Below are 72,089 nucleotides of genomic sequence, written 5' to 3'. Positions count from 1 at the left end.
AAGGTGAGCAGCAATCGAGGAGAGCTGCTTTTGTCGGCCAATGAAGCAAAAGCCAGGTCGCGTGGCAACCGCGTTTTGCTAAAAAAGAGAGAGACGCAGGAGAGTTGTATGTGTATGCATATATGTATATATATGTTTTGATTATCTATTTTTTGATGCTATTTATCCCTATCATTTTCCTCCTCCTCCTCCTCCCCCTCCTCTAGATTCTGACCCATGATTTCCTTTTGATAATGTCACAGGAGGAGAAAACTTATGATGTTATGATGTTATGTATTATGGTATTATTTTTAAATTATGGTATTATTTTCAAATTAATCTGATGTTATGTATTTATAGTTTGATATCTTAGTCTCATATCATGTCTCTAATTACAGCTTATTTATTACACATGTGCTAACCTATGTATTTAGAAATGAATTCATGGAGCATGACTTGAGGGGGAGCTTTTCTTACTCCCAAATCAAATCAAAACATTATTATGTGCCATCATCAAAAAGGGGAAGATTGTTAGACTTATTTATTTTGATAATTTATTTAATTATATTTTAATTTATTTGAAAAAGAAAAATAGAATCCAAAATTTATTTTGATGATTTATTTAATTATGTTTTAAATCCAAAATTTATTTTGATGATTTATTTAATTATGTTTTAATTTATTTAAAAGAGAAAAATAGAATCAAAATTTATTTTATCTCATTATTTTTCACTTAAACCTTTATCCTAAATGTTGTTAGAATGTATTTAATATTTGATTAAATCAGGAGTTCAAATAGCCCAAAACAGAGATTCAAATAGCCCAGCACAACAGCAGTTCAAAAGGTTCAAGTGGAAGATATTCAAATTTGTAATGATGGAGTGGAAGATATTCAAATTAGTAATGATGGAGTACAACGGCTATAAATGGCTATAAACGACTATAAATTCAAATGAATACAACGGCTATAAACGGCTATAAGTTTCAATATATATACCAAATCCTCTAATGTAAACAAGTTACAAAAAAAAATCAGAAAATATTCTTTAATCTATAATCACTCACATCTATTCTCTGAAAAATTCTCTGAGAAGTGTTCTTCAATTTTTGTTTACATCCTCTCTCAGAAATTATATACTGAGCCTTATAGCATTAAGCTTATCTTTCCTGTGTGAGATTTACAGAAAAATCAAAACTTCATTTTATATATCTATCATTGAGAGATAATTATTGTAGCTTTCTGTGAAAGCAAAAATATCTTCTTTTCAATCTTGCAAGAGTGTAGTACACTCAGTGTTCTTGACTTAGAAAGTCTGTGTAAAATTCGTAGAGGATTGCTTCATTTGTAAAGAGTTTGCTAGCACCCCTGTGAAGCTAGAGCATAGTAAAAAATCCCAATTGAAGCTTGAGGAGTGGACGTAGGCCAAGTTGAAACCGAACCACTATAAATTTGTTTGCCTTTCTCTCCCTTATCTCTTTATTTTATTTAAATTGCTGTAGCTATATTTCACATTTTCACTGTACTAAAATCATTAACTGACATAGTTGTTTGAACACTTGTTTTAATTATTTTTATTTCATTAACTGTATTTGTCTATTGTGCTAGTCATAATTTTTATTAGGGTATTATTAATTTTTAATTGTAAAAACCTAATTCACCCCCCTCTTAGGTTGTCTTTTGGGTAACATTAACATTATGTTTAGAATGTAATTATTGACATTATGTTCATAATGTTACAATGTGAATATCAACGTTATGTTCAGAATATGAATATTGATACTACGTTCAGAATGTGAATTTATGTCACTCAATAACAAGTGAAACAATAAGATGTTATTATTTAACATGCCTACAAGAATTCACATTTAAGCAAAATAGGGTTGACAACCATCCAAAGTTTGAATGATGTGACCATGGTTGCATTGAGCAAAACTATGATGTCAATATTCACGTGAACATTGTACAACATAGGATAAAACAATAAAAATCAAATAAATTGTGTGAATATTCACATGGATCATATATCATGTCATTAGTTCATGTGTCTAAAAAATAAACAAAATTTTGGAAGTTTAAATCATTTGAACATAATCAACAACTCCAACAAGAATAGCAACCAAAAAAGAGAGGAAAATAACTGATGAAATATGGAATAATAACATATTACAACTATTAAACTAACACGATGTATGCACAATGTTAATCTTCACATCATTACACTTATATATTTGACTGTGAATGTTCACAGCAAATATATGGTGTAAATATTCAACGTGAATGTGACAATGTGAATATTAACATTATATTCACAATGTGAATATTAAAATTATGTTCAGAATGCGACAATGTGAATATTAAAATTATGTTCTTAATGTTACAATGCGAATATTAACATTATGTTCAGAATGTGCGTATTGACATTGATGTTAATCAATAACAAGTGAAACAATACGATGTTATTATTTACAACATGTCTACAAGAATTCACATGTAACAAAAATAGGGTTGGCAACCATCCTTAGTTTGGACTGTAATTATTTCATGACCATCAACAACCAACAACACCAACTAGTCTGACATTGATGTCACAATGTGAATATTTACATCATATTCCATCACATTTTTTGGTGAAGATTGGGAGTTCTATGGACATCAACAATCAATAATACCAACACTGACAGAGGGAGAAAACCAGAGAGTTCATTACAAAATCACAATATCAAAATCAACATTAATAACAAATGAAAATAGGGAATTTATTACAAAATCAAATCCAAAAACAATAATAATAATAGGGCAATGTAAATATATACATGATGTTATCATTGACTGAAAAACAGAGGGTGGAATGATGGTGCTTACTTTTGTTCCTTATTGTGGGTGGGTATGGAAATCGATGGACCACACTTAGTCGACTAACGGGAAACACGGAACAACGAACCACCCTCCTTCCGATGTAAACCTTCGCAGCGGTGAGATGAAGTGAAATAGCAGTGGCTGACGACAGTGGACGGTGGACGACGACGGTGGTGAGGTGATGTGAATCTAGGGTTATAGTTTGAGAGTTTTTTGGGGCCGACGATGAGATTTTCTTTGGGAAATCAATGTTTTGTGGATTAAATAGATGGAATTCGAATGGTTTGTTTTCAGAATGGGGTAGGCGTGGAATAAGTGAAGGGAGGGTAATTTCGTCCTATTACAATGAATGGACCTAATAGAATAATCAAAAATGATTTGAGTTTTATGGTATAAAATTGTTAGGAATAGGATTTATGAAAAATGCTCCCATTTTTAAATGATATATATAGTAAAATTTTCGTAAAAAAAATGACATATATATAAAAAATAAACCCGCAAGAATAGTGCAGTTGGTTGAGAATAGGGGACCAGGGACTTAGAAGTATGCTCCTCTCTAGGTCTCAGGTTCGAATCTCATCCCCAACTAGCTATTGGCGGACCGCTGCGTCTTTGCCTGGTCGATCGACTCAGGGTCCTAAGATTAGTCGATGTGCGTCACTCTGAAAAAGTGCTAGCCCGAATACGCGGTTATCAAAAAAAAAAATATATATATATATATAAAATAATTTTACCAACAATAATATTTTTTAAAAAAGTAAAAATGAAGTATTAAACCACTACTTTGTCCTAGTCATTGGCTAATTTTAAGTATAATTTATAAATTAAATTTTTTTCTTATAACGAAAAGATATATAAAAAAATAAAAAATTAATATAATAAAAATAATTAATAAATCAATACACATCTTATAAACCATCTTGTCAAAAGAGACCGTGGGGTGATAATCTAGACCATACTGTCCAATCTAATTTGATTAAACCCGAGTTACTGCGTACCTAGGTGATCCAGAACTAATTTTCAAAAATCTTAAAAGTAATGAGCAGTCAAAGTTTTAGTGATCATTTTGTAGAATGAGGTTTAGGAGTTTAGTGTAATATTTATTGATTTGGATATCTCTTCAATTCAAATCTGGACATTATTATCTTGTTTAGGCTCATGTAGTTAATCCGAGATTTTGTTTTGATAATTTAAACAATTTATTTTATAGAAATTTTATTATATGTGTTTTATAAAGAAAAAAATGAGTCAACCTAAAAAGATTTCAATTATTAGGTCAATTAATTTTTTTTTCCATAAAAGATATACACAGAGGGTTTAACAAAATGAACTATTCATATTATCAAAATAAGACTTGTAATAGACTTCACGAATCCGAACATAACAGTTATACTCATATTTGATTTTGAGAGACATTGACCCTATTTAGGGAAACACCATGGTACATACCTTTCAAAAGGTGTACATCATATGCATCTTATCACTAAAAAGAAAAATGACGTAATTTCAATTTTTTGAGTCATAACTAAAAAATATATATATCATAACTAAACACAACATGAGATATAATTAAAAAATTCATCAATCATAACTAAACTAATATTATAAGTAGAAAAAAAAATAATCATAATTAAAAAAATTAAAGTGTGTAGGATAGGCTTATTTTAAAGGGATCGCTATTTATTATATGAGACATTAGTTATTGTTATCGTTTTCTTTCTTTTCCACTTTGCTATAGACACGTGACAAATCAACCCCCTAAACCACTAGTAGTATGTGTATTGTGTATGTCAATTTCTGATCACACTGCCAATCAAGCACTCAGCTGAAGAACACCGGTAGAATAGATTAAGCCCGAACAACCTGTCACAGAAAGATAAGAATTCTGCGGTGGTTCGTCCACACGGGGACACTCCGACGATCAAGTCAGTAAAATATCTCTCAAAGATAACCAATAGTGCTTAACTCATTAGACAAAGCATAAAAAGTATACCTTAGACCCATGAGGGTGCCTTTCTTTTATAGCCAATACAAGCCTAGTCCCAATAGAAGCCTAGCTTCAATGGACTTAGGATTACTGCTAATCTTAGACTCCCAGTAGGATTAAGATAAACTCTCTAAGAGTCTTATCTTTACCCAAACTGAAGTCTTCTTTCATTTTAGGACTCTTGTCCCTTATCCGCTTATCTCGAATTCCGGTATCCTCGCAAATAACCTCGGCCTAGCCCAGATCATCTCGGCATCATGACCAGGACACGTGACACCTTAGCTGACACTTCGGTGTCACCTCGGCCACGTGTTGTCATTCAAAAATTATGTCCCCACAACTGCCCCCTAGGTTCTATTACCTCGGCAACCTGAGGTGATGGAACCTATATCATTCATTCCTTTAATCATGACCCCGGTTTAACTTCAGCTTGTAAATTTTTCTTAAAATTTCAACAAGTGTTAAACATGGCCTCGATTTAACTTCAACTTGTAAATTTTTCTTAAAATTTCAATAAGTGTTAAACATGACCTCGGTTTAACTTCAACTTGTAAATTTAAATTTCAACAAGTATTAAACACGTCATCGGTTTAACTTCAACTTGTAAATTTAAATTTCAACAAGTATTAAACACGTCCTCGGTTTAACTTCAACTTGTAAATTTAAATTTCAACAAGTATTAAACATGTCATCGGTTTAACTTCAACTTGTAAATTTCAATTTCAACAAGTGTTAAACACGTCATCGGTTTAACTTCAACTTGCAAATTTTTAAAATTTCAACAAGTGTTAAACATGACCTCGGTTTAACTTTAACTTGTAAATTTTTAAAATTTCAACAAGTGTTAAACATGATATCGGTTTAACTTCAACTTGTAAATTTTTAAAATTTCAACAAGTGTTAAACATGATCTCGGTTTAACTTCAACTTGTAAATTTTTAAAATTTCAACAAGTGTTAAACATGTCATCGGTTTAACTTCAACTTATAAATTTTTCTCAAATTTCAACAAGTGTTAAATATGACATCGGTTTAACTTCAACTTGTAAATTTTTAAAATTTCAACAAGTGTTAAACATGACCTCCGCTTGATCGGAGAGGTCACTTTGGCTTCTTGCCGCTTCTTCTGGAGGTCATCCCTCAGACCCTACTTGGTCCGTCCAGGAGTTCGGCTATCTCCAGATTTCAGCCTTTTTGGTGCACTACTTCCAGTGTCATTGTGGGTCCTTTGGGACTTCCCTCTATTGGTCGTGTCGAAACAGAGCTCCTTCCCCTGAGCATCCCGATGTTCTCTGGTGCAGTCTTCTTGGGTTCGACGTGTCTTATGGGATTCTCTTCTCGTTGATTCTCCACGCCCGACCTCCCATGAAGGCCGGTGAGAATGTCCTTTAGTCTTGTCGTGCTGAGGGACTGCAGGAACAGTTTTCTGCCCCCCTTTTTGGGCATCTTTCTTGGCCGCTAGAATCGGCGTATCTTGTAACGGGAACGGTGGCTGCATGACGTTGTTCTGTATCATGAAATTGACGACTGTTTGCAGGTTCGCCAATTTGTCCGCCATTCCTTTCATCTTGTGGTCCCTCCGTAAGCATCTATCTTTCCATGCCTGGAGGTCGTCTTCGTCATAGTACCCGCCTCGGTCCGATTTCTTTGGCACGTCGCCCTCCTGGCCAACGTCCTTTTCTCCGTGATTTTTATCACGAGTCTTTTCGTTGCAGTTGTCTTCTTCGACATCAAGGTCTACATGTTTCCCACTTCCAGTAGGGATGTTGTTCTCAACCTTCTCTTTCTGTCCGTTGCTGGCCATCTATTCTCTTTTCTTTCCCACAGATGACGCCAAATTGTGTGTGTCAATTTCCGACCACACTGCCAATCAAGCACTCAGCTGGAGAACACCGGCAGAATAGATTAAACCCGAACAACTTGTCACAAAAAGATAAGAATTCCGCGGTGGTTCGTCCACCCGGGGACACTCCGACGATCAAGTCAGTAAAATATCTCTCAAAGATAACCAATAGTGCTTAACTCACTAGACAGAGCATAAAAAGCATAGCTTAGACCCATGAGGGTGCCTCTCTTTTATAGCCAACACAAACCTAGTCCCAATAGAAGCCTAGTCTTAATGGACTTAGGATTACTACTAATCTTGGACTCCTAGTAGGATTGCGATAAACTCTCTAAGAGTCTTATGTTTACCCAAACTGAAGTCTTCTTCCATTCTAGGACTCTTGTCCCTTATCTGCTAATCCCGGATTTCGATATCCTCACAGATAACCTCGGCCTAGCCCAGATCATCTGGGTATCATGACCAGGACATGTGACACCTCGGCTGACACTTCGGTATCACCTCGGCCATGTGTTGTTATTCAAAAATTATGCCCCCACATGTATTATTTATTATATATAGTTTAAAAACAAAAATAATGAGTAAATGAAAAAATTTCATTGGTCAAATACACCATTACATAGTGCTCTAAATCCACGTGATAATTTATTCCATGTCATTCCTTAGGTGTGAAATTATTGTGAGATTTTACACAATGCCAACCTGACATAAAATCCAATAAAATTTTACACCTCAGCAAGGTGTGATTTGGAATTTGAGCTAGACTTATTGTTGTTTATTAATTTTGAATTGTTGATTACTTTGAATTGACCACTTTGTTGGGCCAAACTCAGTCCGGGGGAAGGTAAAATAGCTGGGCTATTACTAATACGAGCCGACGAATAAACAACCCATATAATGAGTCAAAAAGGCCTAATAATGGGCCTATACCCACAAAATAATTAACTGTGTTCTTCACCCTTGGGCTGTTACAATTATAGGCCTGGATTTGTTCTTGACCAAACCACCCACCTGATGGGTCAAAGTCAACCCACCCAGAACAAGAAAATTGACTCGGTCCATTTTGTAGCAACCTCACCCAGACTCAGTCCCCCTCACGAGTTTGATGGATCATTTCATTTATTTTTTATAATCAAGTTTTGAGTTAATTTACATGCATCTCAATTAATTTTAAGATCTTAAAATTACTGATTAGACAAACTTTCAGTAACTCATTTGGATGACTCGAACTCGAGACAACTAAAGTTTAAAAGCTCCACCGTCATCAAACCCAGTAATCGCCACTGGCTCAAATTAAGAAATAAATAAACACCATAAATGGTATCAAACTCGTTTACATAGAAGTTGAACCCTTAATCTCACGTTACAAAATGGTCCTGCATACTATTAGGTCAAAGGGAGCTTGGTTCACATTTTCAAAACTTACCACCTCAAAAAAATAAAAATGTTGATTGAAACTAAATTGGGTAAATTACATCGACCTCACTCGAGATTTAAAATAAATATACAAATTTTTTAATTTAAATATAATTAGACAGACCTCTTTTTTAATAAGATTAAAGAGATCAAAATTAATACAGATGGTATAAAAATACAATGATACACAATGCAAAATGTACATTTCAATATAAATAAGATGACAATATCATTTTTTTATTCATATGATTAACGAAATTCTGATAAAAATGAGGCTAAGTATTATATAAATTAAAACTTTAAGAGAGTTGAATATAATTATATCAAATTTGTGAGACTTACTTCATTTTTACTAAATCTTAGGAGTTTTTACCCAACTAATTATATTTACAATATTATACTCCTTTCACGTATTTATATGTAGGAAAATGATATATAAACTCACTTTTTAGGCCCATTTTGTAGATTTATTGATGTGTAAGTATGATTAACTGATGATTAGGAAAAATATGAGAGAGAATGATATCTTAATTGATTGTAATATCATTAGATTTGAAAAGTGAGTTCAATTTTTGAATTTGAATAGTAATGTATCTCAACACTAATTTTATTTTGAAAATTTATTTTATAATTAGTAGCAGCAATTTTAATAAAAATAATATGGTCGTTTATTGTAGGCAGGAGTCCCATAATATATTATGATATACCATTACATTTTATTGTAAAATTAATCATTATATTGTGATAATTAAGAACATCATCTAATCTCTCTCTCTCTCTCTCTCTCTGTGTAAACAATGAAGAAGAATCAACACCAGAAACCACTAGCCTCAGCTGCTAATTGTTGGACAATCTTCACTAAAATTAATTAATTTTGTTTGTGTACTTAACAACAAACAGAATATACAAGAAATAAAGGAAATGAGAGAAAATTGTTTGATTACAAAAATAAAATTAGAAATAAAATTAAATAAATAAAAACAGATTTTATTTTGTTACAAAAACAAAATTAAAATCTGATTTTGATAGACAAATAAAACAGAATAATAAATTAAACAACTTACTTGATTAATTTTTTCAAATAATAATCTGATCAAGTCCAGTGTTCGACACTGTGTCCTTAAGACAGATTCGTCCTCTCCTCGGTGCTTTCAGAATATGGACGTTTATCTCCCAAGATGAAATGATCAACAACAAATAAATGCAGCACTACAATTTATTTGTTCAACGAACACACTTAGTGTATACACTCTTTAACACAAAAAAATAATGCAATAAATGCAGCAAAATGCAGAGATGAATTGCAGCAAAAGAGGGACGAAAATTGGAGTAAAAATGATCAAATGAGGGTTGGTCTATTTATAGAAGTAATAGCACCCTTTAATTTTGAATTGAACAGGTAGCATACCTGTTTGAACAGGTACTGTACCTATTGGATTTGAATTTGAACAGATAACCGAATCTATTTGAATTTCAAATCTGTTCGGGTGGATTTAAATTTGAACCGAACAGATTCGGTTTTGGACAGATCCGAACCTGTAAAGAATTTTTGAAGAGGGGAAAATAAAATTTTGAATTCAAAAATTAAGATTGGACAGAATTTATTCTATCAAAAATAAATTGAATTCAAATATTTTTGGCCCAAAAAGATTAGTATTAGGCTAGACAAGTCCAACTGACCGGACGGACGGCGGTGCGCGTGTGTGGTGATTTTTGGGTCTAATGCGTCTAGCCCATTTTGCCCATAACCTCTCCCTTCTACAAACTTGGGGTGCCCCTTGAGGCCCTCCCCAAGTTATAAGTCTAAGCTATATAAACCCATTCAAAACTTCTCATCAAATCAATGTGGGACAAGCCATTTACACAAACTTTAAGGAATTTCCACCAAAATTTCATTTCCATGGAGCACACTTTGGCTTCAATTTTCCATCACTCGATAATGGTTTTGAGCAACCAAATATACCGCGTGAATCACAACGCGGCATAGAACCCGTTACCACTTAGACCCGCCAATTTTGGCACACAGGTCCCATTTAAATAATTGACCAAAGATAGGAAAAAATTCTGGTTTTACCCAGAATTTCAAACCATTTCTAACACTAATCTCCTTTCTTATTTCATCTTCTTTGCCTGTGGCATAACCTCTAGGATTTTACCAAGCTGCTATCTCAAGGACTTGTCACTGAATCTACTAATCACCCATTTCTCTATCTCTCATCCACCATTAATTCCACCACCACCAGCTACCCAACCACCACCACCTCCTCCTCCTCCTCCATCAGCCACCAAAACTACCAAAACCAATATTAGATCATCAGAATATCAAAAGCCCACACATGTCACGCACGAGATGAGCAACGAAGAATTGCTATGGAGGGCCTCAATGACTCCCAAAATTCATAAATTCCCATTCAAAAGGGTTCCAAAGGTTGCCTTCATGTTCTTGACAAGAGGGCCAGTTTTGTTAGCACCTCTTTGGGAGTTGTTCTTCAAAGGCCATGAAGGATTCTACTCAATTTACGTGCACTCCGATCCATCTTTCAACCAATCCAAGCCTGAAAATTCAGTTTTCCATTGCCTGAGAATTCCCAGTAAGGTCAGTTTTTTTGGTCTAATTTTCATATTAAACTTGTTTTTTTTTTTTTTTTTGTCTTTTACTTTAATTTTATATGGGTGGATTGTTAAAAAAAAATTATTTGCTTGTTTGTTAATTATTTCGAGTTTTCATTGATGTTTTAATTACAAAAATATAGATGATGAAAGGTAGGTTGAAGCTAGGGAGGATTATCTCGGGAAAAATATTTCATTATTCTTGAAAATAATTTTCTTTCAAAACAAACACATATAACATGTAAGAAAGTACGATTTTACCTTCACCTTTTACTTCATGAACTTGATGGGTAATTATTCAATAGTTTCGAAGTATGTATGCGTGTTATTTTATAGTATTATGATTAGTAGAGAGGGTGGGCAGGTGAAATATTGTGTTAGGTGATTAGAGAACATAAGAGACATATTAAATAATAATTGATTGAGGAATATAAACACGTGGTACTTTAAAAATATTGAATAATTTCCCGAACTTGATATACAATGCATCTAAATAGGGTTGAACTGTCCTAATGGCACTTCTTCTTTTTTTTATTAATGAAAATGGAATTTTTATTAATAAAAACCAATATACAAAGAATACGAAAACAAACATCAATAAAAGAAAAATAAGTAAAAGTATCAAAGCAATTAAAAGAATCAAAGCAAAACTAATCTATCAAAAAGTAAGCACAATCATCTAGTAACACTACACCAAAAATTGACGTGAAACCAGTACAAACAAAAATGCAAAATCACCACAGCCTAAATAAAGGTTAACCAACGCAAACAAAAACAAAATCACAACAACCCAAATAACTAAACAAACACAGCCGGTGGGGTTTACAAAAGAACTACAAAACAAACACTGCCCTAATGGCACTTAAGGCATTATGAAATTCCAAACATGCGTTAGTTTATTGAGATTAAATTTACAAATTTAGGTAAAAATTCTTAACACATAACATGTTGCTTTTATTATTTTTGTAAAATGATAATTTTATCTCCAATTTTATGGGATTAGATTGTGAATCCCCATGCTATTTGAGATTAGCAGTCCACTTGGATAAAAAAACAGGGGGAGGGGGGAATAAATATAAATCATTCATCGTTTTTAAGATAAATGTGATATGGTTATGTGATTATAATTATCTAATAATTTTTTTGTACCAATAATCTTCTCAAAAGACTTTACAAAATAAATGTTCTAACTCGATTCCTTGATAATTACACAGTATTCGATTGAACCACTAGAGACAATCCTGATTCTATAAGATTCTAGCTCTTTGAACAGATCCACCATGTTTAGAGCATCTCCAATGGATGGCTAAATCAGCTGCCAAAGCCATAATATAGCAGCTTGGGCAATCTTGGCTTCTCCAATGGCATGCTATAACAGTTGCCAAATTTGACAGCTACTTTAGCAGCTGCCAAATCTGCCAAGTCACTCAAAATTAAACTATTTTCTTCCTTCCCTCCTTCCCTTTCAGTTGGGATTTTCCAGAATGCTTGAAGTTTTTTATAAAAGAAATAAAATTCACCATGTCATTTAAAATAGAAATCATCACAAATTAATCAGAATGAACAAGAATTTCAGCAAATTTATCAATATTCATACCAAATTCATCAAGAATTTCAGCAAATTCATACCAAATTCATCTTCAAAAATTTCCGCAATATGAACAAGAATATCAACAAATTTCAGAAATACCAACAACAATATCAAATTAATTTCAGCAATATCAGCAAATCAACAAATTTCAGAAATAACATATTTAAAAAATTTCAGGAATACCAACATAAATAATCTCAAATTAATTTCTCAAACAATCCATTATGAGTTTTGGAAGAAAAATACCTGGATTTGATGGGGGGCTACGGCTTCGATCTGAAGAGGGTTGAAGAGGGTTAGAGAAGAGGGTTGAAGAGAGAGAGAGAGAGAGAGAGAGAGAGAGAGAGTGAGCTTCGGATGAGAGAAGATGGGGGATGATCATTGATCCAAAGATGAAGTGGAAGAGGAGGAGGTGTTGATCCGAAGCTGATCTGAAGTGGATGATCATTGATCATGAATTCGGCTCTCATCTTCACTGATCTGAAGCTGATCCGAAGTTCATCCGAAGCTCTCTCCCTCTGATCTTCACTGATCTGAGAAACAGGGCTGATTTGAAGCAGAGATCCGAAGCTCTCTCCCTCTGATCTTCACTCATCTGAAGTTCACTGATCTGAAGCAGAGATCCGAAGTGTTTCAAAGCTCTCTTTCTCTGATCTTCTCTGAAGTTTATCCGAAGTGTGCTATCTCTCTCTCTGAAGTTTCGAAGCTCCCAAATTTTTCAGAGTAGATCTGGAAACTTTCCTAACTTTATTGAACTTCGAAGACCAGATTTTTCCACATGATTGATCTCAGTCATTGATTAATAACAATCCAACGACTGAGATCCAAGTGTGCTACTTTATTCATTAAAAAAAATAAAAATTAAATAAAAACGTAAGTGAAACATATCCACAACGACTCTTTTTTTATGTTAAAACGACTATAAAAAAACGGCTCTTTTTTTTTCTTCTTCTATAAATACAAACCTTCTCTCATCTCTTTTTACTCAATTTCATTTCACAACAAACTTTCTAAATTACATTTTATTTATATTTTCTTTACACAATCGGTATGGAAGGTTCATCAAAAATAAAGAGAGGAAAATCATTCATAATTGCTGAAGATATGGCACTTTGTAAAGCTTGGTGTCACATTTCTAAAGACCCAATTGTTGGCAATTCACAATTTTATGCTCACTTTTGGGGGAGAATTTATGAAAATTAGTGCGCCCTTCAGAATGATAAGTCAAGAACATAAGTTTCTATCTAATCTCGATAGGGTACAATCATGAAATATTCTAACAAATTTCGTGAATGTTTAGCGCAAGTCGGAAATCTACACCCAAGTGGAATGTCTCAAGTTGATCTAGTAAGATTTCATCTTCATTTATTACGTTAGTTTTTTATTTTATTTTATTTCGACTCATATAAAAATTAAATAATTACTTAATTTAATATTTTATTGATACAAATGCTTCGAGCAAAACTTTTATACCATCAAGATGAAAAGAAACATTTTGCTTTTGAACATTGTTGGTCAATCTTGCAAAACAATATCAGGTGGCAAGATGTAACTCCTACGAATACGGTGAATTCAAGAATACATACACCGTTTTCCCCTGATTCAGCCCCCGATTCCCCTATGGATAACTGCATTTCTTTTGAAGACGACAACAGTCCAAGTGTTGGTAACAATCCAACTGTTGGTGAGGGCTGTGTCTCTGCAAGGGGTAAAAGGCCGATGGGTAAGAAATCTGCAAAAGAATTATTTCGGAGAAATGAAGTCATTGAAACTGAAGTCCAAAAAATTATTGCATTCTTCAGAATGATCAGTCAAGAACAGTAATATCATTTAGAGAGCCAGGCATGCCAAAAAAAGCATGCCAAATCCACAAGTCATAGGAGGCAACTGCCTCGAGTACAATTGTTGGTTTGTGATAGTGTCTAGTGTAAGCACCGACTTGGGCACTTGGACATTTATCCCAACGCCAGTGCATACAATCCAAACTCCCTAACATTCCAGGAAACCCGCGTTGCTCTCCCTCTTGCAATAATCTGGCGACATTTGCTTCATTTGGAGATCTTAAGTAAACGACTTCATAGGTAACAACAATTGATCTGGTAAATAAATTTAAGGCGGCAATTGCAGTACTTTCGCCGATTCTAATGTACTCGTCTACAGCATCAGCAGGCATGTCGTACTGGAGGATCCGAAGTGCTGCAGTCATCTTCTGTACACCAGATAATCCAGGAGCACCAGTGGCATCACGGGTTTGGATGAAGTACTCATTCACTTGTTGAATATCGTGTAAGATACTAACAAACAATGACCGCCTCATTCGAAAACGTCTTCGGAAGTATTCTTCTGAATAGACATGATTATCTGCAAAATAATCTCTATAAATTTGTCGATCGCCTTTGACCCTCTCAGGATTAATGTATCGACGACCACTTGTGGAACCAACACGTATGGTTGGTTGGTTTAGGCTTAACGTATGTATTCTTTGTTGTTGCGCTATGAATAGTTGAATCATGATGATATCATCATCAGATGATGAAGATTCATCAAAATCTCCATTGAATATGGCTTTAGTCAAATTGTTCATTGTAGGTGATAGGTGAGTGGGTGAATATGAAAATTGTAGAAAATCTGCTGGGTCGGTACAGAGAGTTTAGAAGATATGAAAATGATGGATAGGTGAATATGAAAATTGTGGAAAACCTTGTGTTATATTTATAGAGAAAATGTGGATGGGTGAATGATGGGTGGTTGTTGGGTGGGTGGGTGGATGAATAATGGATGGTTGTTAGGTGGGCGGATGTATAATGGATGGTTGTTGGGTGGATAATTGTTAGTGAATGAATGCTGGGTTAATAATGGATGAATGTTGGTGGTTGGTTGTTGGTGGGTAATTGGTGGTTGGTTGAGGTGATATGTTTTTTGGTGGGGTGAATTAATCGAACAATTTTTTTTTTTCTAATTTTTCATTTATTTTTTATTTTTTATATTTGTCTAGTTGAGAATAATATAAATATATAATTTTTTTAACAAACAGGTAAAAAAATGTCACAAAAGATAAAAAATAAACAAAAATAAAATTACAAAAAACCAATATCGATATTAGAATATTAGAATATTATTACAATAATTTGACAAAATAATACTATTTATTATCAAATCATAACAATAACAATAATAATATAGTAACCATCGGAGATGCTCACCGGTACATCACATGCTTCCATTAACTACATGACAATTACCATTTGTAAAATTTTACTTGGGAATGCTTCATAACTGGTCACTATTAAGACTGCACTAATGGGAAAATTAAAAAATTGATGGAACAACAATTGACAAATGAAAAAGTCTACTCATAGAAAATTATTTTCAAGACTGCAATAAATAATGAGAAAACTGAACAATTGATGGAGCAACAATTAACAGACAAAAGTCTACTCACAGAAAATTATTTTCATGACTGCAATAATGGGAAAATTAAAAAATTGATGGAACAATTAACAAACAAAAAAGCCTACCCACGGAAAATTATTTTCTTAATAACTGGTGTCAAGTGATGAAAGGATAATATTATATGTATATTAACTAGTGTACCAACACTAGTTATGATATTATTATTAACCACACTCATTAATCACATTACAAATTTCAAAAACCTCTTAAATTATATCATATTATTAATTGGTACATTAATTAATACATCGGTACATATAATATTATTTTACTAGCGTATGCCCGTTTCTGAAGGCAGGGTGTAAATAATGTTAACATTAGAATACAATTGTAATCCTAACACTATTTAAATTTATTTTTTAATTTGATAAATTCACAAATTTATTATAAAATTTTGTAATTCTCACAAAACTCCTCACGAAACACACAATATTCAACAACAATTGTCATTTGGTAATGCTTCCATTTCCTATCCTCTTTTCTATTTTTTGTTTTATATTTCAAATTCACGACATTTAACTGTTAAGTAGCACAATCAACTAGAGTATTAAGATGGTAAATAGTATAACAATCTACCCGCTGTCCCCTATGAAGTTAGTGGAGACCACATCGTCTTCGGTGAACCCCAAAATACCCTTGAGTTTGCCCTCAAATTCCTCCCTGAAATTAACCAAGAGAGAATAAGAGACCTCGTCACATGCTAATCAAGAGTTGGCAGCCAAAGAAATTTCATAAAGCTATGCAAATCTCAATTTGCCAATCTAATATACTGCATAATGAGGTGAATTTGAAGGAAATCTGAATACTCACTTGATAGCATCTTTGACTTGCTGGTATGTAGCTACCTTCTCAAGCCTCACAGTGAGGTCCACAATTGAAACATCCACGGTTGGAACTCGGAAGGCCACAAGACCACGTAACATATACTATTAGGAGTAAACTACAAACAAAATACAGAGTTCCCATCCAAGACAATGTCAAGGAATCAAACTGCATCAAATCAAATCAAATACAGACAATAATTTTACATCTATCAACATTATCGTTGCATAATTCAATAACTACCTTGGCAGCTCCAGTGCTGGTGGGAATAATGTTAAAAGAAGCAGCTCTTCCACCTCTCCAGTCTTTGCTTGATGGCCCGTCAACAGTCTTTTGAGTGGCTGCATAACAATTCAACAGAAAACACATTAAGATCAACATCACAATTCATAATTCAAAGCAGAAACATAACCAATTAACCATGAAAACAACCAAACAGCCACCACTAACCGGTAATGGTGTGAACAGTGGTCATAAGACCCTCAACAATGCCAAACCTATCGTTAATAACCTGCAATTTTTTTGTACAAGAAGAATTTTAAGCCAAGCAATGTACTAATTTCAACTAAGAAAACAATTCTGGGAAATTCTAGTTATATGTCTTACCAATAGAAACAATATATAAAGGAAAAAAAAGTTACAAATCCATGGAAACCAAATCTTCTTGGAAGGCGATCAGCCTCTGTTTCTTGACTCGGTAATATTCCTCTTTTAGCTACTTGTTTTTAGTAGTTGTGTGCTGAATGTGCTTGTGCTCATTAACAACAATGTTACTAAGGAGGTTGTTTTGACATGGAAAGTTTGGACGTTGTTAAGTTATTTATTTTTATTGTTTTTCTATTATTATTGTTCTAATAATTCATATGAATTTGAATTTATCTTATTTTTTTGTAATATATAAAGAATAAAATTACCCCTCTGTAAAACAATTATTTTTTGATCCCAAAAATGGATGTGCAGAAAGGCTAAATAAAATTACTCCTCTCTAAAACAATTAAGCCTTTAAATGAATTGGTTCCAAATTTTGCAGATTGTATCAGTAAGAAACACCGTAACTGGGCTACATTAGAGCCAATGGAGACCTTATCATCCCAGTAATATGTTCATACTTAAGGCATACCGATTATTTTCATTCAGAAACATATTAAAGATACAATCTGATCGCAAGAACAAACTGATTAAAGTAAAATTGAATCAGTTTCTGCAGATTGATTCACTTAAATGGGATTAATCTGTTCTTGCTGAGTATCAATCTTTTCTCTAATACCGAGTATTTTCTGATTTAATCAGTTTCTACAATCTGATCCCATTTAAACTGATTAGAGTGAACATTTGTAAACTGGCCCAAAAATGGATGTGCAGAAAGGCTAAATAAAATTACTCCTCTCTAAAACAATTAAGCCTTTAAATGAATTGGTTCCAAATTTTGCAGATTGTATCAGTAAGAAACACCGTAACTGGGCTACATTAGAGCCAATGGAGACCTTATCATCCCAGTAATATGTTCATACTTAAGGCATACCGATTATTTTCATTCAGAAACAGATTAAAGATACAATCTGATCGCAAGAACAAACTGATTAAAGTAAAATTGAATCAGTTTCTGCAGATTGATTCACTTAAATGGGATTAATCTGTTCTTGCTGAGTATCAATCTTTTCTCTAATACCGAGTATTTTCTGATTTAATCAGTTTCTACAATCTGATCCCATTTAAACTGATTAGAGTGAACATTTGTAAACTGGTACAAAAAGGGAATTTTGAATCAGAAATGTTATGAAGAGGAGAAAATAGAATTTCAATTTGAAGGGAAATCACGATTTCAGAATTCAATTTTGGAGCAGATCGTGATTTCGATCTGTCAGAATTTCAATTTGAAGGGAAATCACGATTTCAGAATTCAATTTTGGAGCAGATAGTGGTTCGGGATACAAATTGTAGTTAGATCTGAAGAAAATTGTCAAAACTTGAAGAAAATTGACAGAGAAAAACCGTAAAGCATAACCTATTTCCTCCGAATGTGAAATACAACAGAGAGAGACCAAAATTACCTTGCGAAGGGAACAACCGAGGGTGGGAGAGAGGGAACCTTGCGAGTGGTGATGATGAGCAGCGGCGCAATCTGATCGCAAGAACAAACTGATTAAAGTGGAATTGATTCACATTCAGTTTCTGATTTAATCAGGTTCTACAATCTGATCCCATTTAATTTGTTCTTGATCATTCAGAAACTGATTGTATTTCGGGGGAAAAAATACAACAAAGAGAGGGAGGAGGACACGAATACCTTGTGATAAAGAGGAGCGTCGGTTACAATCTGATCGCAAGAACAAACTGATGAGAACAGAGAAGGGAGAGAGATAGAGATAGAAGGGAGGGGAGACGTGGGCAAGCGGGAAGGTGAGTAGAGAGAGATAAAGATAGAACAGAGGGGAGATGCGGGTAAGTAGGAATTTCACTCTTTCTTTGGGCGGGAAGTAAGTGCAGGTATATATTGATATATATTTAAGAGATAATCTCAGCCATCTATGTAAATAGACAAATGAATCTTCACCATTCAAATGTCCTAATAGGACAATTGTTTCTACTATAAATTCAAAAATCCTCTTCCCATATTATATAACTATTAATTAATACATGTAATACTACCGTGATGAAATTGCAACTGCATACCGAAACTCAATGCGTCATAGTATTTGAGTGGGTTGTTCCTTTTTGACCTTTCATTATATAATTGCATATATGGTTTACATAACATGTAAAATTTATCTAAAATTTTATGCTAAAACTAAATATGTAATATAAATTTAAAGTTAATGAGTTGTGGCCATACACTAGAATATAGATTTTTTTTTTCTAAATTATTTTCTGAATAATTTTTTTTCTAAATTTACAATATTGTTGTATAGTTTACCAGAAGAGATTATAAAATGGAATAATTGAAAATGTATCCAATTGGAACACCATCTATCTAACAACGAAAAGTCCACGCGAAGGGCATTGGCATCTTAGCCACCGCGTCGCTCATAAAATATTCTTCAACTCAAGCCTATCTCCTTTTTTTTTTTTTTTTTTTTTTGGGAAATAGGAGTTACATTGGGCAAATTACAATTTTATTTCTCATTTTGAGTCATTTTAATTCTAAATATTTTTATTTGGTCAATTTAGTAATTTTTTATATTTTTTTCGTATTTAGTGAATTTTTTTATTTTTTAAATTTTTTTAAAGTTCTACTTGATTAGACCAACCACAAAAGTCAAAAAATAAAAAATAAAAAAATTTGAAAAAAAGTCCACTTGTTGGTTTTTTGGCCCTTTTTTTTTTTTTTTGTCTTTGATAAACTTTTTTTTGAAATTTTTTTTCCAGATTCATCTACACAAACCAGAAAATAAAAAATAAAAAAAATTGACACAAATTTTTAATATTTTTGGTCATTCTCTTGGAATTTCTAATATTTTTGTATTTTATTTTTTTAATTTAACCGACAATGATCTGACATATTTGGGTTAATTTCATTTGTCACAACTTACTCAATCCTATTACTACATCATTACAAGTGAATTGTAAGATCTAAATCTATCATTTCTACAAAAAATTAAGAATTATGATAATGGATTCGTTTGGGATGTGGGTTAGCTTTTTGACTATTTTAACCTGAGATTAAAAAGCCTTATTTGTAATGAGTTTTTTTTGACATTTTTGACTTTTGTAAGAAAAAACATGAAATGATTATGGTTTAAATATGACATTTTATCTTGTTGACTTTTTGGTCTATTTTGTCTTTTTGTGACTAAAATAGCTAAACAACCTCCCAACTCTTTATGCCAAACGAGTGCAATATTGCAATTCGGGAAAATAACATCTCAATTAGGGGTGAGTATCGTCCAGATTAGGGTAAAATTAGGACCAAATTGTTATCTACGGTTCTTAAAAAATTGGAACCAATCAAATCCGTTTAAATCGTAAAACTAATTTGAACCAATCCATTTAAACACGGATTGGATTGGTTTAGGACTACGGATTCACATAATTAAATAAAAAAATATAAATATAGAATAATTTAATTTCATAAAAACATAAATATAGTATCATATTAGTTCCACAATAGCAACATGTCTTTCCATAATAGTGACATACTGTTCTAGAATTTAAACAATTATAAGAAAACTGCTTCCACCATAAGTATTTAGAACATTACAAATTAAAACTAAAAATTAACAAACGAAAGTAATAAAAGAAGATACTACGCGGGTTTAGGTTTGGTTTAGATTTTATATAGAATATGAAAAGATATTATGCAGGAGGATGTATAATATAAATATAGTTTATTTGTATACGATCTGGATTGGTTCCGATCTGGATCGTTTCCAATCTGGAACTGTAGAGTTCAATTTGGAACCGATCTGTGGATTACAAATTTTTAATTTTTCAATGCGAAACCGAACCACGGATTTAAAAAATCAATCCAAACCTACCGGATTGGACTAGACTGGATTGAATCACTACAACAAAAAGCAGATTTGGCGACTAAAACTGGATTTTTCGTCGCTAAAAGTAGTAGAATTGGCGACTAAAATGGAATTAGTCGCCAAAATTGGTCACTTTTGCCGACTAAAAGAGTTTAGTCGCCGAATATAAGGGTTTAGCGACTAAAAGACAGTTTAGTCGCCGAATATAGGGGTTTTAGCGACTAAAAAAATTTTAGTAGCCAAAGGTTAAGGTTTTTGGCGACTAAAAACATTTAGTAGCCAAAAGTATAGCTTTTGGCGACTAAAAAATAGTTTGGTCGCCGATTCTACGTGTTTTGGCGACTAAAAACAGTTTGGTCGCTGAAAGTCAAGCTTTTTGGCTACTAAAAAAAAATTAGTAGCTAAAAACAGTCAATTGGCGACTAAAACTCACTTTAGTAGCCAAAAGAGGACATTTTTGACGACTAAAAACAGGTTTAGTCGCCAAAAGGGGACGTTTGTAGGCGGAACATATTTTTTTAGCGACTGAAAATTAATTAGTAGCCCAAAATTATAGAATTGGCGACTAAATAATTTTTTTAGTCGCCAAAAGTGATCTAAATTTTTTTTACTAAATAATTTATTTTTTACATAAATTATATTGAATATATATAATTATATTTATATATATAGTTTTGTATTAATACCGGTCAAAGTAATATATAAATAATATATGTTGCATTTATATTAGCATAGTGGGGAGAGTGTGCTGGTAAGGAATGTGGGAGGTCTCAAGTTCAAAACTTGGGAACAGCAAAGGGTAATTTTTTTTTTTTCCAAATATGCTTTTGGCGACTAAACTCTTTGGTCGCCAAAGATTGACAATTGGCGACGAAAAAAATAGTCGGCAAATGTATAAATAAAAAAAAAATTCACTATTGGCGACTAAAAGTTTAGTCGCTAAAAGCATAATTTCCAAAAATAGAATTGACTATTGGCAACAAATTCTTTAGTCGCTGAAGACCTGTATATTGCCGACTAACACTTTTTTAGTCGCCAAAGGTATTCGCGACTGTTTATTCGCGACCAAACCGGCAACTAAAATATTTAGTCGGGAAAAGTAAAAATTCGACTTTTGACGACTAAAAAAGGATTTTTGGCGACTAAAAATTTAGTCGCCAAAGATGTGTTTTCTTGTAGTGAATTACGGATTTCATGAATTTCTCACTCAGGCCTAATCTCAATGGACATTTAGAAAAATTAATTACAAATCAGTAATAATTTATATAAATATTAATAATTAAAATTTTAAATTTTTCCATAAATTTGTAATATTTTTGTGAAACTACCACACAGGTGATTCCCCCTTACACTTTAACCACTCAGGCTTCTTCGGTGAGAGAAAGATTGAAAAAGGTTATCATAAAGTAAGGGCTGGTTTGGTAATTACATATTTTAATAAAAAAAAATTAAAAAATTATTATAAATTATTACATTACTTTTTTTATTTTTTTATACATCTTTTTATAAAAAATTAAAAAATTACTAATATAACTTGTTTCTAAACGAGACCTAATATTATGTTTAGTTTATTAGTAAGTGAAAAATTAAAAAAATTACTCTGTGAAAAATTAGCATTACGTCAAAATCACTAAATAACTTGAGGTTTAACTAGGGTTAACATCTTTCGGGTACGGGTCCCTTTACATTAGCACCCGTGTAGTTTATCCATTAGTATGGCATGCTGTGAAGAAGGCACTGTATCAATTTTATTGAAAAATATATATATATATATTGTTCATACCGAATTTTCCGAAAGAAAAAATTAATTTCAAATATTGAATTTTCTACCCGACACACTTGCGAGTAAAAAAAATAAAAATAAAATAAAATGATAGTTTGTATAACATTTTTTTTTTCTTTTAGAAAATGTCAGCTAACGCCACAATTAACACAAGCGTGGTAAGATGAATCATCTTTAATTTGTCCCACATTTTTTTCGGCATTTCCTTGTGCTAGTAAATTCCTCTTTTGTTTAGCTGAATGACTTGATGAATTGGGAAACATCAAGGCTTGTTCAACTGAGTTGAGTTGCTGAATGATTTGAAAGAAGACTTCCTCACCTTCCAATCATCTTCACCACCACATAAAGATGAGACAACTCTGGGCAACTCTATTTTTACATTTCATGACTGCCACTTGCTAGAGCCAATACACTGCTTTCGCTTTCGTTGGAGCTAAAAATGTCCAGCTCATGTGCCTCGCGAGGAGGAGAAAAGAAGACAGGCTTTGGAGGCATTTCAATGGCTTCCACATTGCCAGACAACATTTCCACCACTCTTGTCATGGAGGGACGATCTTTCGGATTTATTTGGATGCACCATAGGCCGACCTTGAGCATCTTCCTCGCTATGTACACATCCTCTCCAACAACAGAATCTTCAAGCTCCATAAGGTCCCTTTCTTCATCAAGTACGAGTTTGTCATAAACCCAACCAGGAAAGTAAGCGTCACTTGAAGTGTTCACATCTGATTCAACATGCTTCTTCGTACCAACCATTTCTAGTAACAGCATTCCAAAGCTATAAACATCGGATTTGTGAGAAGGTTTACCAAGATTTCTTAAGAAGATCTCAGGAGCAATATAACCAATGGTTCCTCTTGTTCCTGTCATTGTGACTGCACTCTGATTTCGAGAGTAAACTTTTGCCAATCCAAAGTCTGAAATTTTAGGATTGAAATTCTGGTCCAGCAACACATTCTGAGGCTTTATATCAAGATGCAAGATTCGCGAGTCACAACCGTTGTGCAAATACTCTATTCCATGTGCAACTCCTATGGCAGTTTCAAGTAATCGTCCCAATCCTAATGAAACACGTACATCCCCTTGATGTAATAAATCACCTAATGATTTGTTAGGCATGTACTCATAAATAAGAGCTTGTCTCGAGCCATCCCAACAGAAGCCTAATAAGCGTACAACATTAACATGGTGAATCCTACCAATGGTGGTGATTTCGTTAAGGAAATTTTCACTGTTGTCTCTACAATTCATGAGCATTTTGACAGCAATGAGCCGACTATCTGACGACAGCTTTCCTTTGAAGACATTGCCATAGGCACCTTCCCCTAATTTTTCTTTGAAGTTGCCAGTCATCTTCTTTATATCATTGTATGAGTAGTTTGTTAATAAGGTTGATTGGTAACTCTTAATGAACTCCTTTGCGTTTCTTTCATCTCCTGTTGTTTGATTCTTTCCAAAATATGATGGCTTGAAGATTGCAGCTGTTCTCCTTTTGTACTTGAACATGAGCAGTAAGACTACAGCAAGCAGAGCGCAAATGCTTCCAGTTGCAATACCTACAGAAGGCTAAAAGAATGATGAATTGATGGCCTGTTTGGTGCAGTTTATTGTGAACTAAACACCAATAATCGAAAAGTATAAGCTAAATGCATTTCTCTCCCAACTTCCTAATAATAAACTTTTTTTCCCAGAAATGGCAGCAAACACTGGCACAAATGCCCAAAATGATAAAAAAAACTGTAAGCAACCCTAATAATCTTGCACCAAACAACTCCTAAATACACAATGAAAGGATTAAATCTTGTTATGAATCCATTATGGCATCATGTGTCTCAATCTCATAAATCAAGTTAAATGTTGATTCATGCTGCCTTAATGAAATTCCGTTGCCCAAGTAATAATAAGACTTCATTTATAACGGGAGTCAGGTTGGCATGAATGATTACTTCCATTAGAATGTTGGTCTATTGATGTAGAAATGCATGATTGGTTGCTAAACACAAGATGGTGAATTCTGGCTGCGTTGTTGCCAGAGAAATAGGCTCGAAACAACATTATGAGATGCTTTGGGTTAAGTTGAATTTCAATATTTGCCAAATATTCAAGAACGAGGATATACCTACAATAAGCTTCCATCTATTTGATTTTTTTTGCCTGCAAGGTTGAAGGATGGAATGTAATAAGTAAACAATATTTTGAAAGTAGGTAGAAATGAAGATTGAAAGTTCTGTTCTTATCCAACAAAAGTGATAAATTATTCATGGATAAGAAAATAAGAGAAAAAAACCTCATGACAAGGTTTTAGGAATTCAAGGTCAACAAACCATGCAATTAAAATCTAAATAAACCTCAGGTAAAGAAAATTGAGCATTTATAGTTCTAAAGAAATGGATCCATCTAAACCAACTTCAAGTGATTGGGACTAAGGTTAAGTGTTCTTCTAGCAAAGAGTAGAATAGGCTTATTTACCATTTTTGGCAAAAAAATGGCTGAAATCACCACCACTCTTCGACTCAATTAAGCATTTTGCTGGTTTGCAACATTGTTTAATAAAAGTCATCAATTTTAATTCTCATGTGGGCAATGCAAGTACACTTATTACACTGATTGTATCATTTTTCTCCCCGCATGCTTTAGAGGCAAACAGGTTGTGGAATTGACCCGTTCCTTCTTTCTCATCCACGTGAAATTCTTACACTACTAGTCTTTAATTTTTTGCATCTTACAATATGCCATTTTATCTTTGAAAAATGTCAGATGCAGATCTGCTGGCTAATAGAAACAAGAAGTATGGAAGAGCTAAAAATAAACAGAAGGGATAAGAAAGTGATAATTATATAATTAATGTTAATATACCTAATTGGTTCATACTGGATAAATTTGACCAATTTGATAATCGGTGCTGCTCAATCATGCATCTCAATTTCAAACGACTTTAATAGCTTTACAAAATAAGCCCACAAATTATTACAAGAAATTCAACATTGTTTACGGACCAGAATTACAACGTGCACTAGGAAATATGATATTGCGTGCAAAACTCAAAACTCTTTCTTTCTTTTATTATTATTATTATTATGTTTTACAATAGGTAGAACGAGAATATGGGAAAGTGAAATTACGATTGTAACAGTCAGACTTGAACTCCATAATAAGGAAGCACCTTATGTACAATGGGTTCACCTAGGGTGAAAATAATAAGAATACCACTGGCGACTCCGATATATTGAACCCATGCCGACACAAACATCTTTTAATATATGAAGAAAGTTTATAAATTGCTTCTTCGTCATAACTATAGCATGCAACAATAAAAATTTAAAATTTAAGATAAGAGAATATGATTGGAACAACTCATGTTAGGTGGTTTAATATGTGTAATGTAGACTGTATGAGAGGGTTCAATAATGTTGTCGGAAAATTCTAAGGCTTGTCGGAAATTCAAAGATTTTCGAAGATTGCTGAAAAAACTTTGAATTCTCTAGAAATAATGAAAGGCTTAGATTCTTTGACAGTCACAACTAGAAACACAATAGTAAAGAGGTGATGGAAATAAGAGATTGGATGAAGAGGAAGGTAAAGTAGTTAGAGAGAGAATAATGGCAAGGCTCTCCCATGGATCTCTCACTCTCACTCTCACTCTCAAGGTAGATGATGGAGAAGGGAAATTAGTTCTTTCCCAAGAATTGTCTCTCCAAAATCCATCCTTTGTAAAGCTATGGGTGGATGTTATTTATAAGCACCTCATGATATAGGATGGAGCCTATATGCAAGGCACCTGGGGAATATTTCCTCTAACTACTTCGTCCGAGAAGATGACCTTTCCGAGGATGAGGAAAACCTTGAAGAGGAGATCAGCCCCTCAACGAACACTTATTCTTAACCACATCTAACCAATGATTCCTAATCATCCTAAAAGGTTAGGGGTAGTCCTAGAGGACGCCCTGCCACAGAAGGGCCAGGGGTAGTTCAAGAGAACGCCTTGCTGCAAATATTGCCGAGTCTCAGGGACCCCCTAGATCGTGCCACATCGACCCAGGTATAGGCTAGTTTAACCGAAGAGTGAATTTATCTCCACTCACCGTCCTCGAGATCGGGTCCTTTATTCGGATTCCGTTACTCCCGTAGTTCTGGTGGGTAGATCCCAGAAAGCTCCGAGCCCGCAAGTGTTCTGGGACTCATTAACTGAGCGACTTCTAGATTGCGTCCAAATCCATTCGAAGCCAAGTGCTTCGGATCTAGGACTGGCAATGGGCCAGGGTAGAACCGGGGATCACACTTCTCGTTTGCGATCCCCGATGATGAAAATTACCCCGTCCTCGGCCCCGATCCCCGACATGGAACCTATTATCGTCCCCGCCCTCATCCCCTAACAAGGATCGGTTTTCCCTGACCTGGAAATTCCCCGGGCCAAAAAAAAAAACAAAAACAAAACAGAACAGCAGCAACAGAAGGGAGAGTGAGATCTCCGCGGATCTAGATCTACCATAACAACAATAATAATCTAACAACTAAAAAAAATAGAGATCTTCAAGGCATAAGAGTCCTTTTGGCGACGGGGACTACACACAGTGTGTTATTGCCCAACAGCAATCAAAGGATGTTGGTGGTGGCGGTTTAGATCGAAGAAAACAAAGATGGGAAAGAAGAGAGAAAGCCAAATCGGAAATGGAAGATAGAGAAAAGAGGGTTTCGGTAGAGAAAAGAGAGGGTTTCGAAAATGGAAGACAAAGAAGAGAGGGTTTCGGTGGAGAGAAGAGAGAGGGGTACCATCGTCGCAGTGTATAAAGAAAGAGTGAGAGAGAGAGAACAGAACAAAGAGAGATCTCAGTTTAGATCGTTGTAGATCTCAATTCTGGCTTGAGGGGAGGACAACAGAGGGAGGGAGTCGGCGGTGATGAGAGGGCTTTAGAGAGAAAAAGAGAGAAACCGAGAGAGGGAAGATGGAAAACTGTGTGAGTGATTGTGTAACGTGGGTTTGGTGTATATATATAAATAGGGGTAACATGGTAATTTTACTTCGGGGACTAACCGGGGCGGGGACGGGGTCCTCAGCCTGAAACTGATCGGGAATTGATTTTTTAATACCATCCCCATCCCATCAAGGGTATTTTTGGGGAAAAACAGCTTAAATTGGGGTTGTGGAGTTGGGTCTCTGTTGGGTCGGGTTCAAATTGCCATTTCTATTTGGATCTCTAGGTTTGTGGATCCGAACCTTTTCGAGTTTGAGCTCAAATAGGTCTCTAGGTTCATGGTTCCAAACCTTTTCAACACTAGGCTAATACCTCAAAGAATGGATTTCCTCTAAGGGTTTCATCTCTTCTGAAATCAACGGTTAACCTTATCGGATGCCTGTATGATCTGAGCATCCTCAAATGGCCCTGTTGGACTCTCTTTAGAGATATATATGCTTGATGGGTCTTCCTCAGCCCAATTTGTTGGCTTTCTTATAGGTCCGTTCAATAGAATTTATTTGGGCCCATTTGGCAATAATTTCTCCAAACTCACAATTTTTTGGGTTTTCCGATTGGGCTTCAATTGGGTCCAATTAATTTAGTAGGCTCAAGTTAACCCCTCTTACATAGACTAATTAAAAGAAAGGAAAATTACACTGATCTCCTCTGATAGTTGCTTAAATTATAGCTCAATGATCCCATTAGTTTGGAGAAATTACACTACTCCTCCCTGACATGTGAGTCGCATTACACTTCACCCACTCTGTTAGAGATCCATCAGAGAGCTGAACAGAATAGTATGATATCATCAATTTTTAATTTGAATTTCCTCATTCACCCTTAATTTTCTAAATGGGTTAAAGAAACAAATCAACCATTTTTTCCACTTCTCCCTCTCTCTCTCTCTCCCTTACCATTCTCTTTTCTTGCCCTAAATTCCTCCTCTTTTTATAACACAAACACTCTGTCAAACCCTAACCCAGTAATGGCCATGACCACCGCTCGCCTCCACCAACATAATTACAAATTGTTGTGGTGATGGCCTTTCTTGTAACCCATCATAACATACATCAATGAAAACGAATCTCATGGATCAAAAGAAAAGATGAAAGTGGCAGTGGCAATGCCTGTGGTTATTGGGTTTGGTAGTTGTCACCCAATTCGTTTGTCCTCGACTCATCGTCTCCCCTCTCTTCTCCCTGCCCCATTGTTGTTGTCCCCATTAGTGGCTTGAAGGGGTGGAACTAGGATTTTAACTCGAGGGGAACCAATCTTTTGGCTCTTCTTCTTTATAGATTATTCCGATACATATATTTTCGTAATAAAATATTTTCTCCCGACTCCTCTCAAGTCTCACCGAAAGAGATTTCAAAGTGGCAATTGATGTTTAGGTTTTATCATGTTGCCTTTTATAATTTTTGACACTTCCATTAGATATTTTTTTTGTTGGGATGTAAACTTAATACAATTCATGTGCTTCTATGGGTACGTACGTCCTTGTTAGATTGGAGTACATCAACATTTAAGCGTAAGTCATTTTATGAACCTGATAACGACTACTCATAAAAATTAAAAAAGAAAAAAAAAAAAAACTAGATTTCAATATGCACATATTTTTATACACTTTTGACATATTTCAATACATTATATATATATATACCCCAACATCAACCACCACCCAATGGATGGTGCTGAGCAGTTCTCACAATTTTATTAGCTATAGTCTATAATCATAATAATAATAAAAATCATTTGGTAGAACACATTCCACTATAAAAAGAGTAATGCCTCGTAGAGATTGTAAAATTTGTGGGGAGGGTGCCAATGATATGATGTTTGTTGGATGTATGCACATGGAGGATTATACAGAAGTTGGGGGTGTCATGGTCTTATCCGACCTAGTTGGGATCGTGCAGTTTGTTTTGATGCCTTTTGCACTTTCTCTTCCTTTATTTGATGTAATTCATGTTTGACAATTTTCATCAATAAAAGACTGTTTTTTGCTGTTCAAAAAAACAAAGAAAAGGTCTTATCCGACCACAATAATGTATTTCAACTCTTGGTGATGGTTGGGGAATTTTGGCGGCTTGGTGGCCTTTCTAAGCTTTCGTTTGACTAATTTTAGTTGGATTAAAAAATATATATATATATAAATGATAAAATAAAATATCATAATTAAATTATAATTATTTTATTTTTTACTTTATAAAAATTAAAAAAGTTAAATCAAATTAATTTTTTAATCTCAAATTAAAAAAATTTCAATTCAAAAAAATCAATTAAAAAAGTTAATGTCGAACAACAATTAAAAAGAGCTGGGTTGGGGGATGGGTGGGGTCCTAAGAAGAAAATTGGGACTATTATTAGTGTAATTACATGAAGCGGGGGTGGGAGAGTGAGATCATAAACAAGTTTCCGATTGAAAATGGCTATGAAAACGTGCAGATATATATTTTATATATTAAATATATACTCTCTTTTTTTTTTCTTTTTTTTTTGCATAATTGTAAAATATAAATAAATATCTAATACTAGTAATACAGTATCTAAGAATTTTCCAATATCTGTTCCAAAAAAAAAAAAAACTTACGTATTACAGCCGCCCTGACAGAAGCAAATTATTCTTTGGGAGCTCACGTCGTATCCACATCGTCCACCTGTCATCTCACAAATCTGACAGTCCGTAATATCGGGCCATTCCAGCTGAAACCCATAACTCAACACATCCGCAAGCAGCGTCCGAGCACCACCAGCATCAGCACCACTCCTGTCCGACCTTAGCCTCTGCAAGCCCGCACCAGATAAAGGCAAACTCACGTACTCGCACCCAACCGGCGTCTCCACTACCGGACCCAGGCCGGGCTCGACTTGGGTCCGAGTCCCATCCCAAATGTAAACCCGATTCCCCTCACTGCAGCTGTAATTACCCACAACCTGATCGAGAAACCCGGTGGGGAGAGAATTCCCATTTGGACACTCGAAGATTGTGAGATTCACACCTCCCACTGGAAGCCCGAGGACCGCGTTTCCCACAGTGCCATCCGTAATTGAAATTGTGAGGTTTTGGAGAGAAGTACACGAACCCAATTTAATCTCGTTGATGAGTAGGTTGTCGACGACGGTGACGAGACGGTCCGATGAGAAGAGTTGTTTGACTTGGTATAGGCGGCCGGAGAGCTCGATGCTGGGGATTGAGGAGGAGGGGTCGCAGGCGATTTGGAAGCGAGGGAGGCCGCAGTCGAATTGAGCTGTGCCGAAAGTAGAGGAGGGGGAGAAAGGGAAGCTGAAGGTGATATCGCCGCAGTTGAAGGGTGCGCAGAGGTCGAAATATGACTTCTGTTGTTGGGTTTGGGATTGAGTAGTGGTGGTGGATGTGATTATGAACAGTAGAATAGCTGGCAGGAAGATTAGAGAAGATCGAGATTGGGTCGCCATCGATTGATTTGGGGAATAACTTTATAAATCAATCTCTCTCTCTCTCTCTCTCTCTCTGCTAGTAAGGCATCAATTTTGTATTGTGGTGGCGTGGATGTGGATGGGTTTCCTGTCAAACACTCTTGTCTTCCTCCACATCCCTTAGTTGACCGTTTGGGAAAAAAATTTATTCTATGAAGGGAAAGACATGTATAAAAATGACTTTATCAACCATGATTTTAACATTGTAAAAAAAAAAAAAAAAAAAAAAAAAAACCCATGATTTTATCAAGGAAAATGTTTGAGATCCCATTTGGAGATGATCCCCCACCTCTAAAATGATTTTAGTCCTCCATATATGAGTATGCGTGAAATTCACATCATAAGTAGTTTAGATTTGTGGGGATATTATGAGAATGAGGTCTCAATCACTATTCTTTTATCAAACATTTGAATGAGTTCAATGACTACGACATATATATATATATATATATATGTGTGTATATATATAAAATAATGTCTAGCATAATTTCATTCGCATGTTAATAACTTATTGTGAGATATCTTGTATTCATTATATCCTTAGTCAGAAATAGAGACGGACCTCTCGCAATGCACCCAAGATGCATTGCAATCTTGATGCGTCAGGATTGTATCAAAATTAGTATTTATGAGTCTGTAATGTTAGTTTTAACCAATTAGTCTTTATCTTATAAATTATATCAGTTTATTCGTTTTAGGGTTAGAACGAAACAGAGAAAGGCATGGAGTGATCTATAAAACTTTTTACATATAGTGGATTTTGATTGTTTCTAACCACTTATATCTTATGTTTGTGTTTGATTATTCTTTTTCTCATTATTTATTATGTAATTAAAACCAAATCATTGCATAACAAACTTATTATTTATGGTGTTGAGATTTTCATTTCCATCTAGATTTCGGTCATTCAAATATAGTCTTTCAGCATTTAGGGAGAAAATTAAAGAAATTGACACAAAATACAAACTTTAGGATCATGATTATTTTTTTTTATAATTCCGTTAATAACTTAGATAATCGTTCAAAATTGAACCAAAACTCAAAATTAGTAAATTTATTGGAACTTTGTTTGGGGAGAATTAATTTAGCCTAGTTTTTTGATCTTTTGACAAATTTACCGTGGCTAAATTAATTCCGTTTGTGAAATTTTTTTTTGCCTTTTTTGGTTTGGATGTGATGGTTGTGAGAGAAAAAATGAATGATTATGGTTTGGACGTGACATTTTGTCTTATTAGCTTATTTAGCTTAATTTTGTATTTTTGTGCTTATTTAGACAAAAAAAAAATTTGTTGCCAAACACCATCTGATAAAATTGACAAAATTACAACTTAGAAAAGCCACAAAAACAACAACATTACAAATCCACCCTTATCAACCCAGAATTTATCAAAAAAAAGAATCAATGGTTCAGATTCATTTCATATGTAGATCTCACATTTCATCAACACAATGTTCACCACACAAACACATTCAATATGAATTCAGGATCCATAAAAATGGGTTCATAGCATTTTTTCCACAAAAAACATATTTGAGGGATCATGAATGTATTTTATCTCCCACCTCCCATAAAGAAAATAAAATAAAATAAATGCACTACACCATATAAGAGTGTTAGAGACCAAATGTTTTCATTTTTAAAAGTAAAAATTTTGTTGTAAAAGACATTTAAGGACCAATTTCTATCGTCATGAGGATAGTCGCTAAAAGGTCGTCCTGAAAAGTTAAAAACAAAGCTTTTAACGACAAAATTTTGAAAATGTCACTAATAAATGGACTTTTAGGGACAATAATTTGGTCTCAAAATAGTTTATTTTTTAAGATAAAAAATTTGGTCCAAAAGAATAATAATTCATCATTAATGTCTAATTTTTGTTACTAAAAATATAATAATGACACTTTTCGTAACAAAAATATTTGGTCCTTAGAAAATAATTTTGTCATCAAATTTTGGTTTCTAAAACCTTAATTTTTTTTGTAGTGAGGGATTAATTACACTTGTGTTTGTTTTGAGGGATTATTTCATGGGATAGGATTAATAGTCCATTGTTTGGTTCAATTTTTTTGCTTCGGATTAATAGTCCCTCCGGATTGTTAGTCTCTCATATGTATCCTAAGGGTGGGGTGAGATTATTTCCATGGGATTGATATCCCATGAGACTAATGTATGAAATGTCCATTTTACCATCATGCTATTACTTAATAAACAATTGAAAAATGGTAAAATAGTCTTTTGAACATTTATAAATTATTTTTTTAGTGTTGTTAATTTAAAATTATATATTAAATAAAAAATATAAATTATAAATTATAAATTAAATTTAATTAAAAATAATAAATTAAAAATTATGGCCTTATAATTTTTTTAGTGTTGTTAAAAAATTAAATTTATATATTAAATAAAAAATAAAAAATATATGGGCTTATAAAAAATATAAATTATAAATTTAATTTAATTAAAAATAATAAATTAAAAATTATGGGCTTATAAATTAAATTTTTTTAGTGTTGTTAAAAAATTAAATTTATATATTAAATAAAATTATTTTTTTAGTGTTGTTAATTTAAAATTATATATTAAATAAAAAATATAAATTATAAATTTAATTTAATCGAAACTAATAAATTAAAAATTATGGCCTTATAAATTAATTTTTTTAGTGTTGTTAAATTATAAATTATAGATTACAAATTTAAAATTACATATTAAATAAATTATAAATTACAAGGGTAAAATAGTTATTTGAACATTTATCTTTATCCAGTCTGTTCACAACCAAACATTGGATTCACTAAAAATAGTCAAATCTAGACATCTAATCCCATAACTAAACAAACATAGGATACAAATTCAGTCCAATCAAATAGTCCGGAGACAATGTATCTCAAGACTAATAGTCTAATGGATTACGATCCCCCATTATCCAGTCCGTCCAAATAAAGGGGGTGTTTGTTTTGAAAGATTAGACCATGGGATTGGACTATTCCATTATTTGGTATTAAATTTTTGCTCCGGACTAATAATTATAGTCCCTCCGGACTATTAATCCTATATTTGTTGGCTTATTGTATCCCGGGATGGGGGGAGGCTGGGACAGAATTCGTGGGATAAGTTATTCCATGGGATTAGCTAATGAATTACATTTTGACCCTCATACAATAACTGTTCTTTCTTCATCTCTTGCCCATTTTGCTTTCACCGCAGCTTCATTTCATTGCAGCAGAACTAGGGCCATTTTTTGTTCAACCTTTGCATCAGTGTTCTATTTTTATTTTTATTTAATACTTTCTTCCCATTTGATCCTATATTTGTGTAGGTGTTGGATTTTCTTTGAAGTCAAAAAAATTTCATATTTTGTGCATTCATGATATTAATTATACTTAATAAAATAGTCATAAAATCTAAAAATCTCAATTACAAATTAAAATAAATTTATGTAATATTTATTAATATTCTATTTATTTAATTTTTTAAAAGTTCTAGTAAAAAAATTAAATAAAATTTATAATTTAGATTTAATATTCCTATTATTTAGTAAATAATTCAAAAGGGCAAAATAGTCTTTTGAGCATTTATCATTTTCCATAATATCCCAAACAAACATGAGATTTAATAGAATAGTCCAATCCAGATCTCTAATCTCATGAATAAACAAACATAAGATATAAATCCAGTCCAACCAAATAGTTTAGGGACAATGTATCCCAGAACTAACAGTCTGATGAATTACAATCCTCTCTTATCCAGTCCTTCCAAACAAACACACCCTAAGGGTTTAACTAAAAAACACATGACTTCCCTTCGATTTAAAAATATATACGTGTCCTCCTCATAATTTCGTCAAAACTAATAGTGCCTAACAGAACGTTTGGGTGGCTATGAAGCATGGATACTTCAAAATGGCCCCCGTACGCATGTCAGATACATATTGGATACGGATGCGGGTTCAATACGGTGAGACACGTATCAGATACGGCAAAGAAGTATCCTATTTTTTTTTTAATTTTTTGAATTTCAGATATGTTTGGGATACGCGAGGATATTTCAGGGATACGATCGAGATACTTTCGAGATACGGAGTGGTGAAAAAATAATTTTAAAAACTTATAATGGGAGTTAAACTATAAAATAACAAAAGTAATGTAAAATAAAACAAAAATAAAAAAAAAAAAAAAAATCAACAAGCTAAGGCCTAGGTCGTGGGCAGCAGCAGCAAAAGAGGAAGATGAGTCGTCTTTATCAACCAATCAAGCCCTAGGTTCACCGATCAGGGTCGTCGCCATTGTCACCGATCAGGTTCGTCCCTCTCTCTCTCTCTCTCTCTCTTTCTATCCCTCTCTCCCGATCTCACTGTCTCTCTCTCTTGCTCGATCTCTCTGGTCTGGACAGATTTTGCTTGATCTCTCTCTCTCTCTCTCTCTCTCTCTCTCTCTCTATATATATATATATATATATCATCTCGCTTTCCATTTCGATCTCCTGCTTTTGTAATACACATTTATTTTGTTGTTTTTTTTTTAAAAGTATATACTCCTGTTTTGGCCCTATTTGATATCATTTATATGTTAGCTTTAATACTTATAAAATTTTAGATTATTAGTTTAAAAGAATTAAAATAAGTTGTAAATGTGTTTGGTTATGAAAAAAGTTGAACCTATTTGACTAAATAAATTGTCACATTTGTTTTTTTGTGCAAAAAATATCAAAAATGTCCTCAAAAGTTATAATTAAAACAAATATATGTCACTTTATTTGTTCATACATATTTAAGGATTTCAATTATGCTAAAAAAAACCCACATAATGTAATTCAAAAAAATACATTGTCTTTTTTGGTCCAAATTACTTGAAAAATCAAATAAATTATAATTTACAATTGCAACTAAACACCATTAATTAATTTTTTATAAGCAAATAAATAAATAAATAAATTTATTAATAAATAAATGAACTTTGTAAATTTCCCCTCCCCCCTAATTTGAATTGCATTATGATTGTTATGGGTGATGCTATATTGTTGGAATTGCTAAAATTTAATTGAATTGATGAATTTTTTTTGTTGTTCATGCCAAAAGATAACTACATTGGAGGGTGCAAGCTTACTTGAAATTTCAAGTCTTTCTCTTGATGAACCAGATATGGAAGCTGTGATATTCACTGACGAAGGGGAACAAATTGAAACTATTGACCTTGAAGACTCTTAGCTTTATAGGAATCTTTCTTTTTATCAAATTGTCTTTTGCTCTAAGTTTTATTTTTATGCATGCTACATTATTAAAAATTGTAAAAATAATATTTTTTATGAACGTATCCCCGCTGTACTTGTATCCTAATTTTTTAAATTTTGTCGTATCACTGTATCCATATCGTATCGTACTAGTATCTCGTATCCATATCCGTGCTTCCTAGCTGGCTGAAAACTAATTGATGCAAAAATCATTTGTCACAATGATGATATTACCCTTCATTCCATAATTGCTTTTTCTTCCTCTCTCTTCATAGCCATGGATGTTATGCCCCGACTCTACATACCTCAATCTCTTCTTCCTTTATTCAAATAGTTGTTGACAACAGAATATTAGGCAACATGTAAATTGGTACTTTCAGGTGTAAAATGGTTGGTGAACTGGAGAGTTATTTCCATGCTAGGCTGTGGTAGAAGGTTGGTATTTGGGTTGTTCAACATCAGATCCATTGAGCTTCGGAAGCACCACCAACGCATTAAATTTGATCAAGTTCATACAGACCTCTCTATCTATTTAGACAAAAAGGAAAATTTAACATATAAGAACCAAAATTCAACTAAAAATAGAAGACAAATGGTTGCAATAACCAGACGGATCGATTAGAAAGATTTAGAAGCTAACGCACCGAATCAAAGAGCCTTGTAGTACAGGGGAGGAAAATAAAATTAGAATGGTTCTCTGATTTGCCATGTAAAATGGGTGGTTTCCGGTAGCCTGCGGTGAGCTGTGTTTTGGGGTAACATATCCAGTGGATTGTGGCCCCATGAAGGAGCAACGAGTGGTGGTGGGGTTTGGGTTGCTGCTGTGTGTATGGTGGAGTAGTGAAGTGACTATTGTTTTTTAAATTAATTATATTTTTCACTCTTATAATTTGATTCAAGTTTTATTTTAATTTTTATAGTTTTAATTTAGACAATTTGCATTGTTTGGAAACAGGTTATTTAATTTTTTGGCTTTTTAACTAAAATATGAGATAAAAAAAATTAAAATGTTTGGAATGACTTTTTGATTTTTTACGAAAATATATGCAAAAAGTAAAAAAAAAATAGAATTTTTGACTTTTTAATATAAGTTATAGCCTTTTTTATTTTTTAATAACTTTTGACTTTTAGGCTAAAACACTCGCATGCCAAACGACTCGTTTGTCATAGGCTTAAATCACTACAAAAATTTTAATTTTTTGCGACGGCAAAAGAGGGTTCACAACAGAGGGCGTTGCTAAAACATTTTAGCGACGGCATGGTGTCGTCGTCTTTTTTTTGCGACAGCAAATGTAGCCTTTTGCGACGGCATTTTACTATCGCCTATAATATATAAAAAATTGAGACCTTTTGCGATGATAATGTTGTACCGTCGCCAAAAGTTTTATTTGAAACGACACAAAAAATACTGTCGCGAAATAATTTTTTGTTGCGACGACATGACTTCTATCTCCAATTTCTTTTGCGAGGACATTGCCTATGTCACCAAAAAAAATAGATTTTAATTCTAATATTTTTTGCGATGGTGTGGTGCTGTCGTAAAAAAAGAAAAAAAAAAGAAAAAAAAAAACAATAGCAAAATTATTAAAAATATTAAAATTACATGTATTAAATAAAAATAAATAAAAAAGAAATCAATAATTGCATAATAATATAAAAATTCTTATATAGAAATAACAATTTCTCCATAATAAAAATATTTTTGCATTCATAACTGCACATCCGCAAAATTACCCCACTACATAATGTTCCATAATACATATATAATGTTTAAATACATAATATTGTTCACAATTCAAAATAACATAAACCAAAAATAAAAATTTTCCTCATAATTCTCCGTGGGTAACAAAAACAAAAGTTAGTCGCATTCTTCACAGACATACATTCCACAAGAAGCAAACTCTTACTCGGGAAATATCTGAAAATAAAAAAAAAAAACAAAAAACAAAAATAATTAATGACAATATAAGTATGTATTAATATGTTAATTACAAAAAAACATAAAAATTTAACTACTATATAATTATAAAGATAATTAAGTAAATAATTTTGCCAGACTGAAATCCGGCTCTAACTCCCAAACCGGGAATCCGATTCGAGCCTTGTCTTCTCCTACAAGTCTCTCACGCCAAGGCGGTCGTATGTGCCAAGTTTCGTGCTAATCCAACACCATTTGGTGATTTTAGGGCGTCAACACCTCAAATTTTAAGTTTTTTAAGAAACTATTTGCCTAGACTGAAATCTGACTATAACTCCCAAACTGAGAACCCGATTCGAGTCCCGTCTTCTCCCACAAGTCTTTCGCGCCTAGGCGGTCGTGTGTACCAAGTTTCGTGCTAATCTGACGTCGTTCGGTGATTTTGGGGCATCAACACTTTGAATTCTAAGTTTTTTAAGAAACTAGTTTACCTAGACCGAAATCCGGTTCTAACTCCCAAATTGAGAACCCAATTCGAGTCTCATTTTTTACCACAAGTCTCTCATGCCTAGGTAGTCATGTGTGCCAAGTTTGGTGATTTTGGGGCGTAAACACCTCGAATTATAAGTTTCTTAAGGAACTAGTTTGCCTAGACCGAAATCCGGTTCTAACTTTCAAACCGGGAACCCGATTCGAGTCTCGTCTTCTCCCACAAGTCTCTCGTTCCTAAATGGTTGTGTGTGTCAAATTTTGTGCTAATCCGGCACCGTTTGGTGATTTTGGGACGTCAACAACTCGAATTCTAAGTTTCTTAAAAAACTAGTTTGCCTAGACCAAAATCTAACTCTAACTCCAAAATCGGGAACCCGATTCGAGTCTCGTCTTCTCCTACAAGTCTTTCATGCCTAGGTGGTTGTGTCTGCCAAGTTTCATGCTAATCCAACATCGTTTGGTGATTTTGGGGCATCAACCTCTCAAATTCTAAGTTTCTTGAATGCAGTGACGTCTTAATTAAGATCAAGAGACGTTAAAATCTCCAATGTAATTATGAATCTTATACTTTAAATCCTTGAACTATTTCATATAGCATATATAAGAAAATCTTCTCCTCGACATCCCATCAGACATGGATAACTAAAGACCACAGACAGAGAGACACTGATTGATATCAACATTGCTCACATTTATGGACAAAGAATGGGTCTATTTTAGAAAATATTAAAAAACATAAAAGCAAAGAAAATTCACAACAATGAGAATGAGAAAGAAATGTGCACTTATAATCATGAATGGAGTAACCTGGTATAATCATGTAAATCATCAAAACAAGAAAAACAATCATATTTGGATGCATAGTTAGATACACACACACATATATAAAAGATAACAATAATTAAAGATTTAGCGAATAAAATGCACCTTTATGGATAAAATTAACTAGTAAGATCATGTAATGATTAAATAGGAAATCCAAATTGCTATTTAGAAAATTATATGTTGGACATTGATTAATTTAGAAAAAGCAAAAATCGAGGAAATTTCAACATGAATTCATGTGGTAGAGATGTGTATATACATACATATACATGGTAAAATCCACTATTTAGACGCTTAGTTCTTATTTTCTTTCTTTTTTTTGTTCTCCAATAACATTATATGCATACACATGTACACATATTTTGATAATTATAAGTTGCCAATAAAACGAGAAAACTTACTTTGTGTGTGCAAATATTTGTTGCCAATTGGTCCATGATGAACCAAAAACAGAAGCTGCAGGGATAACCTGCCATAACATGAGAATTTAGCATGCCAAAATATGCAAGGTACAACAGCCAACAACCAAATGAACTTGCAAGGTGACTTAGAGGTAGATGTCTACATTTTATATTAAGATATATTTGCAACTAATAAAATACTTGATTCACATACTTCCTTTCAAAATCAAATAGCAATTGAAATCCTAATATGCAAAGCACACTTTTTGGTAAGAAAAACCCAATTACAGATATGATTCACACATAAGATTCAAATAAATGTCTTCAAAACAAAGGGAGGCTTATCAGATTTTGTTTTTGTCCTCATTCATTCATGGTGGGCATTAGATAAAACAACATCCAAAAATTCAAGAATAGTAATTGCAGATTCCATTATTTGATTTTTCTATATCCAAACTGCTCTCAACTGAAAGATCTTATGGCTCACTTTCACGCAATTTTGGTTCCTTCCATAATATGTTTGCATATATGCCAAGAGTAGTAATTGCAGGAGTCACAAGATTAACACATGCATAGAATACAACCTCAAACTAAAAAAAAAAAAAAAAAAAAGAAAGTAAAATCTGAAATAAAGAATATGTTATTAATACAAAAATGCCTGATTTAACCAAAGCTGCATGTGAGAGACAAAGGTATTTTCTTCCAAGTATGAGCAAAGACAAACAAACATCAGAAAAACCATTCAAATACAAAATCAAACACATAACAAGGCCTCAATCAATGTAAGACTATACTAGACAAAGCCAATACGATACCAGCACAAGTAGTAGCCCCTGTATTATCTTACTTCTTCAATACATTGCAAGTATGCACTCCATTAGAATGCTCAAATACTAAAACCAAAAAGGAAAGAAAGAAACAATACAGACCAAGCAATCCGATTGCAGCCCAGACAAGTATGACAACTAATTTGATCAATTTTATCCCACCAAAAGACGTAAAGGTACGAGATTAATAATAGATATTAAATCAAGCATGAAGAAAATCCAACCAAATTAACTATGCATTCAGTTTAGTTTACAAGTAAAGTTATTTGTGTCTAATAACAAGTTCACCCTTCCATGCATGAAATTGTTTTCTGCAGTCCGTTAAGCATGTCAAATATTAACAAAATGTGATGAAGTGTTTACTTTCCATTGAGAGAGAGTGAAACTTACTTCTACAGATAAACAGCAATCCCAAGAGTTACGCACATCAATATAATATCAATACATAAATTTCGACTGGACCTTAGCTGGAACGAAAGGAAAAATCTCCATCAAATCTAGTAAATGGATCTACAACAAAGCACAACTGAATATAGATAGAAATCTCTTACCCCCCACTCCACCCCATCCCACTCCACCTTACCCTTGGAACACAAATTGATTCAAATCTGTAGAAATTACTGGCTCAATCACCTGATTAATAGTGTCTTTAAATCTCACATTGGTATTTTTAAGGACACTAGATGTTGCCTCAACTCGTGCCCTTCTTCCTTGGATCAAAGCTGGAGCCTGACCAGTGAGCATATCATACTGAGTCTGTAGTTGCCTAAGCTATCTCTACAATTCCAAAGCCTCAGCTTTGTATGTTAAAGTAGCATCCCTAGAGTTAAAGTTAATCCATCAATAGCAGAAGCAAATAATAGCAATGTACTATCATCACTTGCTTCAAAAGTACCAATATAGAAATATCATAAACAAAATAGCAAAATTTTTTGAACTCTGCATATCAAAGGAAATTTAGAGGCACTGGAGAGTTTGAGTGATAAAAAAAAATCCTATGCTTGAAATTTACATATTTAACAAATAATAGATTAAAACGCGTACGATGAAGATCTCAAACCAAGCCAAACAAAACTTTTATTTGCATGTGTCAACATTCCACTTGTGATTGTTCAGTCATCATCAATCATTTCTCATAATCCTAAGCCAATTCAAATATGGAATAGAATACATAATCTAAAGAAATTAATAATCATTCTAGGCCAAACCAAATATAGGATATAGGATACCTAATCCAAAAGGATTGATTATCTTAGAACTAATAGTTAGTCCTAAGAATACAAATCACATCTAATCTAATCCACTCAAAACAACATGACCTTAGTTCTCAATCATTATCTAGTGAGTAAATCCTTTGGTACAAGGTTGGAGAGGATCCAAATAGATCTAAAGCCCGAGCCGAGCTACTTAAGTTTCATTCCGTAGAGTTAGGGTCTATTTTAATTCCTCCGTTTGCTAGTTTTAGACCAGGAAAGGAGAACTCTCTTAACTTACTACCTTAGCTATCCTATATAGAGGGACTAAAGTCCAAGAAAAAGTATAACATCATTCAGTTTCTTTTTGGTGTTTGAAATGCAATGACAACCAATTGCATCACATTAGGAGGGTTAAGGTCGGCAAGACTCCTCTCCAAAAAAAAAAAAAGTGCATCGATATTTCTATCTGGTGATCATTCAAGACTTCTATCCACAATTCCATGTTTTAGACAAGGACCACAAGAAATCAGAAATGAACTTTTGGTGGCTCATGCTTTTCTATGAAGAGTTCAAGATACCAATAATGATATAACATTTATGTTCACAAGTATTGTGTTTTTTTACCATTCTAATTTCTCTACAACAAAATTATGAAAAGAACAACCCAATTTCTACACAAGTGAGGAAACCATTGCAACACTCACTCAATTGCAGAGGTTGATCTGTTCTGTCCCTAGCTTTATTGGGTTCAAATTAGAAAAATTTTGTGCATATATTCAAGGTCTAAAACCAGCATGCTTGGAATACATGGGGGAAGAATTGTCACTAAATTGTTATTATAACTTACATAGGCCTTGAATTGAGAACGCTTGACATAATCTCAATAACATTTCTAATATGGACATGTAAGAAGGTAACAACATAGAACACCTTGTGTCCCCAAAAGGAAAAAATATAATATATATTTATTATTATAGTTAAAAAAATAAAATATAACAAAATCTCACCCAGCTTAATACTGTAAAGCAGCTACAGGAGAAACTTAACATATTTATTTAGTACAATGACAACGTAATATACTTCACTACCACAATCCCCATAGAAAAAACAATGGGAAAATGGGAAATTGGCTTTATCATTAAGAAAGACAAGTTCTTGATGAAACATTCACTTGGTTACGCGTATTTCGAACATCAGAATCGAAAAGGTTCAGCAAACAAGTTAAAAAATTAAATAACAAATTTGAATTTGAATTTGAATAGAAAATTGTGCTTGTTTCCATGTTCATAGGAAATACTTTCATAGCTAACAAAACTCATTCTGGATTGGATTATAAATGTACTTAAGCAGTAGAAAATTAGTCTTTCGAACTTTTACCACGTAATCTTGGAAGACCAACAGAAAGCAGCAACAAAACTAACGGAAAATTACAAGGATTATAATCTACAAGTTAACTATTTGATCATAAATAATTAACAAAAATATTTTGTTTCATTTATATTGACCAAAATTACATTTATAAAAACATGAGCAGCACTACTTTGTTTCAAAATGCTTAAAAATCTTGACCCAGAATCTTTGTTTTGTCCCCAAAAACATCCACAACTATGCACATTCATCTGAATTCTTTACATTGTCACTATCAAACATGTGAAAAATAAAAACTATGTCTAGAGAAGGGTGACAATTTCAAATAACAATTACCTGGATTGTTTTTCTTTTGGGTACAGATTTTGAAAGGGAAATGGCTCAAATCCATGATCCGAACATAGCCTTAATTTGCATTGGTTTCTCATTTAAACAAGATGGTAAGAATATACAGATAAGTACATACAAACGCACACATTTATATACAAAGATAAAATCAAAACCCAATTACGAAAACTCTTTAAAACAAAACAAAATTTAGGGATTGAGCTATCAAATTGAGTTTTCTTTTATTTTATTACACAAGCACACACACACATATTTCATATATGTATATGTATATAGTGAGAGAGAGTGAACAAGAGAGAGAGAAAGAGGGGGTTACCAAACGATGCCGTGAGCACCACGATTGATGGGTTGAATCGGAGGCACGTACTTTGAGGGGGCCTAGGAGGATTGAAAAGAAGACCTATTTTGCGTTAGTTTGGAGAAGAAGAATCATTCAATAGTGAGTGAAGGAGAAAGCCCCAAATCAAAACCCTAGTTTGAATCTCCAAACCTAGTTTAAGGGTAATAAAATCTTAATTTTTGAGTTCCTCAATCAAAATCCTAATTTTTCAAAGGAAATTCACAAATCAAAACAAAATCTTAGTTTGACCACGACGAACGACCCAACGACAAAGGTATCGGCAAAGGTATCTGAGACGCCGCACCGCCGCTGCCGCTGCTAGCCGTCGTTACTCGCTGCTCGTCATCGTCCCCCCTTGCTGCGGCTGCCACTGCCGCTGCTTGCAATCGTGAGAGAGAGAGAGAGAGAGAGAGAGAGAGATGGCATCTTGTTTTGGGGATTTTTGGTTTAAGGGATTGGCGATTTGAAATGGTGAGAAACAAAACGGGGAAAAGGAAGGGGGGAATTTTGTAACACACTAAATTTTTAACCCAATGATATTATAATAATTATGGTTCTTTCAAAAAAAATTGAATATAAATCTTCAAATTTATATTACATGATATAATAGTTCTTCATGCAACAATACATTAATTTAATAATAAATAAATAAACAAATAAATACTTTCAAGGGTTTACAAGTCTCCAAGGCTTGAGTTTGGTTACACAAAACGGTTATTGAAACCCATACACATACAGCCCTTAGCTTAGACACAGAGTCACCGGAAAATAGGAGTCTCGTACTCTCAATACATATTTCCTCGCCTTTAGTTAGGCGACATCACCACATTTTTTCCTGCACAAAAATCCCGTAGGGTGAGCATAACGCCCAATAGGAAATCCTTAACAAAGTATATACATTTAATAAAAGTTTCAAGAGATGAAATGCACATGCCATGCTATGCCCTTTTTGAAGATAAATAATATTTTCATCTTTTGAAAACCATCATGTTCAATGATGTCATGCAATTTCAATTGTTCAAAACTTAACAATTTATTTCAAGAATGGTAAATATGACTCTGGTAATCCCTAGGTCAGTGTCTGCAAGTAGACTATACAAGTACTACCAAATTGTCATTTTTACCGGTATTAACTGAAAGGCTCGACACCTATCCGCGCGGGTTTTCGGTCTTTTACCCCGGACTCTTAGTCTAACTTATTCAATATCATCTACACTACCTATCAAAACTTACCAAAGTATTTACTCCAAAACCATTCCATGAAAACTTATTTCTCAACATTCTTTTCTCAATGCAAGTTTTCAAATCAACTTTCAAAGTTTAATGTAATCAAATGAATTGATATGCCAATTTCACAAAGTGAATATAAATACTTTTATTCCAATTTATTATCCAAGGAATAACACAATTTCCTCTTCTCAAGTATCCTCAACAATTGGTCATTTCAAGACTATTTCAACGTTTTGAACAATAATTTTCAAAATGAACAATAATTTTCATGTTCCATGAAATTCATCATTTATATAAATATAAAAAAGAAAATTTCCAAACATCCATTTATTTTGACACACAAAAAAAATATAACAATATCACTCATGAATTTTCAGTCTCTTTTTAAAAAATTCTCAAATTCTAGGTTTTCTCGCCAAAACTATACAACTTAAATCTTTTAAAAGAAAACTTTTCAAAATCATCTTTTCTTTAATCAACGAAGATCAGAACCCATAAGATCATTTTAAAAGAACAAGCGACAAACACACTTTCAAAATCACTTAACTTCTTGAATCAACAATCAATTTTCAAAGCTATCGAAAGATGATTTCGAAAATCATATAGATCTTGCAAAAATATATATATATATATATATATAACTCTAAGAAAATCCCTACCTCAAAGATGAAACCTCAAAATCAACGATGCCCAAACTCGATCTTCATCACACACAACGAAGCTGTCACGACCCAAAACCGCCCTAAGGGCTTAGCATTATAACCGGCTAGTACTCCGTGATTACCGAAAGCCTGATTAACAGTAAAAACAGTAATACAATATATAAAGGGGTTGGTGGAAGCCAATCAGAAGTAAAAGATGTCCAATGAGCTGTGAAAACCTGAATAAGAAAAACTTTTATGGACATAACCACATTCATAGCCATATACACATACATAACCGATGCACGTAGCATACAGGTTAGAGACCATAACTGTACAGTCCAACGCTTTGAACATTTATACATTAACAGAGACAAAAAGGGTGAATCTGAAACACCCCAAAACAGCCTTGGCTCGAGCAGACTTGGAACCTCGAAGTGAGACACAAAGGTTGGCTTGACAAAACATGAGCTTAACCCGACGCTTCTAGCTTTGGTCCGATGCCTGGCCACCTACATACATATATAAACTGTGAGCTAAAACCTAGTAAATAACAAATGCGTAAAGGGGTTAAGAATGAATGTCCTTTCAGTAATCAAAACAGTCAATTGCATCGGTAGATCAGTTATTCAATTAGTGCCTCATATTTCATGTCATATCAGTCATTTAGAAATCATGGCAGTCATACGTGGTACATCCAATAGCAGAACAACACAGTAGATCTTAATAGATCGAACAGTCAGTTGATGGCCATCGAAACAGTAAACAGTAGTAGTTCCAAACATTGGAACTGACAGAGATCTCTGTAACAGTAGCAGTAATAGTAACAGTACAGTAGCAGTACTAGTAACAGTAACAGTAAGTTGCTATGGATGCCACGAGTACAGTTCATAAAATGGGAGAAGCATTTATTCAGTAAGCAATGTCACTTTAGAAAGCAGTACAGTCAATCGTTCAGAAAATAATTATAACTGAACATATCTTTACAACATTGTTACTCACAAATTATTGGGCTATAGGTAGGCTATTTAGCGTCCTTGGGTGCCAAACCTACACAGTTGCAGAACGAACACACACTGAATTACACACTCGGGATTAATAACTTAGCCCCTAACTTGATTTGTTGTGGTTCTATAACATTATCCTCATCATGATGCCTTAAACACGGCCTAGGAATGTTTAGGATGGAATGAGGATGCAAAAATGTACTTAAAAACATTTTTCAAAACTTGCTGAAAACAGGGGTCTTTCTCGAGCGTAGACTCATTCGCTCGAGCAAGCTTACCGAATGAGAGAGGTCGCTCGAGCGTAGACTCTCTCACTCGAGCAATCTACAAAAAATGTAAAAAGTACTGGTTGCTGAAATTCTTCGCTTGATGCTCGCTCAAGTGTGAGACATAGCTCATCGCTCGAGCATAGGTCTCGTCGCTCGAGCGTGCGTCTGCATACGCAAAAACCTGAGAGCTTGTAATTCACGCTCGAGCCAGCATTCCTTCGCTCGAGCGAGGAAGCCGAATTCTAGGTTTTCCAAATTTGCTCCCAAGCTTCAAACCATGAACCAAACATGCCAAAACACATCCTTTTGGACCAAATTTCTGGAAAACACTTAGAACTTCATATCACAACATGTTTTGAAGATCATTTCATAAAATTAAAGCCCAAAAGTATGCCAATTGTACCAAATTCCAACTCAAAATTCAAGAACATGATGTAATTATGCCATACATGCATTCATTTGGTTTCAAAGCTCCCAACACATGATCACATGAGCAGTTCTACTTCAAAACATGATGAATTCTCAAATTACAACTACAATATAGACATGCATGGAAGAATTTCATGCAAAATAACTTCAAAACTCCATGATATGGACATGCATGTATGAAATAATGTTTCTTAAGCTTAAATTTCATAACTCAAGGTTCAATTCACTTGGATTCAAAAATGATTCAACTTAGATTCAAGATTAGGGACTTGATTCCTTACCTTAGATGTTCAATTGGGCTGAAGACACTAAGACCTTGAGCTAGATGAACTAGTCTCCAAAGTTCCTTTAATTTCCTCTCAATTCCAATGCAACACACTTGCTGAATTCAAAATTCCTTCTACTCTCCTCTCCCTTACGTTTTTCTTTTGCAAGGAGATGGATAAAGAATGATGTGTCAAACATATGTGAATTAAGACCAAAACAATGGTTTTGAAAGTGGCCCACTCAATGGCAAATGTGTAAATAACCTAGATTCAATTAGTTTAACATTATTTATTCTAATTTAATCATCCCAAATCGAATTTCAATTTGACCTACCATAAAATTCTATAATTCCTAAGTAGCATATAACACAATTCAATTTCTGGATCGGTTGCCGATAAGGCTTTCAATTCGTAATTTGAAATCAAAACATAAACAGATCGTCCCATATCAAACTGATAAGAAATGCAATCTAAACAACACACTCATGTAATCAATTTAGGATTTCATCTTAATCAATTACTTATCATGCTAAATCATGAATTAATGCTAATCAAGGGTTAGGGTTGTCACAGTCTTCCCCCCTTAAAAAGAGTTTGGTCCTCCAAACTCGAATTACATTCATTTTTTAAGAACACTGGATTCAAGGGAAACAAGTCAGGATATCTTTTCATCATATCGTCTTCCCTTTCCCAAGTCACGTAAATGCCACCATGATTTTGCCAATCCACTTTTACTAACGGGATTTCTTTGTTCCCCAACATCTTGATTCGTCGGTTTACAATCTGAATAGGCCGTTCTTCATAAGTGTAATCATCACTCAATACCACATGGGTAGGCTCAATAACATAGAAAGGATCCTGAAGATAATCCCGCAACATCGAAATATGAAAGACATTATGCATATGTTCCATTTTAGGAGGAAGTGCTACTTGGTATGCCACCGGATTGATCTTTTCAATGATTTCATACAGCCCAACATATCTTGGTGCTAGCTTACCCTTGGCCCCGAAGCGAGTCTATCCCTTCATTGGTGTCACTTTAACAAAAACATGATTACCCACTTCATATTCCCTGTCTCGCCTTCATGCATCCGCATAACTTTTCTGTCAGTTTTGTGCGGTTTTCAGTCTTTGTTGAATCAATTTTACCTTTTCTGTTGTTTCCTGTACAATCTCGGGCCCAAGTAAAGGCCCATCACCAACTTCTACCCAACAAATAGAAGACCGACATTTCCTACCATACAAAGCCTTGAAAGGCGCCATACCAATACTCGAATGAAAGCTATTGTTGTAAGCAAATTCAGCCAAAGGTAAATGATTTTCCCAGTTCCCTTGGAAATCTAGCACACACATACGCAGTAAGTCTTCCAAGGTTTGGATTGTTCTCTCTGATTGGCCATCTGTCTGAGGATAATAGGTACTACTCAATCTCAATTCGGTACCCAATGCTGTTTGTAGACTTTGCCAAAATCTTGATGTAAACTTCGAGTCCTTATTAGAAACAATGGACACAGGCACTCCATATAGTCTAACAATCTCATTAATATAAATTGTAGCCAACTTATCCGCATTGTAAATTGTTTTGACAGGTAAGAAATGAGCAGATTTAGTCAGTTGATCAACAATAACCCAAATAGAATCCATATCTCTACTGGAGCGAGGCAATCCGATAATGAAATCCATAGTGATATGTTCTCATTTCCACTCCGATATTGGCAAGGGCTGAAGTAACCCTACGGGTCGTTGATGTTCAGCTTTAACTTGTTGGCAATGTAAGCATTTCGACACAAACTCGGCAATTTCTTTCTTCATTCCTGGCCACCAGAAATTAAGCTTCAAATCTTGGTATATTTTTATATTTCCTGGGTGGATAAAAAGTTTTGAACTGTGGCCTTCTTGCAAAACTCGTTTTTTCAATTCAGGATCATTTGGTACACACAACCTTCCTTGGAATTTCAACACATCATTTTCAAATCTAAAATCTAGTTTCGGTTTGGATTCCCATTCATCAATTATCTTTTTCAAAAATTCATCTTGTTGTTGCTTCTTTTTAATTTCCTCAATAAGTGCCGGTTGAGCGGAAATAGCTGCCAATGTTCCACCTTATTCTCGCAAAACAATTTCGACCTCAAATTTCTCAAGGTGACGTAGCAGTTCTTTTTGTCCGGTGAATAAGCAGGCTAAGTTCCCAATTGATTTCTGACTAAGTGCATCAGCAACGGTGTTAGCTTTCCCCAGATGGTACAAAATTTGCAACTCATAGTCTTTTATCAATTCTAACCATCTCCACTATCTCATGTTCAACTCTTTCTGTGTAAAGAAATGTTTTAAACTCTCGTGATCTGTGTACACCTCACATGTTGCCCCATATAAGTAGTGATGCCAAATTTTTAATGCAAATACTACTGCGGCGAGTTCCAAGTCATGAGTTGGGTAGTTCTTTTCATGTAGCTGTAGACACCCCATTTTTTACCGTCCTCAAGACTTGGACGTCACCGTTTGAACACTCGGTGATCATCCATGTCTGTGTTCGTCTTGAGTTCCCGGAGGTCTAGACCACGCGCCTTGCCTTAGGATCTCTCGACTTGACTGTTTTGTGTTTGGTTTTGCACCAAACACTTGTGTTTTTGCTTTGGAGGGCAGGGAATGGTTTGTTGGCCATCCCCACACCTCACCGGCCATGGCTTGAGGCCACCGGCCATTGTTTTGTTTCCATCGGCCAAATATTTGGTCGGTCGGCACTCTGTTTGGTCGGTCGACCATTTATTTGGTCAATTTGGCATTTTTGGCTGGCCGACCACTGTGCATCTGCTTTTGGTAGATATTTTGTGCCAGCTGTACTAGCTGGCACCCACTTTGCCCCCCTTCCATACACGTGTATGGAGGGATTTCACTCTTGCTTAGCTTGTTTTGTAAGCTTTGCAAGAGTGATCCTCTATAAAGGGAGGCCTCATCCTCCATTCTCAAGGGTTCCAAGAAATTCTAGAGGGTCTTGAGATTAGGGTTTGAGTCTTGTATCTATCTATCTCTATATCTCCCTCTCCCTTTGTCTTTGTGTGTGTCTAAGCGTGTTTAGTCTTACTTTTGTGCACAAACACCTACCATTACACCTTTCCTTAATTGCTGAGGCATTGGAGGGTTGTTCTTAGATTTCTTGAGTTGATTTAAGCTTGGAGAGGCTGCTGGAGCATTGTTCTTGAAGAATGTCTTCAAGGGTAAGAACTTTACCCCTTTGTTTCCCATTTTTGCATAGGATTTTATCCATCCTTGCATCTGTTTTTAGACTTTGTGTATAACTTATAAAAGTTCTGATTTTAAGTGCTTAAAATAGTTGTTTAAGGTTGCTTTGGTGTTTGGGGTTGTTTGACCCCCTCTTAGGCCTTGTTTGGCCCCATTTTATACTATTTTTGGTGAGCTCCGGGACCACCTTGTCTTGGCCTCCTCACCACTGAAATCCAAAGGGATTTTAGTGGTGGGGATGGTGCTTTACGGTCCTAAGAAGGAGAGGGCCATCCCCTCTCCTTGTTGCCTTCAATGTTGGCCATTTTAGCCTCATGTGTGAGCATCTTGTTAAGACCATGTTGGCCAGGTCTTAGTGGGTATTTGGTAGTATTTTGCCATGTTTTACCTCTATTTTAAGTTGGTTTGGACACACCATACTTGCTTTGTATAATTGTCTTGTAATGCCATGAAATTGCCTTAACATGTGCCGAGCATTTAGACCACTATGCTTACTTGTTTTGGTTTAGCTTTGTGAAGCTTTTGTTCATGTTTTAGTATGCCTAAGGTCTATTTGTGGTTGTTTTGGCCATCCATGACATGCCTCGTATAGCCACCTTGCATTTTGACTTGTTAGCCTTGGGTGTGTGAGTGTTGAGCATGCATTGCTTGCATCATTTCAGTGGTTTGGAACCACTTAACATGTCATTTCAGTCCCCATGGAATGCTCGTATGCTTGCATTTGATGTTCCTTTAAGGCCTTAGAAGGTTTGTGTTTCATGCTCCATGAATGTGCCATTGCGTATGCCATCATGTTTAGGCTTATAGGATGCCATGTCAATGTGTTTTTGGCTTTGTTTTAACATGCTAAAACCCTGATTTTGGTAGTTCAAATCATGTCATATCTGGTTTCACTAAGTGTAGTTCAATACCCCTTTGGTGAGCCTTAGGCCTTGGACCATAGTTGCATGCTTGGCTTGTCTTGTTTACTTGGTTTGGCACGTTTTATAACATGATTTTAGAGCTTAGTATGCTTGCCATATGTCCATGTTTATCCCCTTTTAAGTATGCTTAAAAGTTGCTTCTATGTGCCTAAGTGTTGGACCATGTTTGCATATATGATCGTATGTGTTTTGGCCCTCGTTTCCTTGGCATTTGGCCACTGTTTTGGGCCTAGTAGAGAGCTGTCAATCTTGGTGTAAGTCCCTCCCTTGCATGTGGTCGCATGCTTGCCTTGTGTGTTGTTGCATATTTGGCTTATCGCATGTCATAACATGCTTGAAACACTTTGCATTTGGCATGCATTTCCTTGGTCAAGTTGCTTAACATGATATATGTCTTGCATACTTGCATGTTTTAATTGCATCTTGTATGCTTGTCATTAGCATAGTTGTTCCATGCCTTGCATGTTTGTTTGCTTAGGCTGAGTGCCTAGTGCACATTGCTTGCTTGCATGCTCATGTTGCATTCTTAGCTAACATGTTTAGGTTGCATTTGGCATGCATGCCTTGCCTCTTGATCAAGTGATAGAGGTTGGGCCTTATGTGTTTATTTGATTTGCATTTCATTTGAAATCAAAATGCACTACTTGGCATCTTGGGCCATCATGTATTGAAATGCGCGATTGGTGGTCCGAGGGTCGAGGACCATCCTCCTTTGAGTCATGAACATGATAAGGAGGGTGTTGGTGCATACATTTGCTTGAAATGCATTGCCATGCCATGTTTTGCCCTCTGTTGCTATCAAAACAGGCTTCTGCAGATAAATTTGGCCGGTCGATTGAACATAGTGCCGATCGACCAATTATGGATGGTCGAGAGCCCAATAAATGGTCGATGACCATTACCTTATGGCCGGTGGTGTTCCCCCTTGGCCGGTGACCCTCCACAGTGTTCAGAGAGTGTTCCTTGGGAATTGTGCAATTTTTAGAGAAGCAGAGCAGGGTAAACAGAGGCAGCTTGCGTATGACATTGGATTTCCGGGCGAAACCAATCCGAGCATGCGTGCATCCCTCTTCCTGAGGCCCTTTACTGCTTTCAGTAGCTTAATTGATTCGTTAATTAGTTAAGTGTCGTATAATTTAATTAATTAGCTTGTAGGTCAATTAATTTGTATATTCTTTTGGTCCCTCTGAGCGAGGGCGAATGTGTAATAAGTGTGGGTGCGTGTGTGCATGTCTTCCAACCCCCACTTCTTTCTCCCTTTTACTTACCTGCTTTTGATTGTTAGTATTAGGTCATATTTAATTTAGCATACCTTATGCTATGCATGCGTGCATCCATTCATTTGTCTTGCATGCACCGGGCTCGGCGCATCATGCTAACTGCATGGTATTTCAAATCTAACTTGAGTACATGTTATCTGTCGCATTTCACTTGACATCTTAGAATAGCCGAGCCTATTTCTAGTTGCATTGTGCATGTGTTGCATTAGCCATCTTAACATGAACTAGGATCATGCATTTGATTACTAACTAGTTTTTGTTTGGGCTCGGAGTACTCAGTAAGTGTTTATGCTTTAGCATCTTGCATGCGTGTGAGTGTTGCCATGATAGCATGCTTACCATGAGGCTAATTGCTTATGTGACATAACTGCCTGAATGCCTGTGGGTGAAGGTTGGATTGCTTGAATTGGAACAATTCATTGAAATCCGTGTTTTAGCCTACTTGCGAGTAGCGAATCTCAAACTATTTTCCAAGCAAACGGATATGCAATGCTTTGTTCCAAATTAGGCGATCTAATCTATACTTGTGTGTTGTGCGCATCACATAGTAAATTCTAGCTAATTAACCAGAATAAGAACGCATATATTTTCAAAAGAAGATATCATGTTTGGTAGAGGCCGATCTTTGATCGGGCGAGCGGGAGTGCTCATAGCTGACCTTCCCCAATCGTACCCAAGTTCCCGAGCCGAGGCAACTTTGATGATGACGGACACGTGGCTTTAGGCAAACGAGTCAAGGTTTCCTAAATTCCCTAAAATAAAATATTTAGGTGGCGACTCTGTATCTGGCAAAGCAGTCCATGTTTGGCACTTCTTTCAAAAAAATCTGTTTTCCAAAAACGATTTGCCAGATTTGGACTCTTTGGTGATTTATCAATCTTGCATTGCACTTTGCAAGATCAGATTTAGAACATTGACAATTTGAGTCCGAACTGTAGTGACCCCAAATGAACAGAACGGGATTTCCCTCCCGGGACGTTCGGGGACGTCTACAGTGGCCTCAGTTGTCGGGAAGCATACACAGTAACTTTATCATTCTACACTAATACACATCCCAGACCCTTATAAGAAACATCACTAAAAATAGTAAATCTATCTGTACCTAAGGGTAGAGTTAGAATCAGTGCAGTTACAAGTCGAGTCTTCAATTCTTGGAACGCTGATTCTCTCTGGTCGATCCAGTCAAATGGTATTCTCTTTTGAGTCAACTGAGTCAATGGTAGGGCAATTTTTGAAAAATCTTTCATGAATTTTTGATAATATCCCGCCAAACCCAAGAAACTCCGAACTTCAGTAACATTAGTCGGTCTAGGCCAATTCACCACTGCTTCAATCTTTTGTGGGTCAACTGAAATGCCATCCCTACTAATCACATGCCCCCAAAACATAACATTATCAAGCCAAAATTTACACTTTGTTAGTTTTGCATACAGTTTCTATTCCCTCATGGTCTGTAAAGCAATTCTCAAATGATGTTCATGTTCCTCCTTACTCTTGGAATAAATCAAAATAACATCTATAAAAACAACCACAAATTCATCAAGGAATGGTTTGAAAATTTTGTTCATAAGATCCATAAATGCAGCAGGCGCATTAGTAACTCCGAAAGGCATAGCAAGAAATTCATAATATCCGTGCCTTGTTCGGAAGGCAGTCTTTTGAATGTCCTCTGCCTTGACTTTCAATTGATGATATCCGGATCTAAGGTCGATTTTGGAAAAGACTTGAGCGCATTGTAATTGGTCAAATAGATCATCAATATGAGGCAGTGGGTACTTGTTTTTCACTGTCACCTTGTTCAATTCGCGATAGTCAATACAAAGCCTTAATGAGCCATCCTTCTTTTTCACAAATAAAATTGGTGCACCCCACGGTGAAGTACTGGGTCTGATGAACTTCTTATCCAATAATTCTTGCAACTGGATTTTCAATTCTTTCAATTTAGTAGGTGCCATTCTACACGGAGCTTTGGAAATTGGCTGTTTACCCGGTAATACCTCAATGGTGAACTCAATCTCCCTATCAATTAAATCCCCTGGAAAATCATTTGGAAAAACATCTGGGAATTCCCTAACTATAGGAATACTGTCCACATTAGCTTTAGTATCAGCAGGTACAGTCAATATACAACATAGATACCCTTTACACCCCTTTTTAATCAATTTGAATGCTTTCATAGACGAAATCAAGTATGAGGGAGATACAACACCAACTCCGTTAAATATAAATTCAGGCAATCCAGGTGGACAAAAAATAACTTGTTTCGTTACACAGTCAATGGAAGCATGATATTTTGTTAACCAGTCCACTCCCAAAATTATGTCAAAATGATCAAGATTCAAAGGTAGTAAACCCACATACAAAAGGACATCCCCAATAACAATCTCACATGCAGGATACACATAAGCACAAGTCATAGATCCCCCGGCAGGTGAAGATACAGCTAACAAATAGTTCATGGGTTCCAGTGGTTTATTTAATTTTTGTGAAAAAGCATGCGAGACAAACGAATGTGTAGATCCCGAATCAATCAGAATATAAGCATTTTGAGCACAAATTGAAAGTAAACCTGACACAACTGTCTCGGTGTTCTGCACGTCTCTCGGTACAAGGGCAAACACCCGGCCTTGCCTTAAAGGTTCATTTTCGGTAACTTTGGGATTGGCTTTTGGTGCAACAGTTGATGCTGCGGCACTAGCGCTGCGGGTCTACTGGTGCCTTGAGACGTGGAAGGCCAATCTTTGACCATGTTGCCCACCTTGCCACATCTGTAACATGCCCCAGAAATTTTGTAGCAAAGCCCCTTATGCCTTTTGCCGCATTCAAAATAAGGTGGTATGGAACTGTTTCCTTGACTAGAGTTGCTTGTTGACCCTGTGTTTTGCCTTTTATTCAATGAGTTATTTCGGCCTTTTTTGAAATTGAAGCCTTGCCTCTTGCCTCGCCATTCAGTCACCGGTGTCTTAGTCTGTTTCGATGCAGTGACATTTGCCTCGGCCATAATTGCTCGGTCAAGCACATCCACATATTTGAGTAGTTTCAAGACATTGATTTGATCAAGTATCTCCACATTAAGCCCGCCTTCAAACTTTCTGGCCTTTTTATAATCAGTATCAACCATGTGTGGTGCATATCGGGCGAGTTCAGTGAACTTAGATTCATATTCTGCTACTGACATGGTACCTTGCTTCAGTTGTTCAAATTCAGTTACTTTACGATCCCTGACACACTGGGGGAAGTACTTTTCATAAAAAGCTTCCTTAAACTAAGCCCAAGTCGTAGCATTATTGGTATCACGAATAAGCATCCACCACCGTCTAGCTTCTTCTTATAAGGTAAAGGTAGCCAGTAATACTTTGTGTGCCTCTGAACATGGAAATACTTCAAACAATTTCTCAGTTTGTAGGACCTATGCTTCGGCCTTCAGTGGCTCAAGACCTCCCTGGAATGTCGATGGCTTCATTTTGTTAAACTTTTGTGTCAAGGCAATCACATCATCATTAATATTTGGTTCTGGCTATACTTGAGGAGGTGGGGACTGTTGATTCTGTTGTTGTCTCAGAGCCTCGGTCAATAGTTCAATCATTCTTTCTAACCTTGCCATTCTTACTTCAGATGATTCAGGTTCATCGGTATTTCTTACATTCTCCATTTCACTATAGAAAACATGGTAATAATAAACATAGGAAAGATGGTTTCATATTCATGTCTGTTTATTCGAATGCACATACTACACCCACACACACTTATATATGCTCATGAAATGCCCTATTATTTTACTAGGACACCCTATCGCTCATTTGGACATGTGTGTGCGGTATAACTCGTGCTCTGATACCAATCTGTCGCGACCCAAACCTGCCCCTAAGGGTTTAGCATCATAGCCAGCCAGTAATCTGTGATTACCGAAGGCTTGATTAATAGAAAAAATAGTAATACAATATATAAAAGGGTTGACGGAAGCCAATCAGAAGTAAAAGATGTCCAATGAGCTGTGAAAACCTAAATGAGAAAAACTTTTATGGACATAACCACATTCATAGCCATATATACATATATATAACCGATACACGTAGCATACAGGTTAGGGACCATAACTGTACAGTCCAACGCTTTAAACATTCATACATTAACAGAGACAAAAAGGGTGAATTTGAAACACCCCAAAACAGCCTTGGCTCGAGCAGACTCGGAACCTCGAAGTGAGGCACAAAGGTTGGCTTGACAAAACATGAGCTTAACCCGACGCTTCTAGCTTTGGTCCGGTGCCTGGCTACCTACATACGTATATAAATTGTGAGCTAAAGCCCAGTGAATAACAAATGTGTAAAGGGGTTAAGAATGAATGTCCTTTCAGTAATCAAAACAGTCAATTGCATCGGTAGATCAGTTATTCATTCAGTGCCTCATATTTCATGTCATATCAGTCATTTAGAAATCATGGCAGTCATACGTGGTACATCTAATAGCAGAACAGTACAGTAGGTCTTAATAGACCGAACAGTCAGTTGATGGCCATCGAAACAGTAAACAGTAGTAGTTCCAAACATTGGAACTGATAAAGATCTCTGTAACAGTAGCAGTAGCAGTAACAGTAACAGTACAGTAGCAGTAACAGTAACAGTAACAGTAACAGTAACAGTAACAGTAATAGTAACAGTAACAGTAAGTTGCTATGGATACCACGAGTACAGTTCATAAAATGGGACAAGCATTTATTCAGTAAGCAATGTCACTTCAGAAAGCAGTACAATCAATCGTTCAAAAAATAATTATAATTGAACATATCTTTACAACATTGTTACTCGCAGATTATTGGGCTATAGGCAGGCTATTTAGCGTCCTTAGTTGCCAAACCTACACAGTTGCAGAATGAACACACACTGAATTACACACTCCGGATTAATAACTTAGCCTCTAACTTGATTTGGTGTGGTTCTATAACATTATCCTTATTATGATGCCTTAAACATGGCCTAGGAATGCCTAGGATGGAATGAAGATGCAAAAATGTACTTAAAAATATTTTTCAAAACTTGTTGAAAACAGGGGTCTCGTTTGAGCGTAGACTCCTTCGCTCGAGCAAGCTTATCGAATGAGAGACAAATCTGGAAATTCCAGATTTTGGATCCACACTCAGGTGAGGAACTCCACGCTCGAGCGTACACTCTGAGTTCATGCAGTCCGCTCGAGCGAGGAAAGTGACGCTCGAGCGTGAAATGCGTGTAGCCAGCACTTTGCATGTGTTTACAATCCGCCCAAGCGAGGACTTGTGTCTCACGCTTGAGCGAGGGTCGAGCGTCCGTCGAGCATGAATTTCATGCATCCAATACTTTTGCAGTCCGCTCGAGCGAGGAAAGTCACGCTCGAGCGGAGATCTTTTGTCTGCACGTCCGCTCGAGCGTAGAAAGCCACGCTCGAGCGAGACCCCTGTTTTCTGAAAATTCTGAAAAGTGTTTTAAAGTGCATCTTTGCATCCTCATTCTATCCTAGGCATTCCTAGGCCTAGTTTAAGGCATCTTAATGAAGATAATGCTATAGAACCACACCGAGTCAAGATAGGGACTAAGTCATTGTTTCCTAAGTGTGTAACTTAGTGTGTGTTCATCCTGTAATTGTGTAGGGTTGGCATCTGAGGACGCTCACTAGCCTATCTGTAGCCCAGAACTCTGTGAGTAACAATGTTGTAAAGATATATTCAATCATGAATAATTTCTGAATGATCAACTGTACTGCTTTCTGAAATGATATTTCTTACTGAATGAATGCTTATCCTATTTGCGAACTGTATTCGTGGCATTCATAGCAATTTACTGTTACTGTACTGTACTACTACTGTCACAGAGATCTCTGTCAGTTCCCATGTTTGGAACCACTACTGTTTACTGATATGATGGCCATCAACTGATTGTTCAGTCTGTTAAGACCTACTGTATTGTTTGCTATTGGATGTACCACTTATGACTGCTATGATCGAATAACTGATATACTGTTCAAATGACTGTTTTAAATACTGAAAGGACATTCATTTTTAACCTCTTTATGCATATGTTATTCACTGGGCTTTAGCTTACCGTTCATATATATATGTAGGTATCCAGACACTGGATCGGAGCTAGGGGCGTTAGGTTAAACTCCCTTTTTGTCAAGCCAACCAACATGCCTCACTGCGAGGTTCCAAGTGCTGCCAAGCTAAGGCTGCTTTGGAGAGTTTTAGATTCCTCTTTCTGTTTCTGTTTCTATTTGGTATAGACTGTATGAGACTTGTACTGTACTGTTATGGTAGGGATTTGGTCCCTAACCCGAATGCCTGTATATGTGTATGTACATACTGTTATGGTTTGAATGTGAATATGTTATGAAAAGTCTTTTTGCATACAGACTGTCACAGCTCATTGGACATATTTTATTACTGTTTTGGCTTCCGCCAGTGTAACAACCCTCACCACTGTCTACCGATAAACTACCGATTACTGCTAAACTGAGACTGATTATAATTGGTAATTGAACTGATTGAAATATTGGACTGACTGACTGGAATCTGAAACTGAATTGATTAAGTATATCTGTTATATTGCATTATCTATCTATTTGATTGTTTGATTATCTGTTCATGTCTTTGTGTTTAAATTGCGAATTGAAGGCCTTATCGGCGGCCGAACCGGAAATCGATTAGTGTTTTATGATCATCATAATTTAGGTGATTTTATGGCATATTTATCTGAAATTTGATTTAGTATGATTAAACTGGATTCAGCAAAGCTAATTAAAGAGTTAGGCTTATCTACAACTTTGCCATTGTGAGTGGGCCACTTCATGAACTATATTTGAGCCTTATTATACACTTAGGCAAACATTTCATCAGCTCATCTCCCTTGCCTTAGCCGACCAAGAGAGAGAGAGGGAGAGGAATTGAATTTCTTATTGTGTTTTTCTTGGAGAATTAAAGAAATTGAAGGTTGATTTCAAAATTGTGCTTCCATTCTTGAACCACAAGACCTAAGGTAGTGTAACTACCCTCTTGTTTGTGAATTCAATTGATTCTTGCATGGTTTTAGAGCAAGTTGAAGTCTAGAGCCAAGTTATGGCTCTTAATTGTTGAATTATAGCTTAATTCATGCATGCATGCCTATATTATTGAATTTTGAGTTGATTCCATGGAAAATTGTCACATGCATGCCCATATTTATGTTAAGTCCATGAATTCATCTTGTCTTTGAAGATATTAGCTCAATAGAGCATGTACTTGAGGCTTGTAAGTTGTTTAACTTCATGCATGCTGCATGTTCATCTTGTTCATGAAAATTGGTTTGAAATTGGATTTATTTGAACTACCTTTGGGCTTTGATTTTTACAATTGAGCTTTGAATCATGTTAAACTATGAGTTTTGAAGTGTTTTCCAGGAAATGGGCCCAAAGGAATCGAATTTGATACCTTTGTAGTTGAATTTAAGCTTGAGGTTCAAATCTGGGAATTTCAGATCTTGAACTCACGCTCGAGCGGGGTGACTGGTGCTCGAGCGGGGAGATCGTGCTCCCAGCATTTTGTTCTGTTTTTAAGTCAGCTCGAGCAAGGTAATTTACGCTCGAGCGGGATCTTATGTCCTACGCTCGAGCGGATGTCGAGTGCCCAATCGAGCATGATTTTCACCTATCCAGCACTTTTGACTGTTTTGCAGTACGCTCGAGTGTCCAAGTATGAGCTCGAGCGGAAACCTTTGTCTGCATGTCTGCTCGAGCGGATTAACCTACGCTCGAGCGGGACCCCTGTTTTCTGAAAATGCTTTTAAAGTGCATCTTTGCATCCTCATTTCATCCTAGGCATTCTTAGGCCTAGTTTAAGGCATCTTAATGAAGATATAGATGTAGAACCACACCGAGTCAAGATAGGGAGTAAGTTATTATCTTTTCCAACTGTGTAGCTTAGTGTGTGTTCAATCTGTAAACTACGTAGGGTTGGCGACTGGGGACGCACTCTAGCCTAACTGTAGCCCAGAACTCTGTGAGTAACAACTGTGTAAAGATATGTTCAAAAATGATTATCTTCTGAACAATTGAAATGTACTGTTTCTGAATTAACACTGTTAATAGAATGAATGTATGTCCTCTATTCTGAACTATATTGTGGCATCCTTAGCAACTACTGTTACTGACTGTTACTGTTACAGAGATCTCTGTCGGTTCTCTTGTTGGAACCACTACTGTTTACTGATTGATGGCCATCATTGACTGTTCGGTCTTTCAAGACCTACTGTTTACTGTACTGTTATGCTAATGGATGTACCATATATGACCGTACTAACTGAACGACTGAAATACTGATTTAATGAGCTGTTTTCATTACTGTAAGGACATTCATTCTAAACCTCTTTACGCATTATGTTATTCACTAGGCTTTAGCTCACTGCTCATATATATATGTAGGTGTACAGGCACCAGACCGCAGCTAGGAGCGTCAAGGTAAGCTCCAGTTTTGTCAAGCCAATTACTGTGCCTCACTGCGAGGTTCCGAGCCTGTCAAGCTATGGTTTAGGGGTGTTTTAATTTCCCCTGTCTGTCTCCGTAACTGTTTTGTAGACTGTATAGGCTGTTATTGTACTGTTTAATAGGGATTAGGTCCCTGATCTGGATGATTATAAATGTTGTACATACTGTTCTGCAGTGTCATATATATATATATGAAAAGTCTTTTTAGCATTCAGACTGTCACAGCTCATTGGACATTGTTTATTTACTGTATTGGCTTTCGCCAGGCCCCTGTACTCTGTTTTACTGTATTACTGTTAAGCAGGCCTTCGGTAATCTCGGATTACTGGCCGGTTATGGTGCTAAACCCATAGGGGCGGGTTTGGGTCGTGACAGCCAGCCCCTGTACTCTGTACTACTGTTATTACTGTTAAGCAGGCCTTCGGTAATCATGGATTACTGGTCGGTTACGGTGCTAAACCCATAGGGGCGGGTTTGGGTCGTGACATCAGTGAAGTGGCAAAACATGAAAGATAAGCTACAACCCGATACAAACATGAGACATTACCTGTTCTAAACACACCGCTGCAACCCAATAACCAAAATAAGGGGAATACAGGGAACTACGATACGTAACACCATTTAAAACCATACCAACCCAAGCCCGGAACACCACAAAAAGACGGGTCAAAACCGGGATCGCTACAACCTTCCCCCCTTAAAGAATTTCGTCTCCAAAATTTCAAATCAAACTACCCAAACAAAGGGGTTTCTAGCGATCAAAACCACGCTATTTCATTTTAAAATCACAATATTAACTCTCAACCAATTTTTTTTTTGTCATTTCCACCATGGTTATCTCATTAACAACAACCGTCCACATTAACCTAAACATGAAGCAAAAAATGACAATCCGTAACTACTTCATGCTTAATATAACAACATATATAACAACATGTGGTTGTAGACACCCTATTTTTGACCGCCTTTAAGACTTGGACGCGACTGATGGTTTTGGAAGTTGTGCCGTGCAAAGGGTCGATTTCTTCGGCAAGAGGAGAGTCAAGTCCCAACCTTACACCCCATTTTAGACCAAAGTTATTTTGAATGGTTTTTAGACCTTAAAACCCTCTCTCTCAAAACATTTTTGAAATAGAATTCCTACGATGTTCCAACGCTCGCATTTTGTTAAATGTTGCGCTTTTCGGTAAACCGAGCAAGGACAAAGTGGAAATGAATGAAAGAGAGATGAAATCTTTGAAAAATCTTTCAAAACACCTTACTTAGGTGTTTGGAGTTGAATAAAAGAAGAGAAGAGGGAAGAAAGCCAGTTGGGGGAGAAAATAGGCATGAACTGTTAAGAGAGAGTCGAACAGCCCTCGCCGAATCGGGCCTATTCATTTGCATACTTGGAATCAAGCTATGAGGCAACCACCGCTGGAAATCTTACTTCCGGGGCTTCATTTGGCACTTAAGAATCTCCTAAAGCCAATTCCGAACGGGTGAGATATGGTTGGTTGAAGTAGGGCATCACTCCGGTTGGACCGAATCTGCGCGGCTTCACCAAAACAGACATAACTTTTTGCACAAGAGGAATTTTAATGCAAGGTTTATGCCATTAGAAAGATAACTTCTGGGGCTTCAATTTGGACACCTGGATGACCACCTTTGGACTTCCCAATCACTGGCCGACCACCTTTCTTTCCGGCAGACCCATTTTTTGTCCTGAAAAACCAGAAAAAGTGGCAGGACGACCAGAAAAGGTGGCAGGCCGACCACCTGAAGCTTTTGACCTGGTCGGCCGACCAAGGAAGGTGGTCGGCCGACCACCTAAACTGGTCGGCCAGTTTTCTCCTTTTTTGTCTCAATGAGTTGAAGCCAGCTGTGCCAACTAGAAGCCTCAGAAGTGATCCTCCATACACGTGTATGGAAGATCTTTGAGCTTGGTTTAAAGCTTCTTAGAGAAGCTTTGGCCTCTCTTCTCTATAAAGGGATGCCTCCTCTTCCATTTGCAAGGGTTAGAAAAACCAGCCAAGGCTTACACACCTCTCCCTTCATATCTCTCTCTTCCAAGCTCCAAAACCCTAATATTCTTGGCCATTTACACTACACCTCATAGCCTACCACCTCCACCATCCATTCAACCACCTCGGAGCTGATTTGCAGAGGTTGAAGGCTCACCATCTTGGTCCAGAAGTTGTTGGAGGTCTTCTCTACAAGGGTAAGTCTTTATTTTCCCTATTTTTGCATTATTTTGCTACATAACTTAGCCCTATTTGCAAGAATTTTTGGGCTTCGACATAAACTAGAAAAAGTCTTTTTTTGATCTTCTAAACATGTTTGTTTAAGAGTACTTTTCTGTTTGAGGTCTCCTACCCCCTTGTATGCTTCATCTCTCTTTTAGGGCTTATTTTGCATGATATTTTAGCCTTACTTGTAAGCATTTTCGAGATTTGATATAAATTGGAAAAAGTCTTGTTTTGACATCCTCTTCAAGTTTGGTTAAGGTCCCATTTCTTTTTGGGGTCATCTTCCCCCTATGCATGCTTTATCTCTTTATGATTAAAGCTATGCATTAGAGCACGTGCATTGGCCATGGTTTGGCCTCTTAGCCACTGAAATGTATTTTTGAGGGCCAAAATTAGAGGGGGGTGACCCCCTCTCTCCTTGTCTTGTTTGGTGGTCTTTTGGGCCTTCCAAAGGGACCCTATTTTGCATGCATTGAAGTCTTGTTTCAGGCCTCATTCTGTGAGTTTTAAGATCCGCCTTGGCGCTGTCCAAGGTCCTTTTGGCCATTTTTTATGTCTACAATGCATGTGTAGAGCAATCCCATCCAAAGCCTTTCAAAGGAGCCTTTCTTTGCATGTTTTCTAGACCCATTTCAGAGCCAATTTGGTGAGTTTTAAGGCTATCATATTTGATTTCCAGAGTTGGTTTTGCCATGCTAAGTGTCCATCTTGTATGTGCTTAACAACCCCTTGCAAGGCCCTCCAAAGAAGCCCCTCATTTTTGCATGCATTGGTTGTATTTCAGTGATTATTTGGGCATATTTTGGCTTGTTTTATTCACTATTTTTGGCTGGTTTGATGAGTTCTCATTTGCTTCATATACATGCCATGTAAACCATGTTTGCTAGCCAATGTTGCATGCTATTTTAGTCCATCATGTTAGCATCTTTTGGCCATACTCTAAACTAGAAATGTGCATGTTTTGGGACTGCCTTGGCTCTGTCTTTTGACTTCATGATCAAATAATGCTTGCTTTGTATACTTGTGGTTCAATACATGTGCCTAGTTTTGAGTTTCAGGGCTTATTCCATGCATCGGGTGCCATATTTCCATGTTTCGGGACCATTTAGCATCATGTTTTAGTGCTGGAAATTACATGTTCATAGGCCATCTTTCATCCCTTGCCATGCTTTGGTAGAGTGGCATTTGATGCCTTAGGTTCGGTCCTCGGTATGCGTGCATGTGTGCACGCATTTCGATCGACTCATTTTCATCTAATGGCTACTGATGTGAGTGTGGCTGAGGTCCACTCATGTTGGTGTAAGTCCATTATGCATTGTGTATCCCTTTTCAATTCATAGCATTGCGTATGCTAGGTTGCGTGTTAGAGCATTGTGTATGCCATGTTACATCGAGCATTGTGTATGCCATTTCATAGCATTGCGTATGCTAGGTTGTATGTTAGTCGCATTGTGTATGCCATCTCATTTGCATTGTGTTTGGGATAGGAGTTAGCCCAAGCACGGGAAACGAGGGACGTTTCGTACTCTGAGTGACGGAACGTGTCTCAATTCCCGGTCGCCGACACTCCGGATTACCCATGATGGAGTTTAGGTCTTGTTGTATTTTCATATGCATTCATTTCACATTGAGTCGTGCAATTCGACTCCTCGGCCATCATGCATCGAGATGCGTGATTGGTGGCACGAGGATGGAGGATTACACTCCCTGAAGAGTAGTTATGCATACATATGTGAAAATACTTTGCCATGCCCCTTTGTTGCTCTCTGTTGCAGCAAATCAGAAATCAGTAGCCTTTTGGAGCTTTGCACAATATTCCGAGAACAATTGCAAACAGAGGCAAACCGGGGCATCGCAATGGATTTCCGCGCAAGGCGACTCGAGCATGCATCTTTCATCATTCAAAACAGAGCTGAGGTGGTCCATAAGCTTGCATACTAGTTTATCCGCTTTCCTAGTTAATTTGTTAATTAATTAGGGTTTTGTAATATTTAATTATTTATTCGAACTGTATTATTCTTTCGGACCCTCCGAGCGAGGGCACAATTGTAATAAGTGTACGTGTGTGAGATGTATGTCTTCCAACCCCACGTCTTTCTCCCTTTTATTTACCAGCTTATGATAGATAGATTAGGGCATGTTTCAATTAGCATACTTATGCTTGCATGTTTGCATCATTCATCTGTATTGCATGCACCGGGCTCGGCGCATCATACTAACTGCATTTGTATCTCAATTCCGAGTTGAATACTTGTTAGCTGTAGCATCTCATATGCCATGTTTAGAATAGCCGAGCCTATTGTAGTTGCATTTTTGCATGTGTTGCATTAGGCATTTCTGTATAGTTAGGATCATGCATGGATTTCTAACATAGCTTTTGTTTTGGCTTGGAGTACTCGGTAAGTACTTATGCTTTAGCATCTTTGCATGCGTGTGAGTGACTGCCAGGATAGCATGCTTGCCATGAGGCTAACTGCTTATGTAATATAAACTGCCTGAATGCCTGTGGGTGAAGGTTGGATTATTTGGATTGGACCAATTCATCAATTGTGAGTTTTAAGCCCACTTGAGAGTGGCAAATTATCATGTTTTCTAAGTCCACCTGAGGGTGGCAAATCCACATTTTAGCCTACTTAGGAGTAGCAAACCGCTTTTAAAAACCAAACATGAAATGTTTTGTTCTAATTCAGGCGATCCAGTCTATACTTGTATGCTGTGCGCATCACATAGTAAATCTAGGCTAATAATCGGAATAAGACCGCATAATGTTTTCAAAACTTGATATCATGGTTGGTAGAGGCCGATCTTTGATCGGGCGAGCGGGGGTGCTCACAAAGTGACCTTCCCCAATCGTACCCAAGTTCCCGAGCCGAGGCAACTTTGGTGATGACGGACACGTGGCCTTAGGCAACGAGTCAGGGTTTCCTAAATTTTCCCCAAAATAAAATATTTAGGTGGCGACTCTGTATCTGGCAAAGCAGTCCATGTTTGGCACTTCTTTCAAAAAAAAATCTGTTTTTAAAAACGATTTGCCGAATTTGGACTCTTTGACGATTCATCGGTCTTGTATTGTACTCTGCGAGATTAGATACAAGACCGTGACTTTGAGTCCTGAACTGTAGTGAGCCTCAAATGAACAAAACGGGATTTCCCTTCCGGGACGTTCGGGGACGTCTACAGTTTCTGGCGATTCTGTTGGGGAGTTAGAGAACTTGACTCGAACTCGTGATATCTTGTTTTGATTACACTTATGTGTTTCTTTGCATTGCATTTACATTGGTGCGCCTAGGACACCGTGTTTGCCGTATGCTATTCCTGAACGGTTTGCTGGAGGCTCTCTTTGCGAAGCGTGCCATAAGGCTGACCGGTTGCGGGCTCTGCCGCAACGGGAACACAAACCCCGGTTTTATCGGGGCACCATTTTGACCATTCGACCTAGTGCATATTCGGAATCTGTAGTGACCATTCCAAACTAGGACAGGTTGCTTACCCGATTATAGGTTGTTTGAAACTGCTGCGTGCGTAGTGAAACCCTAGCTCCTAACAAAATAGGACAGGGAAACCCTACCCCAACATAGGGGTGTTTTGGTTCTCACTTGCTTGCTATGTGCTTTTAGGGTGTGTCCCTACAGGAATGCATGTAACAGTTTGCAAGTCTGGGTATCAGGCCTGCGGGCATCAGTATTTGAGAATCAGTTTTACCTGAGGGTATCATTTTACAGGCAGAATCTTGGACAGAATTCAGTAGCGATCACAGTTATTCGGCTGCTCATATCTGTTTTGGTGAAATCAGGCTGAGATGCTACATGTTTTCTCTTTTTCTAGGCAGTCTTGGAACCGTAGCTTCAGAAGGCTCCAATATCCCCCGAGGTTCATCGGACTTGTGCTGATAGACTTTGTCAGGTCAGAGTTTCAGTTCAAGCAAAATTAGTGTTCCTTTGCCAGAGGTAGAGTAAAAAGGCCAGTTAGGCACAGATCACCAGTTCAACAGTGTCCAGCTCAGCGACCATTATCCACCTCACCTGTGCGCAGTTGGGGCTGAGCTATCTACTTCCACTTCAGAGAGGGAATACAAACCTGACCAGTAAAATTCGCAGTTTTCAGTTAATATGGAGGACATGATGCGTCAGCTCCAAGAAACCATGCAGGCTATGCAACAGGATGCTGCCCGCCAGGCAGAAGTGGCTGCACGTCAAGCAGAAGTAGTGGCCCAACAGGCAGAGTTAATTGTCAGGCTGCAACAGCAAACCAGAATATCTGCTTCGCACCAAGCCCCTCCCCTACCAGAAGTTCCAGCACCCGAGGAGACAGCAAATGTCCAGGAAGATACAGACATTCCAACAGGGTCGGCTCCGCCCCCGATCCCACCTCAGTTATCCAAGGCACAGATCAACCCATCGGATTCTCCCTTTGAGTTCGAGGTGGACCCCACGACACTAAAAGTAAGCAAGCTTGAAAAGTTATTCAAGAAATCTCAAGATGTGAAGTCCATTCCGGACATTGAGGATGGGTATACCGATTCGGCCGTCACTCGGACCGATTCAAAATGCTGCATATCAACCGCTTCGACGGCTCTGGAAACCCAATGGTGCATCTCTACCTGTTTTTTGATATCCTGAGGCCAATGGGTCTGACCACAGCCCAGAAGTTGTCTCTCTTCGACCGAACCATGTCTGGGATGGCTGCAATCTGGTATGCAAAATTGGAGGACTTTGTGAAATGAAACTGGGAAGAGCTGGCCGAGGCCTTTATTGCTCAATACTCCTACAACACACAGATCGAGGTCCGAACTCGTGATCTTGAAGTCACCCGCCAAGAACCAAAGGAGGGTTTCTCAGAGTTCATGATGAGATGGAGAGCAAAGGCCGCAATGATGGCTACAAGGCCTTCCGACAAAGATCAAATCAAGATGATTGTTCGGAATTTACTTGGCATGTTATTGCAGAAAATGATCGTACTACCACTGTTTACCTTTCCAGACCTTCATGAAATGGGGGTTCAAATCGAGGATGCCATTCGACAAGGGATCTTTGTAGAAGATAATGAGCTATTGAAGAGAAATGTTGCTCCCAGTTCCAATGCTACTACTGATGGTAGTGCAGTTGTGGAATGCTCAGAAGTAGATTCTATCACCACTTCCCTCAATGGCCAAAAAACCGTCACTTCAAATCGGCTCCAAGCCCGAAAATTTCATCCTCTTTACGTGAGTCTCTCTCAAGCTTTGAAAAAGTTGCAAGAAGAAGGGCACCTAGAACTCCTAGAACCCCAACCCCTTCCAAATCCCCTTCCACCAAGGTATGACCCAGCAAAATACTGTGCCTATCATCAACAACACGGTCATGATACGAACCGTTGCATCTGCCTCCGTCATAAGATTCAGGATCTTATTGACGAAGAGACCCTAGCTCCACCCAAAGGACCTCAAGTTAGTACTGACCCGTCACCTCCCCACCTCAACCTCATCCATACACTACCATCCACCTTCGACCCCAGCGTATACATCACCCCAGCCCATCTACCCAAGCCTGAGGTGTTCATTCCAGAAAGCATGGACTTATGCATGATGGATGTACCTGGACCCCAATCATCTCAAACCCGTGAGCCCACTACTTCTGAGCTGAAGAGGATGATCGAAGATCTTCAAAGAACTGTGACAGATCTGGCCTCTGGGACATTGGCTCCATCATCAACCACATCACATACCAGGGAGTTCATGTCAAAAGGCTTCCCAGTCTTGGAACGGGCTGCATTCGAGGAATGCCAATCCATTGGCAAAGTGGAAGCGAGTGGAAAGAACAAGATACGGGCAAACATGGATCCCCATGAACATCTTTTGTTGGCTATTGAGGCTTTGAAAGTCGAGGGACTGAACAAAGAGCAAGTGCTCGCAGTTGTTGCAAAAACTGTGGACGACATTTTCGCCACTCAAGTTGGGGGCAGTTTGAATCAAGAAGCAAGCCGGGAAAAGGGCCGTTGTACCAAGAATGTTCCTTTCAGCTCTAATCCCGTGCTCGGAAGAAATCAGCAAACCCAGTCAGCGCTTGCCAATCCCTTTACTGGTGCGTCCAGCAAAAATCTACAAACCTCGAAGCATCTACCCCGAGGACAGAGGGTCTTCCATGCCCTCTATACGCCTTTGTCCAAAGCTCTCCAAATCCTTGTTGAACAAGGCCATCTCAAACCCCTTGAGCCTCGGCCTCTCCCGAACCCTTGTCTGGCTACGCATGATGCTACCCAGTACTGCGCGTACCATCAGCAAACTGGCCATACTACCGATAACTGCTTCCGTCTTCGCCATGAAGTACAGGATCTATTTGACAACGGGGTCATCCTCCCGCCGAGCTCAACAAAGTCTATCGGCACTGGATCGGTGAACTTGGGGGATAATGTGATGTGATCGGGGGATGAACCAGCTACGGGTGGTGTTCAATTAACTCCAGACGTGGAAATGGCACGCACTGTTCTGAGCAATATGCAAACACCAGTTTTTGTGCTTTCTGACTTGGGTATTGAATCAGTCTTGTTGTTTTGTATAGAGTCAGTCTTTTCTTACTGAGTCAGTTGGGTCTGTCTTGTTGTACCGAGTCAGTCCTGTTTTGTTGAAGTCGGGTGATTTCGGGGGTGTTACCTCTGACATCACTTGCTTGTTTTGTGTTTGTCTTTTCGTTTTCTTTTGAGTCTATTTTTGCCTTGGAGCCAGTAATGCCAACAGATTTGAATGAACAGCAGTGGTCTTTCATGCTTTTGTGCTTGCTTCTGCCTTGTGCTAGTTGTGCCAGAAAGTTTGAATGAAACGGCAGTACTTTTCGCCTACTTTTCTGTGCCTCGAACTCATTATATTGACCTAAGTTTTTCAAAACTTTTTGAACATTGTGATGAAAACGAAGAGGAAAGAATTCCTCGGGTTTTGCAAAATTTGATCAACTGAGAGGAAGAGAGACATGCTAAGCCCTTAATGAATGAAATCATGTTTGTTAATGTGAGTACTGAGAAGGATCATGGCTTGATTCAGATTGGTTCTACATTGTCTTCCGCGCGAGCGATTAGTCGCGTTCTTAAAAGATTTTTAAAAAAAAAATGTTTTGCCCAGTCCTGCGAAGACCTGTGTGGAATCGCTCTTGAGATTGTGCAGCTTAGGATCGCTCTCAGCCTTGAGACTCGACCCCCCCTTTGCTTTCCGACCTTGAGCCTTAACTTAGAATGTTCAGCGGTCAACCGCAATGTGAGGCCTTAGTGGCCAAATTTGAAGCATCCCTCGACCTAGAGGCAGAAAAATGTCCGATTGTGCTCGAAGAGCCGAAGATGGATCATTCCGCAAATCAATGAAGATCGGCAAGAATTCCAAATCCCAGAAGGGAGGAAAGAAGGAAATACTGTTGAAGGACAACTGAGTTCCTATCCACAACACTAGGGGCAAATTCAGCCCCCATTGGATGGACTCCTGCATCGTCAGCGAACGGCAGCCATTCTCCTGGATTCAGATAACTTCAGGATCGATAAAGCTACACTTTTACCCTTGAGAGACTCGCTGGGCCGAAAACCCGGAAGGGCGACCTAGGCAAAAGTTAGAGCAAGGAAAAAAAAAAAGAGAACAAAAAGAACAAAAAAAGAAAAATGCAAAAAAAAAAAAGAAGAAGAAAAGAAGAAAAATGAAGAAAATGAAAGAAAAAGATGAAAAAATAAAAAAGAAAAAAAAGAATTGAAAAGAAAAGAAGAACATAGCTCGCAAGGTTGAAAACCCGGAAGGGCGGCCTTGGCAAAAGTTAGAGCACAAAAGGAGAGGTTAACACACGAGTGTACCTTAACCCGAACTACATAAGGCTTGATTCCCATCTTTGGGATACGTAGGCAACTTCACTCCGAAGTCCAGCTGTAAAACACTTCAAATCTGACTGTGTCCATGTGATGGTTCTGGTTATCTTTG

The 72,089-nt window shown here is 36.5% G+C and overlaps 2 protein-coding genes and 1 long non-coding RNA gene across 4 annotated transcripts; all 3 read right to left on the bottom strand.

The window, feature by feature from the left end:
* Nucleotides 1–16,152: 16,152 nt before the first annotated feature.
* LOC145791962 (uncharacterized) lies at nucleotides 16,153–19,228 on the bottom strand. Its single transcript, XM_082872420.1, has 7 exons — nucleotides 19,207–19,228; nucleotides 18,845–19,123; nucleotides 18,609–18,679; nucleotides 17,008–17,068; nucleotides 16,801–16,898; nucleotides 16,546–16,675; nucleotides 16,153–16,395 (listed from the first exon to the last, which is right to left on the bottom strand). Exons 1-6 carry the CDS (start codon nucleotides 19,226–19,228, stop codon nucleotides 16,592–16,594), a joined length of 615 nt encoding a protein of 204 aa, XP_082728546.1. The 3' UTR covers nucleotides 16,153–16,395; nucleotides 16,546–16,591.
* A 3,524-nt stretch (nucleotides 19,229–22,752) lies between these two features.
* LOC145791079 (rust resistance kinase Lr10-like) lies at nucleotides 22,753–31,449 on the bottom strand. The gene is made up of 3 exons (XM_082870893.1): nucleotides 30,355–31,449; nucleotides 24,929–24,963; nucleotides 22,753–24,365 (listed from the first exon to the last, which is right to left on the bottom strand). The coding sequence occupies exons 1-3, from the start codon at nucleotides 31,197–31,199 to the stop codon at nucleotides 23,185–23,187; spliced, it is 2,061 nt and encodes a 686-aa protein (XP_082727019.1). The 5' UTR covers nucleotides 31,200–31,449; the 3' UTR covers nucleotides 22,753–23,184.
* A 6,678-nt stretch (nucleotides 31,450–38,127) lies between these two features.
* Nucleotides 38,128–44,681, bottom strand: LOC145791078 (uncharacterized). Of its 2 annotated transcripts, XR_014330728.1 has the most exons (6): nucleotides 44,470–44,681; nucleotides 44,142–44,203; nucleotides 41,547–41,733; nucleotides 41,304–41,380; nucleotides 40,087–40,154; nucleotides 38,128–38,368 (listed from the first exon to the last, which is right to left on the bottom strand). It is a non-coding gene; the product is annotated as an uncharacterized LOC145791078 (long non-coding RNA). The 2 variants fall into 2 exon arrangements; XR_014330727.1 differs by lacking the exon at nucleotides 44,470–44,681 and having other exon boundaries at nucleotides 44,142–44,280.
* Nucleotides 44,682–72,089: the final 27,408 nt, after the last annotated feature.

The sequence above is a fragment of the Camellia sinensis genome, chromosome 5, assembly GCF_055761805.1.
Source record: "Camellia sinensis isolate YWXY chromosome 5, ASM5576180v1, whole genome shotgun sequence".
Taxonomy (NCBI): Eukaryota; Viridiplantae; Streptophyta; class Magnoliopsida; order Ericales; family Theaceae; genus Camellia; species Camellia sinensis.
This window is presented reverse-complemented; position numbering and strand designations above follow the sequence as displayed.

Coding starts and splice junctions, on each gene's coding strand:
- LOC145791962 (XM_082872420.1), bottom strand. CDS start 19,228: ATGCAGTTGCAATTTCATCACG. Junction 17,069..18,608: donor TCGGTTGTTCCCTTCGCAAG/GTAATTTTGGTC, acceptor AAAAAATTGCAG/GTTATTAACGATAGGTTTGG. Junction 16,676..16,800: donor CCAGCACTGGAGCTGCCAAG/GTAGTTATTGAA, acceptor TTTTGTTTGTAG/TTTACTCCTAATAGTATATG.
- LOC145791079 (XM_082870893.1), bottom strand. CDS start 31,199: ATGGCGACCCAATCTCGATCTTCTCTAATCTTCCTGCCAGCTATTCTA. Junction 24,964..30,354: donor TGTCAGGGCGGCTGTAATAC/GTAAGTTTTTTT, acceptor TCAACCTTGCAG/GCAAAAAAAATCAAATAGAT. Junction 24,366..24,928: donor TAGATGGAAGCTTATTGTAG/GTATATCCTCGT, acceptor AGCCTTCTGTAG/GTATTGCAACTGGAAGCATT.